Source organism: Cetorhinus maximus, chromosome 2 (assembly GCF_964194155.1).
Source record: "Cetorhinus maximus chromosome 2, sCetMax3.hap1.1, whole genome shotgun sequence".
In the NCBI taxonomy this organism is placed as follows: Eukaryota; Metazoa; Chordata; class Chondrichthyes; order Lamniformes; family Cetorhinidae; genus Cetorhinus; species Cetorhinus maximus.
The window spans coordinates 107,844,940-107,917,028 of NC_135880.1; the positions used below are offsets into that span (position 1 = coordinate 107,844,940).

The 72,089-nt window shown below is 43.1% G+C and overlaps 2 protein-coding genes across 5 annotated transcripts in view; both read right to left on the bottom strand.

The window, feature by feature from the left end:
• Window positions 1–8,794: 8,794 nt before the first annotated feature.
• LOC144696608 (uncharacterized) lies at window positions 8,795–42,939 on the bottom strand. Of its 2 annotated transcripts, XM_078568116.1 has the most exons (4): window positions 42,782–42,937; window positions 37,045–37,119; window positions 19,445–20,006; window positions 8,795–9,067 (listed from the first exon to the last, which is right to left on the bottom strand). In XM_078568116.1, exons 2-4 carry the CDS (start codon window positions 37,108–37,110, stop codon window positions 8,868–8,870), a joined length of 828 nt encoding a protein of 275 aa, XP_078424242.1. In that variant the 5' UTR covers window positions 37,111–37,119; window positions 42,782–42,937; the 3' UTR covers window positions 8,795–8,867. The 2 variants fall into 2 exon arrangements, 1 of the variants encoding a protein (XP_078424242.1); XR_013580210.1 differs by lacking the exon at window positions 37,045–37,119 and having other exon boundaries at window positions 42,782–42,939.
• A 22,030-nt stretch (window positions 42,940–64,969) lies between these two features.
• Window positions 64,970–72,089, bottom strand: part of LOC144696615 (iron-sulfur cluster assembly 1 homolog, mitochondrial-like) — a 25,067-nt gene continuing 17,947 nt past the window's right edge. For 2 of the 3 annotated variants that reach the window (XM_078568152.1, XM_078568133.1), the window contains one exon: window positions 64,970–65,483. In XM_078568152.1, the coding sequence (XP_078424278.1) occupies window positions 65,335–65,483 (149 nt within the window). In that variant the 3' untranslated portion in view covers window positions 64,970–65,334. Of the gene's footprint in view, window positions 65,484–69,341 lie in introns of those variants that run through there. The other variant, XM_078568143.1, reaches the window with a different exon arrangement.

The following is a 72,089-nucleotide window of genomic DNA, read 5'->3' on the forward strand; positions in this document are numbered from 1 at the left end:
TTCTCTCCCCAAGAATCAGGGCTGGGACACTTGTGGTCTGAATGACAATAATAGACAAATGTGGGCACAGGATGATAATAGGTGGATGTGGGGAGTATACCCCAAGGAAAGGAGCGCTACAACCACTTCACCACCTTTCACAACAACAGGACAATCGGTCCCAGCAGATGCATTCAAAACCTCACCAACCACGCCAACTGACACACCATGTCTGACATTAAGCCCAGGACCAGAAAATGGACGTGTGCTGATTAATTATAATAAGATTTTGTATGATAATGTACGCCATGAGCTGGTACCCGTGGTCCTAAACATATCCGGCATAACCCTGCCCCGATGGTGCTCGACTCATACTCAAGCACTGCATACGGCCTTAATGGGTCAGTTAACGATAGAAGCAGCTCAGTTCAATGGTGGAACACGGCCAATGGCCCAGGAGAAGAACAGGCTGAAGTGCAGCCCGGTAAATGATGTCACTACAGTGTTAATACAGGAACCTCAATAGTTAATTCCATCGGCCTCGCTACTGTGGACCAAAAGGTCCAAACCTTAAGTTCGCAGCTTAAGAAAACTTTAGAAAAGGGGCAAGGCTTCCAAGACACTAAACTATGCACAGACCAAGACCTGACATAAATAGTTCAGAACTTGACCACTGTGCTGGAGGGTCATGTGGGCATCATTAACAAATTAATTGGAATGGGTAAGAATATCTCGGATGATGCAAATAGGAACAATGTCTGCAGTACCTGTGGATCATGGGTGCTTGAGCAAACACGGGACAATTTGAGACAAATTCATGAGGGTATGGTCCCTTTACGGGTAACAAATGCACATCTTTTTACCCTTTCATGACACAATCACGATTTGACCGGTTGCCAGTTCAGGGACTTAACGCATGTGTATGGAACTGATGCTAAATGTATAATGGATAATAACATGTTGAACGGCATTGTCTTGTTGATATCTGTTACACCCAAGTCATTATATAGGCATTATATAGGGTAGAGAATATAGGGATAATCAAGGGGCACCATTATTTAAGATACCACTATCGCCATACGCAATAGAGATACAGGGTAATATGGTTAGTACTTCATTAGATTAGATGCAGTACAGAAGCCACCTCAGTAGTATGTGCTCAAGCGGTGTACAAAACAGAAGAAGCAAGGTATGGATTTAATGCTACAGCCAATTGTACAATGGAGACTATATGAGCTGCAAAAGAGCCAACCCACATTGCATACATGGGTAATGGGAGATATTGTATTACCACATGGCAGCAAGAGTTCTGGTATGGGAATAACCGATCATGCCCCATATATAACCATTCAGTGTGCTTACACCCACAGGTGCCAGTAAGAGTGGGGAAGGTAGAACTGGTTGAAATATATAAGAGAGGAACAGTTAATGTTCAAGCTGTGGAAAGTGTAAAAGATAACCTGACACAGTATCTGAGTCAGTTTTCCAATGCTATCCCACTATTGCCTGAACACCTCACCCTAATCTGGGATAAGGCCCAGCGAGGGTATAAGACATATTATACACTCCTGCAACAGACTCAAGCCTTAACTGACAACATTAGACAAATAAACTCTACCACCTGGTGGGAGGAACTGTGGAATTGGGGGTCGAATGTACAGATATACTCATGGATTCGGATTATCTCCCAAGCCCTGGTTATTGTTTATTAATTTTATATTTAACATGCCTGATCTATCACACCAGGGCCTGAATTTTTCAGTTGGCGGGCGGGCTTGGTGGGAGTAGGTGGGGGTGGTCGCGGAGTCGACCACTTCCCGCAATCGGATCCGTGCTGCCATTTTACATGGGTGGGGAAGGAGGGAGAGTTGGGGCCAGCGCTGTTTCGTGCATGCGCGTGAAAGAGCTCTTCAATCTCCCTGAGGCACAGAGTTGCCTCAAGGAGATTAAAGCGCTTTTGAAATAAATAAATAAATGGTTTGAAAACTTAATTAAACATGTCCCTTCATGTGACTGTGTCACATGAGATGGGGCATGTTTTTATATTTCAGAATTTTTTAACATTTCATTCATAAAAGTTTTAGGAAAACTCATCCTGCTCCTAAAAAATGTGAAGGCCGCTTGGCCTTTTTGCCTGCCCACCAAACTTAAGGTTGGATGGGTAACGTCAACAATGACCTTAATTACTTCCTTAATGGCCTTAATAAGCCGTTTAAATATCGGCAGGTGCGCAGCCGACTCTGGTGCGCGCCCGCCGAATGAAACATCACGAGACAGTGTGATGATATCGGGACACACGCCCGATGTCATCGCGCGTCAGGCCGAGGTGATCGCACAGGGAATGGCGATTAAAAGTTGGGGCAACAAAGTGTTAAATCAGGGGCCTAAATTGAAGGGCCGACTAGTACAGAGGGTCTGACACAATTCCTTTACAGCCCTAAGCTGGATACCTGGCCAGTATCGATGGGTTGCGGAGATTAAAGGGAAAGGACAGCATCACTGAATTGGCTAGCTGGGGCTAGGCCAAGGGCCAAAATGGGGGACTGTAAGAGTTAAACAGGCATTTCTATGTTTTTAGTAAAACCAAAGATCAGCAGAATTCTCCAGATGAACCTTGTACACCATAAAGGCCGATATCAGCAGAACTCTCCAGGGAGGCCTTGGGGATCATGGGATTAACTAGTTAGGAGACAGAAGTGGGGATGAGGGTAAACAGATAAGGGTAAAGACAAACAGTATCAGGGATGGAGCCAGGCTAGAGCAAGTTGCTTGGGTGAGTAAAGATGTGTACCTGGGACTGGAGACATCTGCTTATCATGAGATTATATACTGACAAGATTAGAAATTGAATAATTCAATGTGTACGTGGCTAGTTGTGTATAAAAAGGTTTTCCCTGTAATGAGTAGAGTTCTGTTTTAGCCAGTTTAAGGCAGATTCTTCCTGTGTTCGCCTGAATAAATGATCGTTAACCTGTACCTGTATCTGAGTCTACACCCGTCTCAGTGGCCCAAATCAGGCCCTAGGTATTCACGCAAGAGGTTTGATAGCCTGGGTAAGTCCAACCCAAATTTTATTAAAGGTAATAGATGCAAATGTGACAATTGCTCTAAATCTTTTTGCAGGCTTGAGTGAGAGTGCATCACTGCATCAAATATGACAAATAATCTGTTCAGTGGGCTGCATTGTTTCTCATGATCCACAAAGTTTGAGACACAGGTTTCAATTTTTAATCAAGTGGCAAGATTCCCCTGCTATTTGTAACACTGCAATGTTATTTGACTACTTCATGGAATTGCAATTCATTCTGAAGCATGTGGCACCTGCTGTAGACACCCCTCCCCCAACTAAACAATTGAGGTGCTAAGTGCATCCTGTGGTTTTCCCCACGATCAGTATAACGAACGCTGTAGAGACTTTGGGGTTCTGATATTCATGATTTGTTTGGCTTGGACTGAAGCCATATGATGATATAAAATTGATATTCACTTTGATAGAAATGGGTTATTTAAGGGCAGTGATTGTGGATTTGTAAAAGGAAACTTCTGAATGACAACTTCAATATAGTTCTAAAGCCTTTGATAAGGTGCCATATGGGGGATTTGTTGATAAATTTAAAGGGGTACAGTATTAAAGGGAAAGTTGCAGCCTGAATAAGAAGTTGGTTAAACTTGCATTTGTATAGCACCTTTCATGATATTAGGACATCCCAAAGTGTTTCAGAGCCAAAGAATTTTTGAAGTGCAATCCCTGTTGTAATGCAAGCAAACAAGAAAACCAATTTGCATATAGAAACAACAATGAGATAAATGACAAGGTAAAATTCTGAGAGGGCTGGACATACTGGATGCAGGGACGATGTTTTCTCTGGCTGGGAAAGGTCTATAACAAGGGGTTACAGTCTCAGGATACGGGGTAGGTCATTTAGGACTGAGATGAGGAGATACTTCTTCACTCAGAGGGTGGTGAACCTGTGAAATTCTCTGCCACGGGAGGCTTTGGAGACTGAGTCACTGAATATATTTAAGAAGGAAATAAGTATAAGCAATAAACAATAAGCATAGTGAGAGAGGAAGTACTGGAGGGACTGGCGTCCTTGAAGGTGGATAAATCACCAGGGCCAGATGGATTGTATCCCAGGCTGTTGAAGGAAGCTGGGGAGGAAATAATGGATGCTCTGGGGATCATTTTCCAATCTTCACTAGATACAGACGAGGTCCCAGAGGATTGCAGGTCTGCGAACATTGTACCATGATTTAGAAAGGGTGCGAGGGATAGGCCAGAAAATTATAGGCCGGTCAGTCTGACTTTGGTGGGAAAATTATTGGAAACAATTCTGAGACACAGGATAAACTGTCACTTAGAAAGGCACGGATTTATCAGGCACGGATTGATCAGGGAGAGTCAGCATGGTTTTGATAGGGGAAGGTCATGTCTTACTAACAACAGAATTTTTTTGAGGAAGTAACAAGGAGGATTGACGAGGGTAGTACAGTGGATGTTGTCTACATGGATTTCAGTAAGGCCTTTGACAAGGTCTTGCACATCAAACTGGTCAGGAAAGTGAGATCTCGTGGTGTACAGGGGAAGGTGGCAGGTTTGATCAAAAATTCGCTCAGTGATAGGAAAGGGTTGTGGTCAGTGGATGTTTTTGTAAATCGAAGATGGTTTCCAGTGGCGTTCCACAGGGTTCAGTTAGGGCCCTTGCTGTTCTTTGGACATATTAATGATTTAGACTTAAATGAGGGAGGCATGATTGGGAAATTTGCAGATGACACAAAAATTGGCTGTGTAGTTGGTAGTGAAGAGGATAACTGTTGACTCCAGAAAGATATCAATGGTTTGGTTGAGTGGGCGGAGAAGTGGCAAAAGGAATTCAATCTGGAAAAGTGTGAGGTAATGCATTTGGGAAGGGCAAACAAAGCAAGGGAACACTCAATAAATAGGAAGTTATTGTGAGGGGTTGAGGAAGTGAGAGACCTTAGAGTGCATGTCCACAGCTCCTTGAAGGTGGCAGGACAGGTGGACAAGGCGGTCAAGAAAGCATATGGAATGCTTTCCTTTATTGGGCGAGGTATTGAACACAAAAGCAAGATGTAATGATGGAACTGTATAAAACACTGGTTAGGCCACAGCTGTAATTTTGTGTACAGTTCTGGTCACCACATTACAGGAAGGACACAATTGCTCTGGAGGCAGTGCAGAGAAGATTTACAAAAATGTTGCCAGAGCTTGAAAATTGCAGCTATGAAGAGAGATTGGATAGGCTAGGATAAAAACAAAAAACTGCGGATGCTGGAAATCCAAAATAAAAACAGAATTACCTGGAAAAACTCAGCAGGTCTGGCAGCATCGGCAGAGAAGAATAAAGTTGACGTTTCGAGTCCTCATGATTCTTGAAGGGTCATGAGGACTTGAAACGTCAACTTTATTCTTCTCCGCCGATGCTGCCAGACCTGCTGAGTTTTTCCAGGTAATTCTGTTTTGGTTTTGGATAGGCTAGGGTTGTTTTCCTTAGAACAGAAGAGGCTAAGGGATGACCTAATTGAGGTGCACACAATTAAGAGTGGCCTAGATAGGGTAGACAGGAAAGACTCATTTCCCCTAGCTGAGGGGCCAATTACCATGGGGCATAGATTTAAGGTGATTGGTAGAAGGATTAGAGAGGACATGAGGAAAAACTTTTTCACCCAGAGGGTGGTGGGTGTCTGGAATTCACTGCCTAAGTTGATGGTTGAGGCTGAAACTCTCAACTCATTTAAAAGGAACCTGGATCTGCATCTGAACCTGCAAGGCTACGGACCAGGTGCTGGAAAATGGGATTAAAATGGGCTGCTAGTTTCTTTTTTCTCTTTTTGGTCAGGGCAGACACGATGGGCTGAATGGCCTCTTTCTGCACCGTAACCTTTCTATGGCTCTATGGTTCTTAATAGATAGATTTCTAGGCTCTAAAGGCATCAAGGAGTATAGGGAGAGTGCGGGAGCATGGCATTGAGATAGAGGATCAGCCATGATTATATTGAATGGTGGAGCAGGCTACTCCTGCTCCTACTCCTGCTCCTATTTCTATGTTTCTATAATTTTTTTTGGTTGAGGCATAAATATTGCTTGTTACTTTGGAACTCTGCTTGTTGTCTTGGAATAGTGCTGTGGACTGTTTTAAATATTTCTTAGCGAGCAGACAGTGCCTCAGTTTAACATCCCATCTGTAAAATGGCACCTCAGCTCAAATAACTAGATTCTGTGCTCGACTCAGGAGCGAAGCTTGAACCGCACTGACTGAAAGGTAAGAGTTCTACTGACTGAGATAAGGATGCCTTAGGCAGAAAACAGGGAGTAATCATTAAATGATTTATTTTTAGGTTGAAGGAATCTGAACAGTCATTCTCCCCAGGAGTCAATGGGCAGGACTTTGCCGTCGGCAAGCAGGGCGCAGGGCCCACTCGCCGAAGCGTAAAATGACGCAGGAAGACGCCGGGCGGAACCCCCAATCATCCCGGTCCATTTAAATTTTCAGGAACTCAGGGGCGCAGCAAAATCAGCTTGGGCCCGCTGACTTGTCAATGGCCAATTGAGGCCATTGACAGGATCATTTAAACAATTAAAGGACCTGCCCGTCCAACCTTAAGGTTGGCAGGCAGGCCAGGAGCCCCGGTGGCAAATAGAAAAAACATGAAACCTCATCCACCGGCAGGATGAGGTTTCATGCAGGGTTTTAAATATTTTAATAAAGTTATTATGTAAATTATGAACATGTCCCATCTCATGTGACATTGTCACATGGAGGGGACATGTTAGGGAATTTTTTTTTTCTATTTTTAATCTTTCTCAAGGTGTAAGCGATCTCCATGAGGCAGCACTTAGTCTCAAGGAGATGTGCCTCTTTTGTGCGCATGTGTGAAAGAGCGCACTCTCGCTTTTGGGGAATCCCCCCCGCCCGCACAGGAAGCGCATAGCACTTCCCGCTGGACGTCACGCTGGGCAGGCCTTAATTGGCCCACCCACATAAAATGGTGGTGGGTTCCGCTTCTCCGGCGGGGATCGGTTCCCCGCCCGCCGGAGATCGGGTCGGGCTCACCTGCCCGAAAGGCAGAAAATTCTGCCCAATGTTTGTACCACAACTCTTCACAATATAGCAAACTGATCAGGACTTGGGTACAAGGGGTGCACAATATTAAAATTTGCAGATGACATGAAAATAAGGAATGTAGTTAAATGTTAACAGGAGCTGTAAGTAACATCAGGGGACACAGATTGGGTAGATAGATGTTTGATGACATTTAATGCAAAGACAAATAAGATTTGGGAGGAAAAATAAAGAAAGGAAATACAGCCTCAATCATCTATATTGCCAGTGGTTATTGCAGCCAGCCATTTAGACCCATCTATTTGCCATTCCCATAAGTGTCAAATACAAAGTTACCACTAATATCATTTTGGGTAAAATCAGCTATTCAACCTGGCTGATGTGTAATTACTGTGGCAACTTAATCTCATCATTTGCACTGGGTTGTTGTTTGCCCTAACGTATAGACTGTTTTAGCATACTTGGCTGGAATGAGGAAAGGGATGAAGCTCAGAATGAAAATTGACTTCCGAAAGAAGATGGGCATGGTGGAGAAGATGCAAGTTCAGGTTGGATACCCAAATTGCCAAAGACGCCAGCACGAACCGGCTACCTGAAGACAGAGACAGAACAGCTATTCACTGAATGGCAACCCTGACAGAAAAGTGAAGGAGAAACTTCTGCACTGGTTTCAGAATAAACGTGCAAGTGATGCGTTTGTCAGTGGCCCCACTTCAGTTTAAGAAGCCGCAGTTGGCTAAAGCACCTAGTGCAGCACAATTACATGCTCTATAATGAAATGAGTCGTTACTGCTTTTTGATTTTTTTTTAGTATTTGTTGCTCAGTTTCTGAACCTGTAAACAATGCTGGTTTACTTTGTCTACTGATGTTTGAGACAATTTTTATGTTCAATCAATGTTTGAGAAGCGCTACTAGTTTTACCTAGTTCATAGAGGGCAAACCACATTAATCACTAATGTGTGTCAGCTACGCATCTTTTGGTAGCACTCTCACCTCTGAGTCTGAAGGCTGTGGATTCAAGTCCCACTCCAAAATCTAAGCTGACACTCCCATATAGCACCAAAAAAGTGCTGCACTGTAAGAGAGACATCACTAAGGGATCGCTGAACTGTCAGAGATTATTCCACAGCAGACTGTATCACATTCCAGATAAACTGTTGGGTGTGTCATTCAAGAGGACCAATCAGAAATTTGTCCTAATCCAAATTTGCTTCCAAATAAATTAGACTGCAAAACATTAAATGATAAAATTTTAAAGTTCCGATTTTTAACATACTTGATGAGGAAGGGGCAGATTGGGTCTTACGCATGAATTACCTTATTTTACAGCGGGCTAGCTGGGTTTTAAAGTGGTAAAAGAAGCAGAGAGACTTATTTTCATATGCAGGCATTACCACAGAACAAGATCCCATCTTCAACTGATATTCACTTCTACTTTGGATCAGGTGCAGAAGCCAGATCAATTTTCTCTTTCCCAACTGAGGAGATTAAGACTACTTATACTTGATCAGTTAACTCAGCATACACTGGGAATCAAACCTGTGATTTTTTCAGTCTGGATGGCTCAGCTACTCATTGCCTGAACCACCAGTCCTAGAAAAATTAGTATTAACTTTGCAGCCTTGCAATCAGTTTCTCAGTGCATAGAATATGTCACAGATATATTCCAACAGCCTACAGGTGCATGAGATGCTCTTCAGTTTATAATAATCAGGAGCTCAGCAAACAATTCAGAATTTCAAAGAATCATGATTTATTAGCTACTCAAAAAAAGAGCAAGAGATCAGGTCACACTTGTGCTTCTAGAATGCTTCTATGTATTTGTTACCTTTGCAGAACAAAGGAACAGGAAGAGCTCCTTTGTGCTGTCTCCCTGTTAGGATGGGGTGTAATTTACATTTATGTTCATCCATTAACACCTTAGGTTCTCTTCTCACAGCTCCTTTATATAGCTTCCACTGTAGGTCCTCTAAGCCAGTGAAGGGTTCATAATGTATTGTCCCTGAAAGTGAACATAAACACATTAATTGAGAGAACACTGGGAATTTCCTCTGCTGTTCTCCTGATTGGGCACACTAATTTCTGTGTCAGATCAGTGGAAAGCTTACTCAATCTATTCAACCTTCTGCCAATCTTCTGCTGAAGCTGTCACAGCTAATTAGCAGAACCCTCCCCCATGCATGAGGGAATTTCTTTATTAAATAAATATACTGGCCTGGAAGTTCCTGAAAGATTTTGGTGTAACTATAGCTTCAGAAGGAAGTCATGATGTTTTCCTTTCCCCTCCCACCCCATCCTCAAGTAATTTGGCCCATATTGATATACATCAAGTTTATATCAAGATCTCACTATGGCTGAATTTCCTTGATCATTGGGACTGTATTGCTGCTCCTTCACTGTTGCTGGGTCAAAATACTGAAACTCTCTTCCCAACAGCACTGTGGGTATACCAAGAAGGCGGCTCACCAACACCTTTTCAAGGGCAATTAAGGGTGGGCAATAAATGCTGGCCCAGCCAGTGACGCCTACATCCAGTGAACAAATAAAAGAAAATTTGCATCACTTGCATGATATATTCACTGATACCCTCTGCTGCTCATTTATATAATGCGGCCGCCATAAGATTAGCTCACTCGAGTTCCTTGCATTTACGTCAGCATTGCACTGGCATAAATTTACCCCCCCAAAATTTATGTGAAAGACACAATGTCACCTGATATCAGTGTTCATTTCAATTTTAGGTCTGTAACCTTTTTAAAAAAGGAAAAATGCTTTTATAGTAATTATTGATACCTCCTTGATCATAAATAATTTTAAATAAAATAATTAATTGAATAAAAACTGTAGTGCCTGCCCTACAGATTCAAATACTTGATCAAGTTCCTTCCAATGACCCATCAACTTATCTTAGCATTCAAGCTGAATACATAAAATGCAAGATCCATGGCATTCTCCATAGAGCTGTATTAGTGCAAATGTTGTAACTTCTCAAGAGGTGTGCTCATGAAGTTTCTTGAAATTTTCAAGAATTACTGTTCTTACAATCGCTTACTTCTTCACTATCATGAGAACTTCTGAATTACAGATCAATGCATTGGGTGGAAGAGATTTTGAAAATATATTTAATTTAGTAAGTACTGGTCCAGTGCAGCAATAAAATTATAAGGATGGTTGAGTGAAACTTTGTGATCCAGTTATTACTAATCAACTCTGATTTCCATAGGTTCATATTTGGGTTCCAGAATTGGATGCACTTATCGAGCAGCAACATTGATGAAAGCAAAGATTAAATTATTAGCAAGTTTGATTATTTAAATAAATATGCAATAAAGTAAAAATTATAGCAAATTCGTGTATAGTTTTATCTATTTTATTGGAACTAATTAAGCAAAGCCAAGGTTCATCCACTTAGAATATAGAAACTGGAAAGCATCAAATTCACTTATTTTATGATGGTTTTTACCCCAGCATAGACAAATGAACTGTAGGAAATGTGGGTTTAAATTCCTGACAATAAGATCTGTACTATAACAAGCACAGGTTTTGGCTCGAGTGCGATCCAGGAGATTCAGAGCTTTTGTTCTAAGCAAACCTTCCTCCCACTACCCACCACCCCCAATTTTTAAAGAATATACTCATGAATTTTCTATGAAAATTATTGACTTTGAATTATTAATTTGATTTTTATTTTACAATAACCTTTATCTTTCCACTTCTCTTGTTACATCTCCTTGAGACTCAAAACTTAAGCATTCCTAATAGAGCTACTTAAGCAGGCAACAGAATATAACACATCAATCGTGTATATAATAAGAGCATCCAGTTGACCTTGTGGGATGAGGTTTCCATAAACAAATAAAAATAAAGTAAAAACTTTAATATTTCATTAATAACATGTCTCTGCTCATGTGACAAAGAGGGGACATGTTTCATTACATTTTTATTTTTATCATATGTCTTCATCTCCCTGAGGAAGCTCTGTGCCTTAGGGAGATTATGAAGCTTGCACTCGCATGCATGTAACCCCTAACTTACCCGCACAGGCAGTGCTGAGCGCTGCCGCTCAAACTGGCCTGCCAGCATGAAATTGCCTTCTGGTCCCGACCATGGGCAGCGGTCGGCTTCCCAACCGTCCCTGCTGAGCCCGCCCGACATGGGTGAAATTTTGCTCACAGTCTTTGTTTTCCATCCGTTTTCGGTACCACCACAATAGGCGAACTCCAGTTACTGCAACTAGACTCAATGATGACATTTCGAAGAATGAATTCAATTTCTTTCTGTATTGTGATAACTTTGCTGGATTTAATCTATGAGGATGTTGCCTTGTTGAAGATGAAACTTCTACACCCACATTATGTGTAGCTAAATTTGTTCTCCCCAGCCTATTCCCACAAATAGCTTTGTGTGACTGCAATAGCTTCTCCAAGGGCAGAATCTTCTGTTTGGCGAGCAGGGGCAGGGCTCGCTCACCGACGCGTAAAATGATGCAGGGTGACGTCAGGTGTGCGTCCCCCACCAACCTGTCAATGGCCTATTAAGGCCATTAGAAAACTAATTGAAACCATTAATGGACTTGCCCGTCCAACCTTTGGCAGGGAAGAGGACCAAAAGGAGACATTAGTGATGGTAGATAAGGAGAAAGAGGTATGAATGAAGGATTCTGAAACTGATTTTGCTCTAATCAAATTGGATAAAGAGGGTGTGCTTAAAAATTTAAATGTAATATTGAGTTACCTTCCAGACAAGTGTCAAAGTGATTTGGGCCAACATTTTCCCCCCATTGGGGGGGATTTGCGGGTGCGGGCGCAGGCGGGTGGGTTCCTGGTCGGCACCCCTAGTTGGGGGTGTGCTGCCATTTTACTTGGGTGCAGCCAATCACGGGCAGCGATTGGCTCTGCGCCCACCCCTGCCCACTCCCGCCCAGCCCGCCCGCCATAGGAAAAATTCTCCCCATTGTATTTCTTTTGGTATACCATATCTTGTAAAAAAATTCAGTCAACTCTTCCACAATTCTCTTTGTTATAAGGAAACCTTGTAGACATATCTATTATTGTCAGCAAGTACTGATTTCCACTTTTAGTCTTAGGGAGGGGTCCTACACAATCAATTGTGACCCTAGTAAATGGTTCTTCAAATGCTTGAATTAGTAATATAGGTGCCGGCTTAATCACTGCTTAGTTTCCCTATCACCTGACATGTGTGACATGTTCTACAGAATTTGACTACATCTCCATGCAATCCAGGCCAATAAAAAAGCTTTTGTATTTTTGCCTGTGTCTTTCTAATTCCATTGGTATTTCATGAGCTATTCTCAGTATCTCATTTCTATATCCAAATGGTATGACAATCTGATGCACTTCCATCCATCTTTCATCTGCTGAAACCTGATGTGGTCACCACTTTCTCATTTACACATTACCCTTAACATTCTGGAAATCACTCTGCCTTTATTTCTGAGTAAGCTGCCTGATATGACTGTTTTATTCATGGATCCTTTTGCTGTAACTCTAGCAACTGCTTTGAGCTAAACACTTCAGCCACATTCTCTCCCATTCTTTCTTCCTGAACAATCTTATCAAAAAAAGCAACAGCTAATTGAACTTCAACAACTTTTCCCTCCCTTGTAACTTGCTCTTCTTCCTGTTTCAACCTGTGAGCTTGTGATCTTGTTATCACACAATCTGGAAACAATCCCAAGTTCTTTCTGCAACACTTTTGTGAAAACAGCTCTACAGGCTGCTCAACTACCATAGACATCATCCACATCTGTGACCCAGCTATATCATTGCCTAAAATAAATTGAACTCCTGCAATGGGCAATTTTTCCACCACTCCAACAGTTCCTTTGCCTGTTTTCCACTCACTCTTTAAATTTACCTTCCATAAGGGAATAGGTTTAGCACCTCCATGAACCCCACTTATAATCACCCGTTCCTGCAATACTCCCTCTGAACAACAAATATCACTATCCCACAACATTAAGGATTGACTAGCCCCTGGGTCTCTTAAAATTTTAACATCTTTACCTACTCCACCCTGTACACATGGAAAGACTTTCCCTTCACACACAAAATCTTCAAACATTTCTGCAGCCTGCTTCTCAGAACTCTTTTGGGTAATTTGTGAACACATTCCTACTTCTTTACTTATCACTGATTCTTCCTGCTTTACCAGTACTCAAACCATTGGTTTTTCCTGTGCCTGAATCTCAGAACCCACAGTACTTTTACTTCCAGAACTTCTCTGCAGTACAATAATTGCAGCAGATTTTTCCTGTAATTTCCAACACATTGACTGCATGTGCCCCACTTTATTACATTGTCACTTCTACCCTCAGCACCTTCCTTTTTAGTCTGAGAAAAAACTTCCAGGGAATTTCCACCTGCTCCTTCACTTTCTTGATGACCTACCTTCTTTTCACCTTTCCACTTTCTATCCTTCCCTAATTTAAAAGGGTGATGGAAAAAAATGTTTAAATCTATGAACTAACTCATAATCATCAGCTATATCTGCTGCTTCCCTTACCATTTTAACTCTCTGTTCCTCCACATGAGTTGAATAGAATCTTTAAATTCTTCCAAAAGAATTACTTCTCTAAGAGCTGCATATATTGCCTCTACCTTGAATGTCCATATCCATCGGTCAAAACTACTTTGCTTTACTCTCTCAAACTCAAAAAAGTTTGATCTAGCTGTTTCCTTACATTCCTAAATTTCTGTCTGTATGCCTCAGGAATCAATTCATATGCATTCAAAATAGCCTTTTTTTCCAGCATTATAATTCACCGACACTTCTGACAGTGAAGCATAGAAACATAGAAAATAGGAGCAGGAGTAGGCCATTTTGCCCTTTGAGCCTGCTCTGCCATTCATTGTGATCATGGCTGATCATCTAACTCAATAGCCTGCTCCCGCTTTCTCCCCATATCCTTTGATCCCTTTCGCCCCAAGAGCTATATCTAACTTCTTCTTGAAAACATACAATGTTTTGGCCTCAACTACTTTCTGTGGTAGCGAATTCCACAGGATCACCGCTCTCTGGGTGAAGAAATTTCTCCTCATCTCAGTCCTAAATGGTCTACCCCATAACCTCAGACTGTGACCCCTGGTTCTGGACTCCCCCACAATCAGGAACATCCTTCCTGCATCTACCCTGTCTAGTCCTGTTAGAATTTTATAGGTTTCTACGAGATACCCCCTCATTCTTCTGAACTTCAGCGAATATAATCCTAACCAACTCAATCTCTCCTCAAATGTCAGTCCTGCCATCCCAGGAATCAGTTGGGTAAACCTTTGCTGCACTCCCTCTATAGCAAGAACATCCTTCAGATAAGGTGACCAAAACTGCACACAATATTCCAGGTGTGGTCTCACCAAGGGCCTGTATAATTGCAACAAGACATCCCTGCTCCTGTACTTGAATCCTCTCGTCATGAAGGCCAACAAACTGTTTGCCTTCTTTACCGCCTGCTGCACCTGCATGCTTACCTTCAGCGACTGGTGTACGAGGACGTCCAGGTCTTGTTGCACATTCCCCTCTCTCAATTTATAGCCATTTAGATAATAACCTGCCTTCCTGTTTTTGCTATCAAAGTGGATAACCACATTTATCCACATTCTACTGCATCTGCTATGCATTTGCGCACTCACTCAGCTTGTGCAAATCACACTGAAGTATCTCTCCATCCTCCTCACAGCTCACCCTCCCACCCAGCTTTGTGTCATCTGCAAATTTGGAGATATTACATTTAGTTCCCTCATCTAAATCATTAATATATATTGTGAATAGCTGGGGTCCCAGCATAAATCTCATGAGCTCTACCCACTAACCTAGGCTGCAAAAATAATGTCCAATTTTCCTGTGGCCATTTCATCCATTTAACTACCTTCTCAAAAGAAATAAAAAGTGCCTCTACATCTCCTTCTTCAAATTTCAGATGGGCTTGCACAAATTTAAACATTTCCCCATTGGGTTTTAGGTTGAAAGTTTTTTCATCATCACAACCTCCCTCAGCATCTGAGCTCTCTTTTTTAAGTCCAGTTTTTTAAGTTGGTACTATCTGGGGAGAATATACCCCCCATCGGGGGGGTTGTGCAGGGGTGGGTGTGGACCCGATCGGCGCCCCCGATTGGGTCCGCACTGCCGTTATGCCAATTAAGGCCCGCCCAGCGTGACGTGAGCCCGGAAGCACTGAGCGCTCCTGTGCGGGCTGGGTGGGGGTTCCCTGAGTTGAGGCCTGCATGCATGCGAAAGAGCGCAGAAATCTCCCTGAGGCACAGAGGTGCCTCAGGGAGATTAGTTTAAGTTTTAAAAATCTAAATAAAGAAAAGAAAAATTTTAAGACATGTCCCCTCATGTGACAGTGTCACATGAGCTGGGACATGTCAATGAATTTTTATAAAAATTTTATTCAATTTTTAAACCCTTCATGAAACCTCATCCCACCCGTGGATGAGGTTCCATGAAAAATGCGAAGGCCGCCTGGGCTCTTCGCCTGCCCGTCAACCTTAAGGTTGGACGGGCAGTTCAGTTTATTAGTCTAATTAGTTTTTAAATGGCCTTAATAGACCTTTGACAGTTCGGTGGACACACAGCCAACTCGGCTGTGTGCCTGCCAAACTGAAAATCTAAATGATGCGTGGTGACGTCGGGATGCACGCCCAACGTCATTGTGCATCGTTTTACGCCCCACCTCCACTCGCCGAGTAGAAAATTCTGGCCTCTGTTTCTTTCCTTCACCTTCTCCTCCATTGCTAACTTTTCCCTCTGGAGATCAAGTTTTCACTTTTCATTTCTCTTTGAAATACTCTTTTTTGCCCCTTTCTTTCCCCATTTCTTTCTCTGCCCTTTCTTTTTCTGCTACCTTTAGTTCAAGTTTTTTCATTTCCATTGCCTGTTCAAATTCAAGCTTCTTCATTTGTAACTGAAGACTCACTACCTCCAGCTGTGACTGATTTGTGTCAGGTATCATTTTCAACTTCAAGTGCAGTGCTATCACTTCAACTATGTCTGCTTTCTTCACCCCTACAGGTAACCTCAACTGCAACTTATCCACCAACTCTGTTAACATACCCTTAGAGACTTTTTGTGACTCAAATAGAGTTATATCTTCTACTTCCAAAAAAGTTTTAGCTACGGATACAATACAGCCGTTTTTGCAGTCTCACCACTTTAAAAATCCCTCACACCAACGCCTGAATTCAAAGTGCTTCTTGTACTCATAACCTTAAGATTCACCAAGTCCAAATCAATCAAGGAATTTCAAATACCCCAGACGAGCTCCAAATTTGTTATGACATGGCAGATAATGTGTGCCAGGCAGATCAAATCCACGAGGGAAACTTGATTGCACTATCACAACAGTTTCGCAATTTGTATTTATTTTGAGATGCGTGCCCTGAATTCAGAAATAATAAGTCCACCAAGACTTTAGATATTTTTTAAAAAACTAAATTAAAATATTTATTGACAAAGAGAAGATTTCAAGCACATACACAGGACTACAAGTTACTATTATAAGAACTCCTAAAATTCCAGTTACACCCCCTTTAAGGCAACGGTCCAAAAATAGATTATAGATTATAAACAGATCCAGAAAATTAACACAATACCCTGGACAGTGGAATTCAAAATGGCTCTCTCCAGCTTCGGTTTCTGTAGACAGCAGGCTTGTGCACAAATATTGGAGGCTTCACACACTTCTGCTAGATCTTACAATGCCTTCCCACAACACATAGCTTCATTCTCCTTTATATATGTTTTTCTCCTTTTTGATATGTGGATTCCATTGTTTCCATATGTCTTTGGAATTTTACCTTATAATATAAAGCTTTCATGTTGTCACTATATATTGTCAGCAACCCTCAAGAAAAATAAATACATTCCGTAGCTTGCTTGTCTGGCTATTTGTAAACAACCTAAAATCTCTTTGAAATACAAATCCCCCTTCGTCTATCTAAAAATGCAAATTCCTGTCACGCCTTACGTGCTAAGACCCCAACCATGTTTGCCTACTTAGCATTTCAAAGACACTTTTACACCTTACTCCTTTTGATAACTTCAACTTGCAGTCTGCTTGCTACAAAATGTAATTAAGCCATACACACACACACAGACAGAAAAACAGAACCCTCCCCCAATAAACCTACTTTACAATAAACCAGAAAAATATTATGAAAATTATTACATTTTTGTAACATAATGCAAGTTTTATTGAAGGACTTTTCTGCTCCTTGAGAATCTATTCTGATAGTGATGAAGATTTACAGATTTTGTTAACGCTGTATATATCAGCATTTAAAAAAAAATTAACTTACATTTGACTGTTTACTCTAAATATTTTTCAACATTTACATGCTTATCTCTGCAAAGACCCAAAATAATGATCACAATTGCTGCACTAAACTGTATTGCAAAGTAGAGCACATATCCTCAATTGTAATAGTACATGATGCAAAAAAAAACCTTCCTCACTCTTTTCTGCTCCCCTCATTCTTCCATTATTTATGTCTTTCCTTTCCTCTATTTCATCTATTTATCACACTTTCCCTTTAATTTTTCTCTTTCTAGAATTATTTTTCGATTTTATGTTACAATCTCAGTTTTCCTGTTTCTCAGTTGGATATGTCAGCGTCAATAAGAGTTTCAATAAAGGGTATAAGTAGTACAACAATTGATGTGAAACTTAGTAGTGAAATTAACATAAAATAAAAAGTTAGAAATGAATGGTCAGGGCACTAGCACGGTCAAAATAAAACTGCTTTGAATCTGCATCAGATGTTCCTATAATTAGAGTAGAAGCAAGAGCAGCATCTATGATTGTCAATTAGATTTGTATGTCAGGGCAGAAGCTGGAGGCTGAGGACAGACCTGGACAATCGTGAGGATATGGCAAGGAGATGTAGAAGAGCCAAGCTGGGAGCTTACAGGAGCAAATTAAAAATACAAAACAGAAAGAATATGTTGACAAGGTAAGATGAAGTAGGCTGGAAAAAGGCTCATGTAGAGCATAAACACTGACATAGGCCAGTAGAAAAGGACAAAGGTCTGGAGCAGGCAGAAGTGCCACAAGAAATTCCCCTTGAGCTCCAAGGACACAAGGGACAAAAGTCATCTGGGAGAATGTTCTAGTACTTCAGGTTTCCACTACACTACATTGCCTTGGAATTTCTGTGGATTCCCAAAATGGGTAGTACTATTATGCTTCTACAATAAGTGCAGACCTAGCATTGGCATGCTAATAAGGTGAGATGAGGACTTAGGCAATCCTCCAACTTTACTTTTCCCTTCATGCTCTTGGATTGTGCTGAAAGAGATGGTGATGTGGTTTGTACCAGTTTCTAGGCTTCATTAATAGGGGCATAGAGTACAAAAGCAGGGAGGTTATGATGAATTTATATAGTCACTGGTTAGACCTCAGCTGGAGTATTGTGTACAGTTCTGGGCGCCATCCTATAGGAAGGATGTGAACGCATTGGAGACAGTACAGAAGAGGTTTACAAGAATAGTTCCAGGGATGAGAGACTTGAGTTATGAGCAAAGATTGGAGAAGTTGGGACTGTTTTCCTTGGAGAGGAGAAGGCTAAGAGGAGACTTGAAAGAAGTTTTCAAAATCATGAGGGGTCTGGACAGAGTAGATGCTCGTAAATGGATCGAGAACCAGAGGGCATAATTTTAAGGTATTTTGCACAAGAAGTAAATGCGAGGTGAGAAAAAGCTTTTTCACACAGCGAGTAGTTAGGGTTTGGGATGCACTGCCTGGAAGTGTGGTGGAGGCAGGTTCAATTGAGGCATTCAAGAGGGCATTGGATGATTATTTAAATAGAAACAATGTGCAGGGTTACGGGGAAAAGGCAGGAGATTGGCACTAAGTTAAAATACTGAGAGAGCCGGTACAGACACGATGGGCCAAATAGCCTCCTTCTATACCATAACAATTCTGTGATTCTGAGAGTTACATGTGTGGACTGGAAACAGGTGCTACTGAGGCACTCTCAAGAAGGAGGCTTGCTAAAGATAAGTTATTTCCTTTGTTTGTAACTTCGTTTTTGGGCTGAAGATGTTTCTGCAGTGGCCTGAAGACTCTAATGTTCATGTTCAGAAGCCCAGGAGACCTGTTAAATTTGCTGGTGTACCCATCTATTTGCTCTCAAGAAGTGGACCTCTGCTAGCACTCAGGCTGTGCAAATGATCAGTGCCAGGACATCTTCACCCACTCCTTCCTCAGCAGGCACAGGGCACCTCTACTACAACGTATTTGTCTGATGCTTGATTATGGGGAGGGAGGGACCAAGACAGAGGAAACAGAGGAAAGACAGGAGACAGAGGAAAGACAGGAGACAGAGGAAAATCAGTCCTATGTTTAATAGCTATAGCTTACCTGCTAATACTGACTGTTGAAATCGGCGATGAATTAGAAATGATTTAATGTTTGGACATGGGCTTCTGACTTGACCTGTCTTTTCAGCACCTGGTCTTTGCTTTCTAGTTTTTTCTGGTCGAAATGGTATTAAGTGAGATTGGTGAAAGTATGCTCCATCAAGTATATTCAAACATTTCTTCTGTGGTGAAATAATGCCTCGGTCAAACAGATGATCTAATTTAGGTTTTTGGGGCCAATTACATACAAGCTTTGGTTTTTTATGAACTTGCAGTTTTGTGTCTATGTTCCAATTTAGAGGTTTTGCATCCAGATTGCATTCAAAAATGCTTTGTTGAGGCCATTTTGCAAATGTAAATCTTTTGGATGAGCCAGGTCTAATATTGCTATGTTCTGGCGATTTTGCAGTTTTTATATGCTGATTCTCATTGGTAGCTGACAGCTCCAAATTGGGTAATTGGAGCCTGTGTGCTTCTGTTATTTTCTTCACATGCTTCTGTTCATTGTAAGGCTTCATCCATTCCTTGCTTAAGCTTTCAATGGCAAGTAACAATTCTGATACCTAAAGAAAAAAAATACAGCAGGATTGCCATTAACTAAAATCTTGATAGTTATGTAATTTTCTTTTTGAGATTGCAAATCTCTCATACTAGCTGTGGAATTCTGCCATCTTGTTAGGTCACCTGGCAACAAGCCCATGTACAACGTATAAGAAATTTCATTCTAATGCCTAGCCATCTGGGAGACATGCACTTGGGTGGGATAATCTTCATAGGGCAAAATTTTTACCTTGGCAGGTGCGCGCGCACCCAACCCGCTTGATCGTAAAATACCGTGCATTGACGTCGGGCAAGTGTCTCGACGCCAACACGCAGTCGGGCGATATTTCAGTTGGCGGGCGTGCTGCCAACTCTAGCGCGTGCCCGCCAACAATTAAAAGGCCTATTAAGGCCATTAAAGTGGCAATTAAAATAAATTTTTCACTGTCCATCCAACCTTACAGTTGATAGGTGGGCGAAAAGGCCAAGCGGCTTTTGCACTTTTTAGGAAACCTCATGCATGGGTCGGATGAGATTTCCTAGAGCAAATAAAAATAAAATTTAAATTTAATTAATAACATGTCCCCGCTCATGTGACAGGGTCACTCAAGGCGACGTATTTTATAGCATTTTTTATTTCTTTAATTTAAAAAAAAACTCATCTCCCTGAGGCAGCTCTGTGCCTCAGGGAGATTCTCAAGCGCGCACTCGCACACATGCGCAAAGTTTACGCTTGCCCCACTCGCCCTCCTCCCCCACCACCACACAGGCCATGCTGACCACTGCCACTTGTGTTTCACACTGGTTGGGCCTCGATCGCAGGCGGCGGTCAGCTTCCTGACCACCCCCACCCATCCCCACCAAGCCCGCCTGACAAGGACAAAATTCTGTCCATAGAAACACAGAAACTCATAGCATTGAAGGAGGCCATTCAGTCCATCATGCCTGCACTGGCTATTTGAAAGAGTGCTTGCATAATCCCACATTCCCACTTTTTGTCCAAAACCCTGTAAATTCCAATTCCTCAAGTGCCTATAGAATCATGGATTGGTTACAGCACAGGAGGAGTCTATTTGGCCTGTTGTGTATCTGCTGGCCCTCTGAAGGAGCAATTCATCTAGAGCCACTCTCCTGCCTTTTCCCCATATGCCTGCAAATTTTCTGTTTCAGATAATGATTCAATTCCCTTTTGAAAGCCTCAGTTGACTCTGACTGCACCACACTCTGAGGCAGTGCATTCCAGGTCCTAACCACTTGCTGAATGAAAAAGTTTGTCCTCATGTCGGCATTGCTTCTTTTGCCAATTACCTTAAATCTGTGACCTCTGGCTCTCAATCTTTCCATCAACAGGAACAGTTTTTTCCTATCTACTCTGTCCGGGCCTTTCATGATTTTGAATACCTCTATCAAATCTCCTCTCAACTGTCTCTTCAAGGAGAATAGCCCCAGTTTTTCCAATTTTTCTACATAACTGAAGTCCCTAAACCCTGGAATCATTTTCACGAATCTTTTCTGCACCTTCTCTAATGCTTTCACATCCTTCCCAAAAAGTGCGGTGCTCAGAACTGGACGCAATACTCCAGTTGATGCCAAACCTATGTTTTATACAGGTTTAACATAACTTCCATGCTTTTGTATTCTTTGCCTGTAATGACAAAGCCAAGAATGTTGTTTGCTTTATTAACCGCTCTCTCAACCTGTCCTGCCACCTTCAATGATTTATGCACCCCCAGGTTCCTTTGCTTCTGCACCTCCTTTAGAATTGTACCCTTTATTTTATATTGTCTCTCTGCATTCTTCCTACCAAAATTAATTACTTCACACTTCTCTGCATTAAATTTTGTCTGTCACTTGTTTGCCCATTCCACCAACCTGTCGATGTCCTTTTGAAGTTCTACATTGTCCTCCTTATGGTTCACTACACTTCCAAGTTTCATATCATCCATAAATTTTGAAATTTTGCTCTATACACAGAGATCTGGGTCATTAATATATGTCAGGAAGAGCAAAGGTTCAAACACCGATCCCTGGAAAAATCTGCTATAAACCTTCCTCCAGTTCAAAAAACCATTGTTCACCACTACTCTGTTTCCTGTCACTCAGCCAATTTTGTATCCACGTTGCTACTGCCTCTTTTATTCCATGGTTCTAACTTTGCTCACAAGTCTGCTGTGTGACATGTTATGAAAGTCAAACTTACCTTAACGTTGAGATCGAAGGTCAGGAACTTCAACTCCCAATAGGCCTTGGAGCTGTTGCACATGCACAGACTGGGAATAGGCTGCGCATGTGCAAATTGACATTATTACATTCTTTGGGCCAAGTGCTCCTGTGCCAGAAGAAAAAAGACACGAAAACCCAGACTGGGAGCAGAGCACTGTAGAGGAGTAGTGTCTCAGGCACAGGACAGGGAGAGGAGACAGGGAGAGATCCCAAAAGAAGAGACCCAGAGAGGGGGCAGGGACAAGAAAAGGTCACAGTTCAGTTAAAAAAAGGAGCAGAGAAGCAGGTTCCAAACAGGAAAAGGGATGCGTGGAGCAGAAGAAGCCCCTAAGATCCAAGAAGGCAGCCAAAGTTTGGTAACTCTATGCTGCGAGTCACTGGAACAAAGGTACCTCTTTGGAGCAGTAGTGTTTTGCTTGGTGCAGCCAAAGATCTGAAGTTAAGCTTGTGAGTAGGTGCTTGAGTGTATACTTGGGAATCCAGGGAAACGGAATCGCAGGAGATGAGATTGAAACCCTGTCAGGTGGACCATTGTTGATGACAGCCGAGTTGGAGTGACTTTTAAAGAGAATTCCAAGGTTAGATCTTCGAAGGTGAATACTGGAATCCCTTGTGAGAGAGACAGAGTTTCAGTGAGATTGGTTGACTCACAGTGTTACTGACATCTGGGTGTTGAGAAATCCATGGACTGTTTTGGTTGCATCTGTTATTTATTCTGTAGTGTGGTGTGTTCGACTACAGTTGGCCTGTTAATTCACATGTACCTCATACTTACGCTGAATGTTAAGATAGATATTGTAAATTGCTTGATCCTTTTGACCTTGTATTGTAAAGTTTATTTTTGTTTGTTCAAAACCTGTGGAATCTTGTGGTTTTATTCATTGAGCAAGTGTCTTAAATCTCAAGCTTTGTTTACTTTAAATAAAATGTTATTGGTCCCTAACCAGATATTAACAACAACTTGGGGGTCTGACCATAACAGGCATCTTACCAAATGCCTTTTGGAAGTCCATGTAACTGCATTAACAGCATTACTTAGGAACACAAGAGCAGGCGTAGGCCATTTGGCCTCTCAAGCTGCTCTGCTATTTAACTAGAGCATTGCTGATCTTCTTCCTCAACGTCATCTTCCTGCAAGCATTACTCTCATGCATCCTCTCTGTTACCTAATCAAAAGACTCAAGGGGTTGAATTTTCCACAGGGGCAGGCAGGAGCGACTGCGAACCCAATTGGTGCCCCCCAATCAGGTCCACGCCGCCATTTTACGTGGGTGGGCCAATTAAGGCTCACCCAGCGTGACACTCGTCCGGAAGTGCTTATTTCCCAGGGGGGGAGTTCCCTGAGTCCAGGCCTGTGCTCTTTCAGAGGTGCCTCAGGGAGATGAGTTTGATATTTGAAAATTTAAATAAAGAAAAAAAAACTTTTAAAACATGTCCCCTCATGTGACAGTGGCACATGACTGGGACATGTCAATGAATTTTTAAAATAATTTTTATTGAATTTTAAAACACTTCATGAAACCTCATCCTGCTCGTGGTTGCGGTTTCATGAAAAATGTGAAGGCTGCCTGGGCTCTTTGCCTGCCTGCCAACCTTAAGGTTGGACGGGCAGCTCATTTAACTGTTGAAATTAGTTTTTAACAGGGCTTAATAGGCCTTTGACAATTCAGCGGGCGCGCAGCTGACTTGGCTGTGCGCCTACCAAACTGAAAAGCTAAATGACGCACAGTGACATTGGGATGCCTGCCTGACATCACCGTGCGTCATTTTACATGTCGGTGAGCGGGCTCCGCCCCCACTCGCCAAAAATTCTTCCCAAGAAAATTAGTTCAATACAACTTGCCCACAACAAATCCATGCTGGCTTTCCTTAATTAACCTGCATTTGTCCAAGTGACTATTAATTTTGTCCCAAGTTATCGTTTTAATAACTTCTTCACCGCCCCAGTTAAATTGACTGGCCTATGGTTACTGGGCTTATTTTTGCACCCTTTTTTGAAAGAAAGTGTAACATTTGTACTTCTCCAGTTCTCTGATACCATCCTTGAATCTAAGAAATATTGGAAAATTATAGCCAGCACCTCCACAATTTCCACTCTTACTTCCCTCAGTATCCTTGGATGTATCTCATCTTGTCCTGGTCCCTTATCAACTTTAAGCACAGTCAGCCTATCCAATACCTCCTCCTTATCAATTTTAAACCCTTCAAGTGTCTGAACTACCTCCTCTTTCACCGTTACCTGGGTAGCATGCAAACTATTCATTTGGTGCCTCAGTCATGTTCCCTGTCTCTATGCATAAATTCCCATTTTGGGTCCTAATTGCCTCCACACCTCCAATTACCACCCTTCTACTATTTAAATCCCTATAAGTGATTTTTGGATTCACTTTTATGTTAACTACCAGTCTTTTCTCAAAATCTCTCTTTGCTTATCATTCTTGCTTTTCGAATTCCCCTCTGAGCCTTCTATATTCAGCCTGGTTCTCAATCCTACTATCCACCTGACTTCTGTCATAAGCACACATTTTCTGCTTCCATCTTTATCTCTATATCTTTTGTCATCCAGGGAACACTGGATTGGTCTGCCTTACATCTTCCCTTCATGGGAATATACCTTAACTGTACCTGAACTTTCTCTTCTTTGTTCAGTTACAGTTTTGTCTGCTACTCTTTGATTCCAATTTATCGAGGCCAGATGCATCCTTACGTCATTGAAGTTGGCTTTTCCCCAGTTCATTATTCTTATTCTGGATTGCACCCTTTCCTTTTCCATAGGCAACCTAAATCTTATGGTATAATGATCGCTGTCCCCTAAATGTTCTCCTACTGACACTTGATCCACTTGGCCCACATCATTCCCAAGAACCAGGTCCAGCAATGCCTCCCTTCTCATTGGGCTGGATTTCTGTATATGGATACCAAGGTATCATCTACACCTCATCTGCTCATCTACATCTTCAAAGTTGTGCCCTTTATGGTATACTGTCTTTCCATTATGGTCCTCACATTGAAATCCATCTGTCATGCTTCTGCTCATTTCATCACCCTGTCTAAGTCATCCTGAAGTCTACAACCATCCTCATCACGATCCACATTGCCAAATTTTATGTCATCTACAAACTTTATAATGTTGTTCTCTACATCCAAGCCTCGGTTGTTTATAAAAACTGCAAAGAGTAATGGATCCAATTAAGGGTTATTATCCTACTTAGCCATCTAGGCTTTAGCTCTGGAATTCACACCTTAAACCTCTGAGCCTTTACCTCTTCCTCTAATGTTTCCTTTGGTTCTATGTCTATTTTTGCCCAATTACTCTCCTGTAAATTGTCTTGGGTACAACTGGTCAATTTAAAGTTCTTCTGTTATGAGTACATGTGTAAATACAGTGCAACACAACAAGATTTTATCTGAAACAAAAACAGAAAATGCTGGAAAAACTCAAAACGTCTGACAGCATCTGTGGAGAGAAACACAGAGTTAACGTTTCGAGTCTGTATGACTTCTTCAGAACTAAAGAGAAGTAAAAATGTGATGAAATTTATACTGCCAAGACCCAAACCTCCCTGTCGCTTGCCATTTTAACACTCCACCCTGTTCTCTTGCCCACATGTCTGTCCTTGGCTTGCTGCATTGTTCCAGTGAAGCCCAACGCAAACTGGAGGAACAGCACCTCATCTTCCGACTAGGCACTTTACAGCCTTCTGGGCTGAATATTGAATTCAACAACTTTAGATCTTAAACCCCCCTCCCCCCATCCCCACCCCGTTTCTTTTCCCCCCCCACCCGCCTTTTTTTTCAATAATTTATATAGATTCTTCTTTCCCCACCTATTTCCATTATTTTTAAATCTAAAACTAAAACCTTTAGTCTTTCCACCCCACCCCCACTAGAGCTGTACTTTGAATATCCTGTCTTGCATTCTTAATTAGCACTTTTCTCAGACAAAGACCACCACCTTCAACACCTCTTTGACCCTTTTGTCTCTGACATCTTTTGATTATCTGCTCACACCACACCCTCAATGTGTCTCTTCCCCCCCACCCACCTTAAACCAATTTATATTTCTCCCTTGTTGAAACTATGCTTCAGTTCTGCTGAAGGGCCATGAGGGCTCGAAACGTTGACTGATTTCTTCTCCGCCGATGCTGCCAGACTTGCTGAGTTTTTCCAGGTAATTCTGTTTTTATTTTGTTATGAAATTTATACTGTTTGATGGGGTTGGAGCAGATGAAGCTGGATCTGCTCTATTCTGTTAGGTAGAATATTTGTTTAATTGATGAGCTTAGTCTATTTTCCTTAAATGCCATGTTATTCTTTACAGTAGGACTGCCTCCTTTTCCCCCTCAATTGGACTTTTCTATGTCATGCAACATCAACAACTGAGACGTAAATCAGAGGGTGTCATCAATACCTTTCTTTGTGACCTCTGCAGATGTATGGGTATTGATATTTCTTAACTTGTGTAGCCTTGGAACATATTGTGCACTCAACTTTGATGACAAATGCCCTTAATATTGCCTTAAATGGTTCCTTAAAATAGTCATACTGAGGCTTACAGGCTTGGAGATGGCCTGTTCAGGGGACATAAAGGTGTTGGCCTGAATTTTGCAGTCAGCAGCAAAACGAGGGTGCTCATCTTTCTCTTGAGGTCAAAGAACTCGTGATCTCTGTGGCAGATCACTATGTTCCCTTTCCCCAATGCAGTTTAAATCTAGTACCATATCTAGGGGATGTATTGGTGTGTAGCAGCAGTGCAGTCAGCAAGAGGTGGGTAACCAATCAAATTGAAGTACTCACATACAGCAAACCAAGAAGTTAAAATCTTTCAATTTAAATTTTCAGATAGTAAAATAAGTGTATGACTGTATTAAGATAGAAGCTAAAATAAAGATAAACAGAGTTTTTAAAGAAGAATTTTGTGTTTTTAAAGCTATGTGAAATTCATCACTGTAGAGAAACTTGACATTCCGCAAATATAAAATTAAGTTTGCAGGGCCAATAAGGGTGCTTAGCAGTAATTTTGAAGTTAGTACATTGTTAAAAACCTAGTTACACCTCATTCAACAAGGTGTAACTTTTTCAGTTTTTTTTACAGAGGTTAACAGTGTTTGAGTGGAATTTCTCATCAATTTATGATTGTAAGAGAGATAGCAGTCTGTGGGAACCTTTATGGTGCATCATACGGAGGAGTGTTGACTCACTGACAGCAACCTCTGCATTTACGCATTATTTTGCACATGCCCAAGCTCCCGTAGTTGCTGTCAGTTTCAGCAGAGTAATGACAGTGAGCGCTGACGTTTCCGCCGTCATTAGCCCAGGCAAATCAGAACCCTTGGTGCAGAATTTCAATTGAGCATGTGAAAACAAGCAGCGTGGGGTGCCTGCTAGTCACGTGGTCAACGAACACATGACATTGGTGCTGGAACCTCATTATGTGGTGTTTATATCTGTGTCCCATTTTCACAGCAGCACTATCATTTGAATTGAACTAGCAATGCTGCAACATCAGGAATAGCTTTCAGTAAGTTAAGTACATAAACAACAGAAAAAAATTTCCATTCTGTTAGGTCTCAAGTCAGACTCTAGGAATTGTAGAGGTGAATTACATCTTACATTGATGGAAGTTTGGCAGAAACACTGTTTACACAAGCTTTTACAGAAGTTTGGGCAGAAGAAGCTAGGAGGAAATTCACCACTGACATCTTCTGTGGTTTGCCAAAACATTCACTTCAACAACTGAATTGTACTGCTGTATATTGGACTAGCCCTTTAAAAGGGTTTTCCAGTTTGATAAATTAAATTTTTAATTTACTTCTATTTTATTTTTCACTATTCCCCTCCTGACCTAAAGTTGCTGACGACTTATTGAGGAATAGTGCCAGTGCTGCCAGTCACCCTTTGGTACTGCTTATGTGGCTGCTCATTACCTGTGAGTTTTGACAAAAAGTGTTGGTAGCTGCAGACATTTTGGTGTCCTCAAGCAGTTCACTGGAGGAAAGGCTTTGAAGTTTTGGATGCTGTATCATCAAGTAATTTATTGAAGGTGCCGTGACAGGAAGACAACCGGAGGGTGGTTAGTGGTGGCTGGGATTGGGGAGGGCCAGTAGCAGTAGAGGAGGGTAACATGGTCGGCAGCAGCCCATATGTTTTACCTATGGAGCTGGAAGGAGGCTCCACATTAAGATAAATATAATTTAAAGACAGGCTGTTGGCTGTGACCAGCAGCAGTCCCTTTAAATTAGAACATAAGAAACAGGAGTAGGAGTAGGACATACAACCCCTTGGCCTGGTCCATCAATGTGATTATGACTAATTTGATCTTGGCCTCATCTACACTGTCCTGCCTGTTCCCCAGAACTTGTGACTCCCCTATATTGCAAAAATTTGTCTATCTTAGCCTTTAATATATTCAATGACTCAAGCAGCTTCCATAGCTCCCTGCAGCAGAGAATTCCAAATATTTATGACCCATTGAGAGAAGAATTCCTTCTTCTCCTTCTTCTTAAATGGGCCACCCCTTATTCTGAAATTATTAGGCCGAACATGGACCTGGTTTGTATTCAGGGCAATCCAATATTGCACAGGGGGCCTGAAGCAGTCAGCGGGTCTCTTATTTGAATATGTAAATAGACAAACAGCTCTTTCATGCATGGACCCAGGATGCCTATGTTTTGACTACAGCAATAAAATGGGCAGCATTCTAAGTTGTAATGAACATGTGCTTCCTGCCTGAAATATTAGAGACTTAGGCATTTCTTTAGTGCATGGAAATGAGGCGCGGGACCAAATTTCATGACCACAGTTCCTCACCCAAGTCGATGGGCTCTGGGCTCCACCCATTTGTTATCCAACAAGAAGGTATGTAGTGCAATGGTGGTTGGCTTGCCATCTGAATGTAGCATTTACTTACATTTACTGCCATCGTGATGCTCATTTAGAAAGTTGTCCGAAGACCCATCTCCTCGGGTAATATTGACTCTTTACTTTACAACACTACAACTGAAGCAGGGCTGCTGTTAGGAGGGTTGCTGTAAGATAATGGTGACATGAGTGTATCAGTGTACTGTGTCACATGTTTTTCAGTACATTGGGTATAGTAACTCTCTTGCTGAATAGCAGGGGGTCAACGTGATGTTCTTGGAGGGTCTGACCAATGAGCCCAAAGCGCAAGTAATTGGGGGCAGGGCTTCCTGATGACGTTCCTGATCGAGCATGTAGCACCTGAAAAGTTCTCTGTAATAAAATTTGTGTTTCTTGTTGAAACCTGTCCGGTCCATCAGATCATTACATTTTGCGATGAGGGTAAAACAGCTCTGACGCTGCAAAAAAGAAAAGGCTACTTGCCAGTCATGCCGCTCTTCAGCAGAATCGATCCTTAGGAAAGGACTATGGAAGACTGAAGCCAGTATACAGAGCGCCTTGGTTTTTATTTTGTAGCGAATGAAATTACAAGAGAGGAAAAGCAGAAAGCCATTCTTTTGAATGTATTTGGTAGCAGACATACAATCTCATCCACAGTCTGAAGGGCCTGAACATGCCCAATTCTAAGTCCTTTAATGAATTAATGGACCTCATGAAAACACTTTTCTAGCTGAAGCCATCCATAATAGTGCATTGGTTTAAGTTTAATTCCAGAGTTAGGGCCCTGGAAGAGTCCATTGCAACCTATGTAGCAAAGTTGAAGTAGTTGACAGATCACTGTGACTTCGGGGATACACTCAATGATATGCTTTGGGATTAGTTTGTGGAGTTCACAACACCGCCATTCAGTGCCGTTTACTCACAGAGGTCGACATCAATTTGAAGCGCGTCCTGGGAACATCCCTCACCATGGAAAGTGCTGGGAGAGATTCGCAGGCTTTGCAACACATACAACATGATGCTATTCTTCATGTGGGGCAGGAACCTACCGCTGGGAATGGTGTGAAAACCAGAGACACTGCATCGAATAAGAGGCAATGTCCACTGTTAGAAACACAAAAAGGTCGAATAGAAATGCTTCAGCAGCAACTCCGAGGTTAATTTGCTATAGATGTGGGGATGACCATAGAACAGACACCTGCAGATTCAAGGACGCAGAACTAGTAAGTGGGGGGGAGGGTTCAATTGAAGGGAAGTTTAAAAAATCAAAAGGAAATGAGCGAGCAGAGGTGCAGGGTAGTGAAGAGGCAAATGTTAATCAAAGTGTGACAGGAAAGGGAAGAAAATAAAAGCAGAAGAGTGCAGCAGAAATTAGAACCAGAATGAGCAATAATGGTAAAAAGCTTAAGGCTCTTTACCTGAACGCACCCAGCATTTGTAACAAGATAGATGAGTTGATGGCACAAATAGAAATAAATGAATATGACTTAATAGCTATTACAGAGATCTGGTTGCAGGGTGACCAAGGTTGGGAACTCAATATTCGAGGTATTCGATGTTCTGGAAAAATAGGCAAAAAGGAAAAAGAGGTGGGGTAGCTTTGTTAATAAAGGAAGGTATCAGTGTGGTGGTGAGTAGTGATATAAGTGCAATAGATCATGATGTGGAATCAGTTTGGGTGGAAATAAGGAAAAGCAAGTCACAGGTGGGAGTCGTCTTTAGGTCCGGAAGAGTTGCCTCACTGTAGGACAAAGTATAAATCAGGAAATAATGGAGCTGTGTAAGAAGGGCACTACAATTGTCATGGGTGATTTGACTGGACAAGTAAGATTGGCAGGGGTAACATGGAAGCCGAATTTGTAGAGTGCATCAGGGATTGTTTCTTAGAGCAAAATGTTGCAGAACCTACCTGGGAACAAGTTATTTTAGATCTAGTAATGTGTAACGAGGTGGGATTACTAAAATATATCATAGTTAAGGATCCTCTAGAGGGTAGCAATCACAACATGGTAGAATTTCAAATTCAGTTTGAGGGCGAGCAACTCAGTCTCAAACCAGTGTCCTCAACTTAAATAAGGGCAATTACAGAGGTAATTGAGGTAGATGAAGAAAGGGTTGTCTAAAGTGGGCTGGGAAAATAGACTAAGGGGAAGGTCAATGGATGAGCAGTGGCAGACATTTAAGCAGATATCTCATTATGCTCAGCAAAAATTTATCCCGGTCAAAAAGAAGGACTCAATGAGAAGGATGAACCACCTGTGGTTATCAAAGATGGTCAAGGAGAGTATCCAGTCAAAAACTAAGGCATACAAAGTGGCGAAAACTAGTGGTAGGCCAGCGGATTGGGAATTTTTTTAGGAGCTAGCAGCAGATGACTAAAAAGCTAATAAAGAGGGAGAAAATTGATTATGAAAGTAAATTGGCAAAAAATATAAAAACAAACAGCAAGAGCTTCAACGAGTATACAAAAAGAAAGAGAATGGCTAAAGTGAGCATGGGACCCTTAGAGGATGCAGCTGGAGAATTGATAACGAGGAACAGGGAAACGGCAGATAATTTAAACAAATATTTTGCATCGGTCTTCATGGTGGAGGACACAATACACATCCCCAAGATATCAGATAAGCAAGGAGCTAATGGGAGGAAAGATCTTGTAACAGTCTCTACCACGAGGGACAAAGTATTTGACAAACTAATGGTACTAAAGGCAGACAAGTTGCCAGGACCTGATGGCCTGCATCCAAGGGTTTTAAAGGAAATGGCTGCAGAGATAATGGAGGCATTGTCGAAATATTCCAGAACTCACTGGATTCCGGGAGAGTCCCAGCGGATTGGAAAACCGTTAATGTGACGCCCCTGTTCAAGAAGGGAGGGAGACAAAAAGCAGGAAACTATGGGCCAGTCAGCCTAACATCTGTGGTTGGGAAAATGCTAGAGTCCATTATTAAGGAAGAAATAGCAGGACATTTCGAAAAACTTAATGCAATCAAACAGAGTCAGCATAGTTTTGTGAAAGGGAAATCATTTTTGACAAATTTGCTAGAGTTCTTTGAGGATATAACAAGCTGCTTTGATAAAGGGGAATTGGTAGATGTAATGTATTTGGATTTCCAGAAGGCATTTAATAAGGTGCCATATAAAAGATTACTGCACAAGATAGAAGCTCACGGTATTGGGGGTAATGTGTTAGCATGGATTGAGGATTGGTTAACACACAGAAGACTGAGAGTCAGGATTAATGGGTCTTTTTCAGGTTGGAAAGACGTAACTAGTAGAGTGCCACAAGGATCAGTCCTAGGGCCTCAGTTATTTACTATCTATATTAATGGCTGGTGGAGCAGGCTCAAAGGGCTGAATGGCCTACTCCTGCTACTAGTTTTGATGACTTGGAGGAGGGGGCAGAGTGTAAGATATCCAAATTTGCTGATGATACAGAATAGGTGGGAGGGCGTGTTCTGATGAGGACATAAGGAGGATATGGATAGATTGAGTGAGTGGGCAAAAAACTTGACAGATGGGGTTTAATGTAGGAAAGTGTGAGGTCATGCACTTTTGTAGGAAGAATCAAAAGGCAGACTATTATTTAAATGGAGAGAGACTCCAAAAAAGTGCAGCACAGGGGGATCTGGGTGTTCTTGTGCATGAAACACAAAAAGTTAGTTTGCAGGTACAGCAAGTAATTAAGAAGGCAAATGGAATTTTGGCTTGTATTGCTAGGGAGGTTGGAGTTTAAAAATAGGGAAGTCTTGTTACAACTGTACAGGACATAGGTGAGGCCGCACCTGGAGTACTGTGTACAGTTTTGGTTCCTGTATTTAAGAAAGGATATACTGGCATTGGAAGCAGTTCAAAAGAGATTCACTAGGCTGATTCCTGGGATGAAGGGGTTGACTTATCAAGAACGGCTAAACAGGTTAGGCCTTTATTCATTAGAATTTAGAAGAATGAGGGGTGATCTTATTGAAACGTACAAGATTCTGAGTGGGCTTGACAGGGTAGATGTTGAGAAGGTGTTTCCAATAGTGGGGGAATCTCGAACTAGGGGACATAGTTATGGAATAAGGGGACATTCATTTAAAACTGAGATGCGAAGGAATTTCTTCACTCAGAGGGTAGTGAATGTCTGGAATTCTCTACCCCAGAGCGTTGTGGAGGCTAGATCACTGAAAGTATTTAAAGAGGAGGTAAATAGATTTTTGAAATATCGGGGGAGTTGAGGGCTATGAGGAACTGGCACAAAAGAGGAGTTGAGGCCTGGGACAGAGCAGCCATGATCTTATTGAATGGTGGGGCAGGTTTATGGGGCCAAATGGCCTACTCCTGCTCCTATTTCTTGTGAATGCCATTACTGCCATAAGTAAGGTCACGTAGTAAGGTAATGCAGGGTGAAGTTGAAACAGCTCGTGAAGCAGCAAATCAACATGATTGAATTGAACAATACAGCAGAATCTGAAGCTGCCGATACTGACATCTATTCCCTGTATAATGTCACCGTCATAAAAACTAAACCTATCACTATCACAATCCAAGTTAATGGGAAGTCACTAATAATGGAAGGAGATACAGGAGCTTCAACCACAGTGATGGGAGAGCATATATTTAAATGCCTAAATGAAGGTGCCCAGCCACTGAACCTGGAGAGGACAACTGCTAACTTGAAGACATACACTGGAGAATCTACAGGTAAAGGGCATCGCCACATACCAGTGTCTTTTGGCAATGGACAGCTCAGCTTTCAGTGATAATAGTGACAGGAGAAGGACCTAGTCTTCTGGGCCGGGACTGGCTACAGAAAATCAAGCTTGACTGGCCAGAAATATTTCACCTGAAAACAGGTGGAGTTCCTGAACTGCTAAGGAAATATGACATAAATCGGGATGAATTAGAGAAGTTACAAGGCTTGCAAGCAAAAATATACGAGAATCCTCAGGTGACACCACATTTCTTTAAGGCCAGGCCTGTGCCTTATGCATTGAAGGAGAAGGTAGATGCAGATCTGTGCCGATTAGAAATGGTGGGCGTCATCCAACCCATCCAATTCTCAGAATGGACAGCACACATAGTTCCAGTGGTTAAGCCTGACCAAACCATATGCATCTGTGAGGACTATAAATTGACTGTAAACAAGGCAGCCAAACTAGATAAGTACCCCATTCCAAGGATAGATGACTTATATGCAAAGCTAGCTGGAGACAAATCCTATACAAAACTGGATATGAGCCATGCTTAACAACAATTGGAGCTGGACAGCCCGTCTAGAGGATACATGACTATCAACGCACACAAGGGTCTTTATCAGTATACTCGCCTAATCTTTGGAGTATCATCTTCATGTGCAATCTTCCAAAGGACAATGGAGAGTCTTTTGCAAGGATTTCACCGACTGGTAGTTTACCTAGATGATGTTCTGATCACAGGGTCAACTGAGACTGAACACTTGGCCAACCTGGAGGAGGTGCTAAGAAGGTTCATGGAAGCCGGCGTATGATTAAAGAACGGAAAAATGCACATTTCAAGTGCCAGAAGTTACTCACCTGGGTCACAGGGTGGGCGCCATGGGTTTGCATCTAGTAGAAGAGAAAGTTAGGGCAATAAAAGATGCGCCCTCACCGTCCAACGTAACCGAACTTAAGTCTTTCCTGGGTATGGTCAACTACTATAGCCACCTCTTGCCAAACTTATCAACTGTGTGAATACCATTGCACTTGTTGTTAAAAAAGAATCACAACAGAAGGAAGCCTTTGTGGAATAAAGAAACTGTTGCATTCCTTGTGTTTATTGGTATACTCTGACCCATCGAAAGAATTGGTATTAACTTGTGATGCTTCTCTTTAAGGTTTAGGAGCTGTGTTATCACATAGAATGGAAGATGGATCAGAAAGGCCAATTGGCTATGTCTCCAGAACCCTCTTCACAGCCGAGAAGGGTTATTCCCAGTTAAAAAGGGAAGGTTTATCGGTGGTATTCGGAGTGAAGATATTCCACCAGTATTTGAATGGACGACATTTCACCATTGTGTCGGACCATAAACCATTAATGGGTTTATTCAGTGAGGATAAGGCCATTCTGCCAATAGCATCAGCAAGATTACAACATCAGACTTTGATATTATCTGCGTATGAGTATACCTTAATGTACATCCTGGCTTACATATTGCAAATGTAGACACACTCAATCGTCTCCCGTTACCAGATAGCATTGTACATGCTCCAGTGCCACAAGAAGTTGTGCGAGTACTGAATTTCTTGGATTCTTCACCAGTGTGTGTGAAGCAAATTAGAAACTGGACGAACAGAGATCCAATTTTTTTGAGCCTCGGAGACCTTATTTTGCAAGGGTGGTCAAATTCACCTGTACCTGAAGAGATGAGACCATTCCATGCCCGAAAAACAGAGTTAAGTCGTCAAAGATGGAATTTTGTTGTGGGGATCAAGAGTTGTCATCCCTTCCCAAGGAAGAGAACCACTCGTGACAGCTTCACAGTGCACATCCAGGTATATCAAAGATGAAAATGCTCTCGAAGCTATATCTGGTGGCCAGACATTGATAGTGACATTGAAAGCATGGTCAAGCACTGTCTCCATTGTTAGCTACAACAGAAGTTGCCTGTTTCAGTTCCACTGCATCCGTGGGGGTGGCCTGGTCGACCCTGGGTTAGGCTACATTTTGATTATGTAGGACCATGGTACCATATTAGGTACCATGTTTTTGTTGATCACAGATGCACATTCTAAATGGATGGGTATGTAAGAAGTCAGGTCACCAACATCGAGCACAACTATTGAAAAGCTGCGTCATTGTTTTAGCATACATGGTCTCCAGAAATCATTGTTTCTGATAACGTTGCAGTCCTTACCAGTGCAGAGTTTCAGAGATTCATGAATTTAAATGGAATCAGACATATTAAAACAGCCTATACCATCCTTCATCAAAGCTGAGAGAGCTGTGCAAACTTTCAAATCTGGAATGAACAGGTTATCAAGGCACTCTAGAAACTCAACTTTCCCACTTTCTTCCCAGTTATCGTACAACGGCACATTTGAATATGGGTTCAACATCGTCTGAATTATTGATGAAACGCTGCCTACATACAAGATTAAGTCTGGTGTTTCCAAACTTAGAGGGGAAGGTAGAGAAGAATCAGAGTAATCAAAAATTGAATCACGATATTCATAGCAAAGCTTGCACATTCACTGTAGGAGACACAGTATTCGTGCAGAATTTTGGAACTGGTCCTTTTTGGGTTCCTGGAACCATTGTCTCAGAGACTGGCCCCTTATCCTTCCAGGTGGAAGTGGAAGACCGAATCATTCAAAAACACGTGGACCATCTTCGTGACAGAGAGAGACACTTCAACCACCAACAATTCTGCCCGTGTTTAACATCGAACCATCAACCCCTGAGGTGACAGATCGACCTAGAATAGACATACCCATTGTCCCTGTGGAGTTGCATAACGCTGAACTGCCACTTTCTAATGATGTACCTGATGCTGCAGTTCCTGATCATATCGGTCCTGTGGGGTAACCCCAAGTGGTAGAGCTACACTGCTCTAACCGAATAAGGAGAGCATCTCAGAGTCTTAATCTTTAATCATCTTAAGTTGTATTTACGTTTATGTTGCTGGATATTCAAATGTTCTCTGTAAATAGAAACTGTAAAAAACTAAAGAGGGAGGAAATGTAATAACTGGAGGTATAGTCTCTCCTGCTATCTCTCAGGGGTCACGTGATGTTCTTGGAGGCTCCAACCAATGAGCCCTAAGCGTGGGTAATCAAGTGGGCGGGGCTTCTGGACAAGGGTCCTGTCGAACATGGAGCATCTGAAGAATTCTCTGTAATAAAGTTTATCTGTTTCTTGTTGAAACCTGTCCGGTCTGTCAAGTCATTACACTAGGCAATTGCAATTAATAGTAGAGTCAGGAAATACATTAGCGCATGTCAATTTGCTACTTATACTTTCCCATTAGATTCTTACCCTAAAGGAGGAACTTTCAATTAGACTGCTCTTTTCATCACTCCATTCCTCTTCATTTCCTTTCATCTTATAATTCTGCAGCTATTAAACACGATGTAGAAATTCAACGGCTCCTCTTTTTTTTAAGCAGGCAGCTGATATAAAGACAGAGTAACAGAAATAAGTTTGCTGTCCTGTTCATATTCTATACTACTTTTAATAATGAATTATGAAATTTTAATACACTAAATAACTTGCTACATACCTAATTCTTTTATGAATAACACAATTGAGATGCAGACAGTGTTTAACTTTAGGCTTTTATTCATTTTATTTTAAAAGTAAATTAGCTGATGTTTGTTGATTCTGACTGCCGGCAGTGGCCAAGAAGCTAATACAAAAGCAAAATACAACTTCAATGTCCATCACTAAGAGTGGCTTGGTAGCACCACGGCTGACTGAGCTGGCCGAGTATAGCTGCTAGATTGAGTTTATGGCAGGTGGTGAGGAAACCAACAAGAGAGAAAAACATACTTCACCTGGTTCTCACGAATCTACCTGTCACAGATGCAGTTGTCCATGACAGTATTGGTAGGAGTGACCACCACACAATCCTTCTGGAGGCAAAGTCCCGTCTTCACATTGAGGAGACCCTCCATAGTGTTGTGTGGCACTACGACTGTGCTAAATGGGGATAGATTTCAAACAGATCTAGCAACTCAAAACTGGGCATCCATGAGGCGCTGTGGGCCATCAGCAGTAGCAGATTTATATTAAACCACAATCTGTAAACTCACAGCCCGGTATATCTCCCACTCCACCATTACCACCAAGCCAGGGATCAACCCTGGTTCAATGAAGAGTGCAAGGGGCATGCCAGGAGCAGCACCAGGTGTCAGCCTGGTGAAGTTACAACACAGGGCTACTTACATGCCAAATGGTGGAGGCAGCATGCGATAGACAGAGCTAAGTGATCCCACAACCAATGGATCAGATCTAAGCTCTGCAGTCTTGCCATATACAGGCATGAATGGTGGTGAACAATTAAACAACTAACTGGAGGAGGTGGCGCTACAAATATCCCCATCCTCAATGATGGGGAAGCCCAGCACAACAGTGCAAAAGGCAAGGCTGATGCATTTGCAGCCACCTTCAACCAGGAGTGCAGAGCGGATGATCCATCTCGGCCTCCTCTAGAGTTCCCCAGCATCACCATAAGACCATAAGACATAGGAGCAGAAATTAGGCCATTCGGCCCATCGAGTCTGCTCTGCCATTCAATCGTGGCTGATAAGTTTCTCAACCCCATTCTACCGCCTTCTCCCCGTAACCTTTGATCCCCTTACCAATCAAGAACCTATCTATCTCGGTCTTAAATATACTCAATGACCTGGCCACCACAGCCTTTTGTGGCAATGAATTCCATAGATTCACCACTCTCTGGCTAAAGAAGTTTCTCCTCATCTCTGTTCTAAAAGGTCTTCCCTTTACTCTGAGGCTGTGCCCTCGGGTCCTAGTCTCTCCTACTAATGGAAACATCTTTCCCACGTCCACTCTATCCAGACCTTTCAGTATTCTGTAAGTTTCAATCAGATCCCCGCTCATCCTTCTAAACTCCATCGAGTATAGACCCAGAGTCCTCAAACGTTCCTCGTATGTTAAGCCTTTCATTCCTGGGATCATTCTCGTGAACCTCCTCTGGACCCTTTCCAGGGCCAGAACATCCTTCCTGAGATATGCGGCCCAAAATTGCTCACAATATTCTAAATGTGGTCTGACCAGAGCCTCAGCAGCACATCCCTGCTTTTATATTCTAGTCCTCTCGAAATAAATGCCAACATTGCATTTGCCTTCCTAACTACTGACTCAACCTGTAAGTTAACCTTAAGAGAATCATGGACTAGGACTCCCAAGTCCCTTTGCACTCCAGGTTTCTGAATTCTCTCCCCATTTAGAAAATAGTCTATGCCTCTATTCTTCCTACCAAAATACATGACCTCACACTTCCCCACGTTGTATTCCATCTGCCACTTCTTTGCCCATTCTCCTAACCTGTCCAAATCCTTCTGCAGCCTCCCCGCCTCCTCAATGCTACCTGTCCCTCCACCTATCTTTGTATCATCTGCAAACTTAGCCAGAATGCCCTCAGTTCCTTCATCTAGATCATTAATGTATAAAGTGAAAAGTTGTGGTCCCAACACTGACCCCTGCGGAACTCCACTAGTAACCGGCCGCCATCCTGAGAAGGACCCCCTTAACCCCCTCTCTGCCTGCTGCCAGACAGCCAATCTTCGATCCATGCTAATACCTTGCCTCTAACACCATGGGCTCTTATCTTACTGAGCAGCCTCCTGCGTGGCACCTTGTCAAAGGCCTTCTGGAAGTCTAAGTAGATAACATCCATTGGTTCTCCTTTGTCTAACCTGCTCGTTACCTCCTCAAAGAATTCTAACAGATTTGTCAGGCATGACCTCCCCTTGATGAAACCATGCTGACTTTGCCCGATTTTACCATGCACTTCCAAGTATTCTGAAATCTCATCCTTAATAATGGACTCTAAAATCTTACCAACGACCGAGGTCAGACTAATCGGCCTGTAATTTCCCGTCTTTTGTCTCACTCCCTTCTTAAACAGGGAGGTTACATTAGCGATTTTCCAGTCCTCTGGGACCCTTCCTGACTCCAGTGATTCCTGAAAGATCACCACTAATGCCTCCACTATCTCTTCAGCTATCTCCTTCAGAACTCTGGGGTGTAATCCATCTGGTCCAGGTGATTTATCCACCTTCAGACCTTTCAGTTTTCCTAGCACCTTCTCCTTGATAATGGCCACCATACTCACCTCTGCCCCCAACTCTCTTGAACTTTGGGGATATTACTTGTGTCTTTCACTGTGAAGCCTGACGCAAAGTACCTATTCAGTTCCTCCGCCATTTCTTTGTTTCCCACTACTACTTCTCCAGCGTCATTTTCCAGCGGCCCAATGTCCACTTTTGCCTCTCTCTTACTCTTTATATATCTAAAAAAATTCTTGCAATCTTCTTTTATATTACTGGCTAGTTTACCCTCATATTTAATCTTCTCCCTCCTTATTTCTTCTTTAGTTGTCCTCTGTTGGTCTTTGTAGGCTTCCCAATCCTCTGGTTTCCCACAGCTCTTCGCCGCATTGTATGCTTTCTCTTTAGCTTTTATGCTGTCTCTGACTTCCCTTGTCAGCCATGGTTGCCTTGTCCTCCCTTTAGAATGCTTCTTCTTCCTAGGGATGAATTTTTGCTGTGTCTCCCAAATTACTCCCAGAAACTCCTGCCATTGCTGTTCCACTGTCTTTCCTGCTAGGCTCATCTCCCTGTCAATTCTAGCCAGCTCCTCCCTCATACCTCTGTAGTTGCCTTTATTCAACTGTAATACCGTTACATATGATTCCAGCTTTTTCCTCTCAAATTGCAGGGCAAATTCTATCATATTATGGTCACTTCCTCCTAAGGGTTCCTTCACCTTAAGCTCCCTTATCAAATCTGCCTCATTACACATACACTAAATCTAGAATTGCCTGTTCCTTAGTGGGCTCCACCACAAGCTGCTCCAAAAAGCCATCTCGTAGACATTCCACAAATTCCTTTTCTTGGGATCCACTACCAACCTGATTTTCCCAGTCTATCTGCATATTGAAATCCCCCATGATCACTGTAACCTTGCCTTTTTTACACGCCTTTTCTATCTCCTGGTGTATCTTGTGCCCCACATCCTGACTACTGTTCGGAGGCCTGTACATAACTCCCATTATGGTTTTTTAAACTTTTGCGGTTCCTCAACTCTACCCACACAGATTCTACATCATCTGACCCTACATCATTTCTTGCTATTGATTTAATTTCATTTCTTACTAACAAAGCAACCCCACCCCCTCTGCCATCCTGCCTATCTTTTCATTAGGATATATATCCTTGGATATTTAGCTCCCAGTCCTGATCCCCTCGCAGACATGTCTCTGTGATGCCCACCACATCATACCTGCCAATTTCAATCTACGCCATGAGCTCATTTACCTTATTTCGTATACTGCGTGCATTCAGGTACCACACCTTCAGTCCTGTATTTCCCATCCCCCTTCTCATTGTCGTCCCTTTATCTGATGTGCTTGAAGTTAGATTCCTAGCCCTTTCCAAACACTCTGTCCTATTTTGTGTTCTGGAGACTTTAATAGCCTCTCCTGGGCTCTCCCTTCTTTTCAATTTTTTCATAATTTTCATTGAAGTTGAATCCACCCCCCCACATGCTAACCTGCTGCTTTGTTTCCCATTAGTCATACTTCTTGGCATTTTACCCTTCCCTTCCCCCTACTTTCTAGTTTAAAGTCCTGTTGACCACCCTATTTACCCTTTTCACTAGAACATTGGTCCCAGATCGGTTCAGATGGAGACCGTCCCAACGGTACAGATCCCTCCTGTTCCAATACTGATGCCAGTGCCCCACGAAATGGAACCCCTCTTACCCACACCACTCCTTTAGCCACGTGTTTACTTCCCTTATTCTCGTGTCCCTAAGCCAATTTGCACATGGCTCGGGTAGTAATCCGGAGATTATAACCCTTGAGGACCTGTTCTTTAAATTAGTTCCTAGTTCCTGATAATCCCCAAACAGGTCCTCTTTCCTAGTCTTACCTATGTTATTTGTCCCGACGTGGACCATAACAACTGGATCCTCCCCCTCCCTCTCCAATACCCTTTCAAGCCAGTCAGAGATGTCCCTCACCCTGGCACTGGGCAGGCAACATACCACGCGGGACTCTCGATCCTGCTTACAAAGGATGCTATCAATTTCCCTAATTATAGAATCCCCTACAACTACCACGTCTTTTTGCTCCCCCCTCTTGAATGGCCTCCTGTGCCACGGTCCTGTGGTCAGCTGGCTCATCCTCCCTACAGCCCTGTTCCTCATCCACACAGGGAGCAAGTACCTCGTACCTGTTGCACAAGGTCAAGAGCTGAGGCTCCTCTGTTCCTGAACACAGGATCCCTCTACCTGCCTCACTTGTAATCACACCCTGCTGACCCTGACCACTGACCGAATTTGAGGTACTTAATCTACCGGGTGTGACTGCCTCCTGAAACAAAGCGTCCAGGAAACTTTCCTCCTCCCAGATGTGCTGCAGTGTCCAGAGCTCGGACTCCAGCTCATCGATTCTGAGCCGGAGTTCTTCCAGCATCCAACACTTGCTGCAGATGTGGTCACTGCGGCTCGCAATGGGATCTGCCAGCTCCCACATCATAGAGCTACAGCACATCACCTGCCCAGCCATCTCTACTTAGTTAATTAATTTATTAATTAGCTTTGCAGTGTTTTTTTTTTCAAATTTGGTGCAGATTTCCTACCAACCAATCAGGTCACAGCTTTCCTGTGATGTCACTTTTTCAGTTTTGGCTTCAGTTACTCTGTGCCCCGAGGTCACCACTCCCTCCGAGTCTGCTCCTTGGAGACAAGGCCGCGAATCCCCGAGGTAAGCTAGATTTATACTCACCGCTCCGGTGCTCCTCCCTCCGAGTCTGCTCCCTGGAGACAAGGCCGCGATTCACCAAGGTAGGCTTGATTTATACTCACCGCTCCGGTGCTCCTCCCTCCGAGTCTGCTCCCTGGAGACAAGGCCGCGAATCACTGAGGTAAGCTAGATTTATACTCACCGCTCCGGTGCTCCTTCCTCCGAGTCTGCTCCCTTGAGATAAGGCTGCTAATCACCGAGGTAAGCTAGATTTATACTCACCGCTCCGGTGCTCCTCCCTCCGAGTCTGCTCCCTGGAGACAAGGCCCCAGATGCCAGTCTTCAATCAATTCAATTCACTCCATGTGATATCAAGAAACAGCTGAAGGCACTAGACACTGCAAAGACAACATCCTGGCAATAGTATTGAAGACTTGTGCACCAGAACTAGCTGCGTCCCTAGCCAAGCTATTCCAGTACAGCTACAACACTGGCATCTACCCAGATATGTGGAAAATTGCCCAGTTATGTCCTGTCCACAAAAGACAGGACAAGCCCTACCTGGTTAATTACCGCCCCATCTGTCTACTCTAGATTCTCAGCAAAGTGCTGGAAAATGATGTCGACAGTGTTATCAAGTGGCACCTACTCAGAAAAAATTTGCTCACTGACGCTCAGTTTGGGTTCAACCAGGGCCACTCTGCTCCTGAATACAATACAGCGTTAGTCCAAACCTGGACAAAAGAGCTGAACTCCAGAGGTGAGATGAGAGTTACTGTGCTGCACATCAAGGCAGCATTTGACTGAGTGTGGCATCAAGGAGCCCTACAAAACTGGAGTCAATGGGAATCAGGGGAAAAACTCTCCACTTGTTGGAGACAAACCAACACAAAGGAAGATGGTTGTGTTTGTTGGAGGTCAATCATATCAGTCCCAGGACATCGCTGCAGGAGTTCCTCAGGGTAGTGTCCTAAGCCCAACCATCTTCAGCTGCTTCATCAATGACCCTCCCTCCATCATAAGGTCAGAAGTAGGGATGTTCGTGGATGATTACACAATATTCAGTACTGTTCATGACTCTTCAGATACTGGAGCAGTCAGTGTCCATATGCAGCAAGACTTGGACAATATCCAGGCTTGGGCTGATAAGTGGCAAGTAATATTTGAGCCACGCAAGTTCCAGGCAATGAGCGTCCCCAACAGGAGAGAATCAAAACATCTTCTCTTGACATTCAATAGCATTACCATCACTGAATCCCCCACTATCACTATACTGGGGGTTACAATTGACCAGAAACTGAACTGGACCAGCCATAGTAATACTGTGGCTAACAAGAGCACGTCAGAGGCTGGGAATCCTGTGAAGAGTAATTCACCTCCTGACTCACCAAAGCCTGTCCACAATCCACAAAGTACAAGTCAGGATGTGATGGAATACTCTCTACTTGCCTGGATGAGTGAAGGACCAACAACACTGAAGAAGCTCAACACAATTCAGGACAAAGCAGCCCACTGGATTGGTACCTCATCCACCACCTTCAACATTCACTCCCTCCACCACCGATGCACAGTAGCAGCAGTGTGTACCATCTACAAGATGCACTGCAGGAATTCACCAAGGCTCTTTAGACAGCACCTTCCAAACCCACGACCACTACCACCTAGAAGGACAAGGACAGCGGACAGATGGGAACACCACCACCTGGAAGTTTCCCTCCAAGCCACGTATCAACCTGACCTGAAAATATATCACCATTCCTTCACTGTCGCTGGGTCAAAATCCTGGAACTCCCTTCCTAACAGCATTCTGGGTGTTCCTACAACACATGGACTGCAGTGATTCAAGACAGCAGCTCACCACCACTTCTCAAGGGCAATTAGGGGTGGGCAATAAATGCTGGCCTAGCCAATGACACCTACATCCTATGAATGAACAAAACAAAAAGCCTCACACCTGCATCTCACAGCTTGCATTCACTGTCAGTTATTCAACCAAGGCAGCCACATTACCCAAACAAATTGCACCATGTTCTCTGACACACTTCCCTCTCTCTTGCAGGAGAATAACCAGAGGCAGAAGGGCCTAACTGGCACAAGTGTATGTCCTTACCTTCATGGAGGAGACAGTATTTTCCATCTTTCAAGCGACCGTGACTGAAACCCATTGCCTGTAGTGGGGCTGAAAGCATAAAAGATGATGGTATCCTCATAGCCAATCCTGTTACTCACCCCTCATCCAACAATCTCTTTTGATTTACATGTTGCAATTATGTAAACATACACCATTTACCTCCTCCCCCCACCACTGCCTCCTTTACTACAATCCTACATTTATGCATTTTTCCTTTCAGATACACAAGAGGCACCTTGCCAGACAGTGGTGGAAGAAGATCAGGTAGAAGAGCAACAAGACAGTGATAATGAAGAAACATCATCACTCAATCGCAGTCGGAGCCACTAGCTCAGATACTGACACTGCGCGTAATTTGGAGGATAGCTTAGCAGCAGGGTCTCCATGTGATAAGACAATGAGCACAAGTGGCGTACAGCCAAAGCAGTGCAAGGGTGCTGCAGCTGCCAGCTTCTCAGAGGGCAAGGTCACATTCGGGTTCTCCTGCAGAGAACTTCAATGGGGCAGGCTACAGAAAGAGGTTGACAGGTATGTACAATATAATGCTTGATGCATTGGGAGAAAGCCTGCGTGCAATGTCAAGGAATATGAAGCAACAATAACTTTGCACAAGGTTCTATGCAGAGCTTGGGGTCTATTCTTTCCAGCATGGAATTAGTGGTCAATTCCATTAGCATACTTGTGCCCATACGTACATAGGTGTTGCCCAGGGCACAGTGAATAGCCCTTTTTGCCCAGTATTTTGCTGTGGTGGCTCAAATGCACTGCATGCAGCTGACTGCCACAGAATGAAGACATTATGAGCGCTGCCACAATACCAGGCGCTGACCTGCATGATTCTCTGCATATGCTCACACACCAGATGAATGTTGAAGGAATGGAATCACTTTCTGTTGCGGTATATATCAGAGATGACATCCGGCATTGTAAAGTGATGTGTGTGCAGTCATTGGCACCCTGCACCATGGGAAGCCAGAAATCCTTGCTAAGCTGCATGGTCAATCTGCCTGCTGCTCTCAAACAAAAAAGAATGATATGTAGGCAACTCTCTTTAAAGAGACAATCTCAGTGACTGACTTTATAGAATGGTAGATAACAAACTGTGAGATGTTGCAAATATCTGCAGCTCCAACCTGGAAGGAGCTTGTTGCCACAGTTATTGGGTCCTTGCCTCGCTCTGCGGTTGCAGGTTTGGCTGCAGCAGGTGGTACATTTCAGTGGGAACATTCTTAGTGAAACACAGATGTGAAACACACTATTCCCCACTGAGGTTCAGTTAGGGGAATTGCCCTAAACACACTTAGTGGAGATCCTGAGATCCCTTCTCCCCCTCCTCCTCCCTCTTCTTGCAGTTTGCCCTGCTCTGCATGACCTCTGCTCACTCTCCCAGTGAAGCGGCATGCTAAGGGGAATGCCATATCTGCAAGCAAGTAATCTGTGGAGTATCTTTGAAATCAGGATAAAATCTTTCAGCACATGCCCACAACTTTTAAGAACTCTAGAAAGAACCCTCACAATCATAGCAACAAGAAATAATGAATCAACAACTAATCTGAAAGTAGTTGATGATTTTTTAAATAGTGCTGGTAGGGCCTGGGTTGGCAGGGGGGAGGGGGGGGGAGGATGGGGTGGTGTCCTTCCTGTTGCTCAATGTGTATTTAGCCATGTGTGATTAAGAAAGGATATTAACTGGACCACTAAGCTTCAAAATGGCAGTGCTGATGTGACCTGCCTACTCTGCATACCTCTGGCAAATTCTCACTGTGTGTGCACGTGGTATACAGACAACACCTGAAGTGCGTGCACATGCTGCAGTTGTCACTTTGAACCTCTTAACGTCACTTGTACTGCCAAAGAAATGTGTACTATTTGTTTCAGTGCTAACAATTCTTTAAGCTCAATATCATTCCCTAGCTTATTTATTCAATTTTTTAATGTTTTTTTCTTTCATGGGATGTGGATGTCACTGCCAAGGCCAGCATTTGCTGCCTGTCCCTAACTGCCCTTGAGAGCAGTTAAGAATTAACTACATTACTGTTGGTCTGGGGTCACATGTAGGTCAGACCAGGTAAGGACAGCAGATTTCCTTCCATAATGGACATTAGTGAACCAGTTGGATTTTTACAACAATCAATGGTAGTTTTACCGTCACTATTACTGAGACTAGCTTTCAACTCTGGTGTGTTTTTAAAAAAAAATTAATTGCATTTAAATGCCACCAGCTGTTATGGAATCAGCCTGGACCTCTGGATACCAGTCCAGTAACATTATGACTGCACCACCATCTCCCCTGAATTACATGTATGTGCCCATCTTTACAGTGCAATGACCTTGATCCTGAAATTCATCCTTCAACATTAGCAGCATCACACAGGAAAAGACAGGCTTTGTGAGAATTAAGTTTGTCTACATTACCATTGGTGCTTTTGTTCTATATTAAAATAATGTAAAAATATATCTATACTCTTACATACACTAACATAATTGAAATAATGTATTGAATTGTCTTTTGTTTCTTTTAATGTTTCATTGACCTTTTTTTACTTGAAGGCCTTTTCCTCTTCCAAAAGCCTAAGTTTGGACTTGACGTTCATACCCAGAGCTTGTGGGCAGCTTTCTTCAAGGTCAATGGCGAAGGCTGTTCCTTTGTCGCTGACCGCAAAATCCAGGTCATTACACGTTTGTAAGCAGAGAGGCAGTCTGAGATCGATGTGAAACGGTGCACACTGCCTTTTGTGGCTTTTGAGTTTATAACATTTAAAAAGCACATAAGCCAATGTCTCCATCGCCCCAATGTTATTAGTGTGATTTTTTTTAAAAACAGCTTGAATTTAGAAGCACAGCAAAACTTCTCTCATTTGTGTTTTGCTGGTTCGGAAAATGCAAACATTCTAATTACTTAAACTTGAGATAGAGAGACAGAGAGGAGAGGCAGATAGAAAAGCAAAATCAAAGAGTCTTTCCTCGGCCAGCAGAAAGATACAGAAGTAGAAGACGGGGACAAAGCGAGAGAAGCAGCAACGCATCACAGAAACAGGTAAAAGAAAAACCATATTGTCTGATGCAATGTACACAGTATTATCACAGACAAATTTATTATAAATACCACTGTTGAAATTTTCCTCCTCTGCTCTGTCTCTCCCTGACAATATTCATTAGTTAATAGTTTCCGCTATACCGTCTCTATAGCAACATCCATACAAGGCTTTGGCAAGTTTGTGTTCAGAAGCGCTGAGAGCTGTTCAAATTTAACTCGGGGACTCCACTTGCCATTGCTGAATTTACCGCCAAATACGCGTGCATGCTTCTACCGACTCCCATCCAAATCCACGACACAATCAAGTCAGGATATCGTCACAATCCAATCGTTCTCGCCCCCTGGAATTCTCTCAACAGTTCAGGCGTAACCCAGCTGTAGAGTGAGTTATTGTTAGATACCAGTTCGGGGGTGCTGTCTGTGATTGATGTTTGCTTTAGTGGTTGCTGTAATCTAACGAGAAAGTGAAGGTTTTTGCAACGAAATATAATGCCTCTATACACAATCGCTGTTCACGGATTAATTTAATTGAAATTATAGGGAAAGGTGAAGTTTTCAACCTTCCACGAAAATCTGGACACCCTGGATTGACTAAGGACAGGTCAAGGAAGATGTGGCCACTTGTTCCATAAGTGGAACATCATGAACAGCTCAAATTGTGACTGTGGCCTTTCAAGTTCGACTATCACCTACGTTTTGAACATTTGCCCTGAGAGACTCATTCTTGGTGGCATCACAACCATGCACACTGCGTCAGCTGAAGCCGCTGAATGGATTGTTAACCTAGACATCAGCCAATAACTGTTTTCCCAGCTATACAAAGAAGAAAGGAAAGGAATGGCAAGATTTTTCATCTTCTTTAAAAAGCGTTCAGACGTTTGGCCACGAATCTTTTGTTGCTCACTTCATGGGCGACTTCTGCATTGGAACTTTTTGACTTTTCAACGTTTAAGAAAATATACGTTGAATTCCAAGAGGGATTTAAAATCAGTCAGATTTGGGATATAGGTAATACATTAAACAGGACAACCAGGGTTTGTTTAAAATGCAAGATTTGCTTTACCATTTGAAAGCAAGTTATTTTTGCTCAGTAAATGTTTAGCAGTTCAAACTGACAAGTAAAATGTGTTAATGGTACTTACATCCTTGGCTCAAAACCTTATCGCAACGTTATGTAATTTTGTTCAGTAACTGAACCCATACATGATTTGGTTTAATAAACTGCATATGGAGAAATTTAGCAAAAGCAAAGCGTTGAGATATTAGGGAGTACTTGAGCAGCATTCTGAAATGGTCAGGAACTTTTCAATAACCTTGCTCCATGTCCATTACAAAGAGACTAAGTAGATCATTAAATGAAGAGAATTATCCATTGTTGCCCATGAAAAGGTTGAGTTTTTTTTCAAAACCAAGCAATTGGCAATACAAGAGATTTTTTTTCCTGCACTGTTAAACATTTAATTGTTATAGATAATAGGTTCAAAAGCCAATAGTCATTAACATCAGTCATTAAGACGAAGACTCAAATTTTCTTGGGTTTTTGAGATTAGTGGGGTGTAATAGCAGCTGGCTATTTGTTATCACCACTCAAATTGGTCAAAATGTATTGTCCATGATGTAATTCCCACTTTGTGTGAGAGCTGAATCCTCCACCCATCTCTTAGGCTTTACATGTGTGCAGAAGTGATGGGATGATGTCAGAGATAAATTTTTGTAATTTTCAGGGCTATGATACGTGCTGGCTGATATGTATACTGCTTGATGGGGAAAAAGACCTTGCATTTATCTAGTACTTTTCACAATCTCAGAACATCCCAAAGTGCTTCAATGCCAAGGAAGTGCCTTTGAAGTGTAGTTGCAATCAGAGAACATTGCAGCACAGAAGGCTCAACCCATCTTGCCTCTGCAGCTGTTTGGAAGAACTATCCAATTGTGCACAGTAAGACCCCACAAATAGCAATGACATAATGAGTAGGTAAATGGCCTAAAAATTTGATTATGCACAAAAACAGATGCATGGAGGAAGCAATGTGTGCTCAGTGCAACTGTTCATATGGGTGTAGAGGCCACATGAAACTCATGCTGGCACCTCAATATCATATTCAGCGTGCAGCCAGTGCTACCCATGCTGCTTATTAATGAAGCATCTGTTTGGAATGGAATGGGATGTGGGGGAAGGGGAATAAGGGGAAAGGAAATATCAGTAGAGAGGTACATTCTGGCTACAGGAAAGGTTCCAAAAGGTGAAAAAGGCTGAAAGAGGTCCAGAAAAGGCATCCAGTCTCCAATGCAGAGTTTAAAGTTCTGGTCATGGTAGCAGGCAGAAGAACAATCTTTCTTCCCAGTCGTCAGGCACCAGCTCCACCACCAGTGGGAAGAAGTCACTGAGGAGGTTAATTCAAGAGATTTAGCTCTCTTAACTTTCCTACAATCACTACACCACAATTCATTGCACATCCTTCCCCTACTACAAACTCTACATCTCCTACTCTCACTGCTACTGGAACCTTCACTTCCCCCAACACACATATTACACAATGCGAACCAACTATTCCGCCACAACTGATGCATTTCCAAAACACCTCACTAGTATCACTAAGACATTCCCTTTTTTTGTTGCAGAAGGTTTGCAGGTGGCCACCACAGTAGCCACAGGCCGTTTACACACACTCTTCCAATTTAAAAAGACTGTGATACAGATCATGAGCTGGTGGCTGGGCCATGGCTGTGGCAACATTGGACATGAGTTTGTGCAGTGTTTCTTCACACTGTATCCTCTTTTTTTCCTACTCGCTTCTTTCTCACTCTTGTTGCACTGTGTGACAAGCCACAACTGCTTCAGCAATCACTCATCTCTCTTTGCTCTCCCTTCATACCATCCCTTTTTCATTTCAGGAGCTGAAAATGTTGAGGCTCTTGTGCCAATGCAGGAAGAGGAAGGAACCCTACCTGAAGATACATTGCTCAATCTAATCATAACAAGCACCAACTCACAGACTGGCACAACTGTACTTTAGAAGCTAGGCTAGAGGTAGGCTCTTCATGTGATTTACCATGCACAAAAAAAAGGTAGGAGATAGGGTGGGGAGGTTGGACACCACATGTGTGACCTTGTCAAAAGGTGCATTCTGCTGTCGATGATTCAGATCATGATTTTGAGGATCCAGGCTAACAAGGAAAGCTGACTGCCAGACACCGAGAAATTCTAGGTGCACTGGGCAGTTTTTCAGTGCACATGAGTGTTTCTTAATTCAGGATAGTTGTTGGGTAGTACAGAACTTGAGAATTGCTGAAAAAAGAGATATGTCAAAGCTTTATGTCTCGCACTCATCAGGACACCACAAAAATATCAAAATAAGGGGAAAACAACAATTTCTACTGTATAAGAATGCTGATTAGTTGGCAAGTGGACTCTGATTGGTAGAGGTGTTGCCATGGAGAATGCACCAGTGATAGTGACTGACAGTTAACTGCTAAGCATTGTTTGAAATTTAAACCAGGTAGCTTGACACTGATTGGCAAGGCATTGCCCTGAGTAATGAGTCAGTGAATCACTGTCACTTATTTTGTTTCGCTGAAACAGGTGCAATGTGTGTACATGTTCTTTCTGTCTGCAAAGAACAGGGTCCTGTCTATTAATATATGTAGAGTCCAGTTTATTCAAATGCTTCACACTGTGAGCCTGACTGACAATCTGAAATTGGTTGTCAGCATAATTCTTAGCACACTGAGGATTATTTAGCAAATGTTGTGATTCTGAGATTGGGACATCAAATGTTGGACACTATGCTTTGAGTTTTGCAAGCATGGGCTGGTTGGGTACATGCCCATGGTAAAGAGCAGCTGGGACATGCTGTTTGATAAGATCCGCCAGTCTTTGGGAGGTATGGCCTACATACCTAGTATCACAGTGGCACTGAAATTCACATATCACATTACTCATTTATGTGATAGGCAGTATGTTAATTTACAAAAGTATTAAGAGTTGTTAAAGTAAAAATTTTTATTCAGGATTTTGTATTTGTGTTAATGTCAATATTTGTAGTCAGGTGAAGGCAAGGCCAATAAGGGTGGATTGCAGGAAAGCAATCAGATAATGGTTATGAGGGTCTTTGGGAGCAATCATGATTAACTTATCCTGTGCCTGTCCTCTTTGCTGCTTTTATTCCAACTCTTCACAGGCTGACTGTTGGATGGCAAGGGTGTCCCCTTTAGACTAGGCTTCAAGATTCTTCTCAGAAACTCTGGCACTGCTGCAGAGCTATTGTACAAAGAAAGCCACGGCTGCCATCAGAAATATCATCGAGCGGACTATTGGCATGAAAAATAATGCCTCTGCTACCTGGTCTCTTTGGAAGGAGTTTCGTAGTATGTGTATCCATATTTGTGGTCATGTGCTGCATGCTGTATCATTTTATGACAATAGGCAGAAGTCATGACTCATTCATCATAAACCAGTTCAAATTATCTCTGAACAGCTGCAGATTAATTCTGAGTTACATGATATCTATCCCTGTTAAAAGTATGAAAATAGAGCACTGACATTTGCAGTCAAAAATATAAGACCAAAATTACAATCCAGATGCTTGCCTTCAGTGTAATTTTATACAATATGGGGAATTCACTTGAACCAATTCATCTATTCTTCTGAAACATTAGGTAATTGTACCCAGGAACTGACTTCCTACTCAAAGTATTAGAAGTACTGTTGAATATCGAATGTCAAATTGACAATGTGAAAATATTTAGCCATACTAATTTGCGTAGTTGTAGTATTTACAATTTGAACCGGATGAAGCCAGCCATTTTGCGCTACTGTGCAGTAGCAATATGAGTGGTACTCTCTACTAAGAGGATGCTACCGCCAAGCCAAAAAGACATTCTGCCTACCACACAAATGAGTAACATGGTGTATGAGTTTCAGTGCCAGTGTGATGCCAGGTATGTAGGCTAAGCGTCCTAACGACTGGTGGATTGTATCAAGCAGCATATCCATTCGGGTGTTCACAGCAGGTACAATACTGACTGTACTCAACCTTCTCAAGGGCAATTATAGGTAGGCAACAAATGCTGGCCTAGCCAGCAATGCCCACATCCTGGGAAAGAATAAGAAAACAAATAGTGTTAGCATAGCTCCATTAAGTAGGGGGAGAATTTTCTCCCCATTGGGCAGGCTGGGTGGGAGTAGGCGCAGGCAGGCGCACAGCCAATCGCTGTCTGTGATTGGCTGCGTGTCGCCATTTTATGTGGGCGGGCCAATTAAGGCCCGCCTAGCGTGACGTGCACCCGGAAGCGCTCAGCGCTACCTGTGCGGGCCGGGGGAGGAGGGAGAGTCGGGGCATGCACGCGAAAGAGCACAGAAATCTCCCTGAGGCATGGAGCTGCCTCAGGGAGATTAATTTAAGAATAAAGCTTTGCGAAAAAGAAAAAAAAAGTTACTCAGACATGTCCCCTCATCTGCCAGTGTCACATGAGCAGGGACATGTTTATGTATTTCAATAAAAAATGTTATTTAATTTATAAAGCCTTCGTGTAACCTCATCCTGCCGGTGAAGGGGGTTTCATGAGAAATGCAAAGTCCGCCTTGGCTCTTCGCCTGCCCGCCAACCTTAAGGTTGGATAGGCAGCCCAGACAAGTATCTCAATTAGTTGATTAATGGCCTTGTTAGGCCTCTGACAGTTTGGCAGGCGCACAGCAGAGTCGGCTGCGTGCCCGCCGAACTGAAGATCTGAATGACTCATGGTGACGTCGGGACGCACACCCGAATGGAAGATTCAGGCCTAGATGAACACTAGAAATGACAAATAGCAGCTTGTATTGAATGTAAATACCACTTAGATAAGCTTCATGAAGAGCATAAATTTCAATGTGCGCTAAAATGAGGGCCATTCAACCCACTTAAACTTGCCCTCTCTTATAAATGGTTCCACTACCACAACATTTAATGGCTTCAAATCAGGGCTTAGATAACACACAAGGGGCGTATAACAAAGACTGAGGCACAAAGGAAATAGTTGCATTTGTAGAGGCATGGCAGGGAGACAAAATGAAGAGTAATATCAAATGTATTTTCTGGGTTTGCAGGATATGGTTCGTGGTGTGTCCAGGGATCTATGCAGGGTCCTATTTTGTTTTTCATTTATACAAATGATTTTGACACAGACAACAGAAATTGTTTCAAAATTTGCTGTTATCACCAAATTAACCCGATACGCCAAACATTTAGGAATCAGTAAAAGCAAAACACTGGATGCTGGAGGTTTGAAATAAAAACTCAGCAGGTCTGGCAGCATCTGTGAAGAGAGAAACAGAGGCTGGGATTTTCCGGCCCGGCATGGCGGGCCATTCAAACGTCCAGCCACTTCAACGGGACTGGAAGATCATGGGAGAGGCCGGAAAATCCTGGTCAGAGTTAATGGGCGGAATCTTCTCTCCCTGCCATCAGCAGGATTTGTGGCGGGTAGGGGCGGAAGATATGGTGAAAAATCGGTTTCCCGAAGCTGGCAAACAAGGTCGGGATCATCCCCTCCTGACATTCATGGCGGGTCAGGCCTCCCACTGAAGCTTGGCGGAAACCCACTTTGCATCTCATGCACGCTCATTAAAACCCAACAGACTGGAATCGTGCACCCCTGTAAAATCTTCTGCCCTGTCAGCGGAATTCACAATGTTCTGTAAACGGACCGGACGTTTGTAGTGTGCACCAGGCGAGGGAGAATTTTAGAGCACTCACTTGGAGTCGAAGCTGGAGCTGGCCGCAGGAATGGTGAGTGCAGAAGACACGAAGGTCCCGGGGGGTTGGTGGATGCAAGACACGAAGGCGGGGGTCTAGAGGAGAAGAAGGGGTGACGGAGAAGTGGGTGGTCTGTATGGAGTGAAGGGGAAGGAAGACGTGAAGGGGAAGGGGGAGGGAGGAGAGTTGGAGTCGGTCCTGACTGCTTCACAGGGAGGGGCTAGTCGAGCTGACGTTGGAATCCTGGGGGGAGAAGTGGGGTTGCTGGTGATATGAGGAGATGGTGACTGTGAGGGGGAGAAGTGGGACGCGGTAGGGTGGGAGGATCAGGGTCTGGGTGTGGCGGGTATAGTTCTCATCCAGGGGGGTCATTGAGGAGGACCAGGATGGTGACATGGATCATGGGAGTGGAGGATCAGGATGGGCAGAGGAATGGTGACTGGGGTGGACTCAGCAGGGAGGTAATGCATGTGCAGATTAACAGTGATGCATGGGTGACGGGGGGAGGCTCAAGGTTAACCGAGGGGTGTGAAGGTGACATCAGTGGAGGGGGATGTTGTTGGGTGACGGTGGGGGGCGGGGAGGGTGGGTAAAAGGTCATGGAGCCAGTTTGAAATGAAACATGCACCATTCTGAGACAGAGCCAGCTCCGGACCAAGGCAATGCCCTCGTTATCCAAGTGCAAAACATTGCTAGGGGAGGGTCTGCTCAGGTGGGTGGGGTTCGTGGCCAGCGCAACTGGACAACTAAAGGGAAATCCTAATAAACATGTGGAGAAAGTATGACAGCTTTCTCTTTGCTATTCCTGACTATTTTGGTGAAGGTCACATGGCTGCAGGTCTGGCCAAGGGCGTTCTCACGACAATGAGATCTCAGCAAGGTTTAGAGCTGCCGTTCACTCTGAGCCATTGGCCATTCGCTCCAGGCAGAGTTAAGGAAGAAGTGGGGAAGGGAGGGAGGCAGGGTGCCTACAAGGGGCATGTAGGTGAATGGCAGCCAAGTCATGACTGCAAACCTCCATCCTCCTGGGGGAATGGTCCTGCCTGATAAGGGCTCATGTGGTTAGTCTTTCCATGGTGAAGAGGTCTATCCATAGAGCCTCGAGAGCAGTGGACAAAAGCGGAATAGTGTGAGTGAGAGGCTTCTTGCACATGGCAGTCATCACCCTTGTCAAAGAGCAATGTCTCCATGTGCAGCCATGTATCAAAGGGAGGAAGACCCATCCTTGGTCCACCCTTGGTCCTGCTGTGGACACATGTCTGTGCATGTGTGCACCCAAGCCTAAACCAGAGATATGAACCACTGAGGTGTTGGTCTCTGGGCTGGAGGAGGGTGCAGGTGAATGCTGTGATGGCTGTACAGGTGAGAATTCATCCTCATCCTTTTCAGAGGTCTCTTGCAGGCTGGGGCTGACTTCAGGTGCGGGGACTGGCCTCACCCACTTCCTGCTGGCACCTAGAATGGAGAAAGTAGGAAATGAGTGACTGCCTAGGCTGACTCAAACTTGGTATTTATCAATCACCTTGATTTTCTGAGGTTGTCAGGATTATGCATGCTTCTCAGTAGGTGGCTGGGGAAGCCGACCTTGCCATCACAGTCCCTCCCTGCCAGCTTGGCAAGCTGCTGTTCAAATTGTGAGGGGTTGGAGCTCAGGCATCCCCTCTCCTGTTTTCTCACTCTCCTTCCTGTTGTGTTCTCCTGCATTAAAACAAATAGATTGATTGTGAGCACTTCTGATGCAGGAGTAGATTGCAGGCTGCAAATTTGTTAGCTGCTAATTGACCTTGTGACTCCCAAAAACCCGACCACTACATCAGCGAACACGCAGACAGACTCCTCTGCCTCACATGTCACTCTGTTGAGGGCCGCTAACATGTCTGCCTGATGTTCCCCTGCGTCTCGCTGATACTCCAGCATCCTCTCCATAATCACTTCCAGAGGCTCGCCATCGTCATCAATGCATGGTACAAGTGAGGAGTGAGATGGAATAGTCTCCGGTTGCCTGGATGAATGCAGCTCCCAGAACACTCAGGAAACTGGACATCATCCAGGGCAAAGCAGGCCACTTGATTGACACCCCATCCAGCATCCTCAACATTCATTCCCTCCATCACCTGTGCACAGTGGCAGCAGTGTTTACCATGTACAAAGTATACTGTAGTAAGCTACTAACACTCCCTGCAACAGCATCCTCCAACTCCACGAGCTCTACCAGCTAGAAGGACAAGGGCAGCATGCACATGGGAGCAGCAGCACCTGCAGTTGCCTACTGTGCCTTCACTGTGGCTGGGTGAAAACCCTGCATTTCCCTCGCAAATAGCACAGCAAGAGGACTGCAGGGGTTCAATCAGGCAGCAGCCCACCACATTGTCAAGGCCATTTAGGGATGGGCAAGAGAAATGCTGGCCTTGCCTGTGACACCCAGGTCCCATGTGACAAACACAAGTATGATTACATGGGTAGGAAGGGGAGAAGGCTCACTTACTCTAGTGGTGTGGATTAAATCTTTAATCCCTTTCCTACATTGCAGGGCAGTCCTCCTCTGCATCCTATGGGTGCTGACCACCCTGGCCAGCTCTTCCCAAGCCACAGCGGTCAGCTGGGATGACCTCCTGCGGCCATCCCTGGGAAGAAGATATGCTGCCTTTCCTGAACGTCCAGAAGACGCTTAAGGGATGTGTCGCTGAAGTGTTTGCTGCCTTCTCCCATTCATCCTTTCCTTCTTCCTTCATTAGTAAAGAGCTGTTCAGGTGCTTTTAAATACGGCACCCGACTTCCTGTCCAACCCGCCACAAGACTCAAAGCGGAATGCGTGAATGCATAACTAATGAGGTGGGGAGTGCACGATTGCACGCAAAAGCCCACCTCACTCTGCGGCAGGAATTACTCCCACTTTCTCATCCCGCCACAGAACCTATGTTAGAAGGAGGAGATTTCACCTAACATTTCCAGTCCAAAATGACTCTGAGGTCCAAAGAAGAGTCATATTGGATTTGAAATGTTCACTCTGTTTCTCTCTCCACAGATGCTGTCAGACCTGCTGAGTTTTTCCAGCACTTTGTTTTTATTTAGGAATCAGTATCGGTTAACGGAATGGGCAGATAACATCAGATGCAATTCAATGCTGAAAAATATGCAGTACATTTTAGGAAAAATAACAGTGAAAGGAAGCATAGCTTAACACATCAAGATTATCAGTACGATAACCTTGCACAAGATATAGATTAGGTGACAGTTGCAGTGTATTGCCACCTTGTTGCTGGGCATGTTTGACCTGGGAGAAGATGCTGCTGTTATCTGTCTTTCTTGCCATTGAATTTGGAAGATCTTGCAAACCACCACTGGTGGTACTTCTTTAGTGTGTTAAGCCTCCTGCTGTAGGTTGTCCAAGTTTCTGAAACACGTAGGAGCGCAGGGATCACTGTTGCCCAGTAAACCATGACGTTAGTCTCAGTTTGAGATCCTGATCCTCAAATACTCTTCTTCAGTCGGTCGAAGGCTGAGCTGGCACATTGGATGCAACAATAAACTTTGTCAATTATGTCTGCCTTCATCGAGAGGAGCCTTCCAAAATATGAAAATAGGTCTGCTAATCATTTAAATGCAGCTCTGCTGGGCAGGATATGTCATTTGTACACTTGACACCAGACTCCTGAAGCAACTGTTCTACTAGGAACTCAGTCATGGTAGGACACTTCCAGGAAGACAATGGAAACACTTTAGGAATGTCCTACAAGCAACATCCCTACCTTGTGACTCAGCAAAATCGGGAATGTTCATTCAGGAATGTACTGAACGCACAAAGATGTTGGAGGGAGCACACAAACCTCTCAACAGCTCATCTACCTGACCATCCAAGCATACCTGCCCCACATGTAGCAGAGTCTGCAGATCACACATTGGACTTATCTGTCATCTCAGAACCCATCAAACCCGAGTGGAAGCAAGTCACCCTTGATCCCAAGGGACTGCCAAGAAAAAGTAGTAATAGTAGTATTGCCTGCGGTCCTGGGCACCCCATTATAGGAAAGATATCAGAGCTGTGGAAACATGTTAGGAGCTTCTATATAGTACAGCAAAGATTCACTGGAATTATACTAAGAACAGGATTTTATGAAACAAGACATAAGCAAGGGTTTTTCCCCCATTGCAATACAAAATACTGAAGGGGAAAGTCTAACACAGATGTTCAAAATTATAAGATTTTGAGAAGATAAATAGTGAAAGATTGCTTGCACTGATTAGAAAATTGATTACAAGACTATTACTAGGACAATGAAGAGGGAAGTTGAATTTTTTAAAAAACAAACGGTTACTGGAACACATTACCACAAATAGCTATCGGTTAGAATATATCATTTACATGGATTTAGCTAAGTTTATAAAGGGAAACAAGGAAAGGGCATGAGAATGGGATTTGAGTAGGTAGCTCTGGTTGAAGAGCTATTGGCACAAGTATGATGTGCTGAATGGTTTCTTGTGCAGTAATTTTATGACATTGGAGCTTTTCCTTCCCCTACCCTATGCAAGTATATGAAGGACTGCTTTCCTAATATCAGTCCTAAATTTGACTTTTACAAATTCATGCGGTTTCAAAATAGTGTTTGGGATCAATCTTTTATACCAGTATCTTATACTCAACGTCACTATATAACATGATTAACTTGTGCTTCGTCCCAGATTTCTGGGCTAATCATTATCTCACTGAAAATATCAAAATAATCCATTTTGAGTGGATTCTTTGCCATAAAGTTTTTGTATAACTCAGCATTTTCTGAATGACTTTTTATTAAACCAAACACAAGTCACTATAGCAACAAAAACAAAAATAGCTGGAAAAACTCAGCAGGTATGACAGCATCTGCGGAGAGGAATACAGTTAATGTTTTGAGTCCGTATGACTCTTTATCAGAACTAAGAAATATAGAAATGAGGTGGAATATAAGCTGGTTGAGGGGGGTGGGACAGGTAGAGCTGGATAGAGGGACAATGATAGGTGGAGACAAAGAAGAGATTGCCAAAGATGTCATAGACAAAAGGACAAAGGGGTGTTGACGGTGGTGATATTAGCTGAGGAATGTGCTAATGATGACATTAAGGGTAGAAAGCAGGACAAGCAAGTGACAGATAGCCCTAGTGGGGGTGGGGTGGGGGGAAGGGATTGAAATAGGCTAAAAGGTAGAGATAAAACAATGGATGGAAATACATTTAAAAATAATGGAAATAGGTGGGAAAAGAAATATATTAAAAAAATATTAAAAATTATAAATTATTGGAAAAGTGGGGATTGAAAAGGGGGTGGGGATGGAGGAGAAAGTTCATGATCTGAAGTTGTTGAACTCAATATTAAGTCTGGAAGGCTGTAAAGTGCCTAGTCAGAAGATGAGGTGCTGTTCCCCCAGTTTGCGTTGAGTTTCACTGGAACATTGCAGCAGGCCAGGGATAGACATGTGGGCATGAGAGCAGGGTGGTGTGTTGAAATGGCAAGCGACAGGGAGGTCTGGGTCATGCTTGTGGACAGACCGAAGGTGTTCCACAAAGCGGTCACCCAGTCTGCGTTTGGTCTCTCCAATGTAGAGGAGACTGCATTGGGAGCAGCGAATGCAGTAGGCTAAATTGAGGGAAGTGCAAGTGAAATGCTGCTTCACTTGAAAGGAGTGTTTGGGCCCTTGGACAGTGAGGAGGGGGGGAAGTAAAGGGGCAGGTGTTGCACCTTCTGCGGTTGCATGGGAAGGTGCCGTTGGGGGGTGGGGGTGGTTGAGGTGTAGGGGGTGATGGAGGAGTGGACCAGGGTGTCCCGGAGGGAACGATCCCTGCGGAATGCCGCCAGGGGGGTGAAGGGAAGATGTGTTTGGTGGTGGCGGCATCATGCTGGAGTTGGCGGAAATGGCGGAGGATGATCCTTTGAATGCGGAGGCTGGTGGGGTGTTAAGTGAGGACAAGAGGGACCCTATCATGGTTCTGGGAGGGAGAGAAAAGTGTGAGGGCGGATGCGTGGGAGATGGGCCGGACACGGTTGAGGGCCCTGTCAATCACTGTGAGTGGAAAACCTCAGTTAAGGAAAAAGGAAGACATGTCAGAGGAACTGTTTTTGAAAGTGGCATCATCAGAACAGATGCGACGGAGGCAAAGGAACTGAGAGAATAGGATGGAGTCCTTACAGGAAGCGGGGTGTGAGGAGCTGTAGTCGAGGTAGCTGTGGGAGTCGGTAGGCTTGTAATGAATTTGGTGGACAGTCTATCACCAGAAATTGAGACAGAGAGGTCAAGGAAGGGAAGTGTCAGTGATGGATCATGTGAAAATGATGGAGGGGTGGAAATTGGAAGCAAATTTAATAAATTTTTCCAGGTCCAGATGAGAGCATGAAGCAGCACTGAAGCAGTCATCGATGGACCGGAAAAAGAGTTGTGGGAGGGGGCCGGAGTAGGACTGGAACAAGGAATGTTCCACATACCCCATAAAGAGACAGGCATAACTGGGGCCCATGCAGGTACCCATAGCCACACCTTTTACTTGGAGGAAGTAAGACAAATTTAAGGAGAAATTGTTCAGTGAGAGAACAAGTTCAGCCAGACGGAGGAGAGTAGTGGTGGATGGGGTTGTTCGGGCCTCTGTTCGAGGAAGAAGCGGAGAGCCATCAGACCATCCCGTGGGGGATGGAGGTGTAGAGGGATTGGACATCCATGGTGAAGAGGAGGTGGTTGGGGCCAGGAAACTGGAAATTGTTTATATGATGTAGGATGTCAGAGGAACCGCGGATGTAGGCGGGAAGAGACTGGACAAGGGGAGAGAGAATGGAGTCAAGGTAGCAAGTAGTGAGTTCTGTGGGGCAGGAACAGGCTGACATGATTGGTCTGCCGGGACAGTCCTGTTTGTGGACTTTGGGTAGGAGGTAGAAGCGGGCCGTCCGAGGTTGGGAGACTATGAGGTTGGAAGCTGTGGAGGGAAGATCTCCAGAGGAAATGAGGTCAGTGACAGTCCTGGAAACAATGGCTTGATGTTCAGTGGTAGGGTCATGGTCCAGAGGGAGGTAGAAGGAAGTGTCTGCGAGTGTCAGCCTCTGCGAGGTAGAGGTCAGTGCGCCAGACAACGGCACCACCCTTGTCAGCAGGTTTGATGACAAAGTCAGGGTTGGACCTGAGAGAATGGAGTGCGGCAGGTTCAGAAAGAGACAGGTTAGAGTGGGTGAGAGGAGCAGAGAAATTGAGACGACTGATGTCACGCCGACAGTTCTCAATGAAAAGATCAAGAGCAGGTAAGAATCCAGAGGGAGGGGTCCAGGTGGAGGGAGAATATTGGAGGCGGGTAAAAGGATCCGCTGAACGGGGAGAGGACTCCTGCCCAAAGAATTGAGCACGGAGACAAAGGCGGCGGAAGAAGAGTTCAGCATCGTGCCGAGCCCAAAATTCATTGAGGTGAGGGTGTAAAGGTATGAAACTGAGTCCTTTGCTGACCACTGAACTTTCAGCATCAGAGAGGGGAAGGTCAGTGGGTATGGTGAATACACGGCCGGGGCTGGGATTGGAAGACGGGCTGGGGACAGAGGGACGGGCAGGGGTGGAGGGTCCTGGATGGGTGTTGGTGTCGATGAGTTGTTGGAGCTTGCATTCCTTTGCACCTGAAAGAAAGAGACAAAGTTTCTTGTTGAGGCATTGGATGAGACGAAGAATAAAATGAAATTGGGGGCAAGGACAGCTTAGAGATAGGGTGAGTCAGTGCTGCTGGAGGGACAGGTTGAGTGCGTTCATATGGCGGCGCATGGCACTGAGTGTGGATCTCAGGATGCGACGAGAACAGCAGTCCGAGCAGTCACAAGTCACTAGTCCTGAGAAGCACAAACTTTCACTTCCTATTTTGGAATCTCTATCTCAGCATCACTCCTACGCTGGTCTGGTTGCATTATATCTTCTAACCATTTTTCGGGGTTCTCCAATTCTGCATTTATCTTATGGTGCTGTTCACACAGCAGTGCTACCTTCTGCAGCTAAGGTGAATCAGGCAACAGGGACACACGTGTCACTTGTGCATGTACTGCAGCATTAATGACCACCATCAGGAAAGGTTCAGAAGCCAGAAATAAAATCACATGCACATCTTTCAAGCAACTGCATGCGAAAAACCTGGTTTATGTTTCACCGAATGTTATGGAATCTGCAATGTAAATAGGGCAGATTGCACAGCACCAGCGATCAAGATAACTGTCAAATATGAATTGGCCAGGTGTTAGTAGAATCTTAATGCTAAACATTGATGAATTCCATGATGCGGGCTCACACCTATCAAGTTGAATCTAATTTTTAAAAAATTCATTTATGGGATGTGGGTGTCACTGGCAAGGCCAGCCTTTATTGCCCATCCCTAGTTGCCATTGAGAAGGTGGTGGCGAGCTGCCTTCTTGAACCGCTGCAGTTCATGTGGTGTAGGTACTCCCGTGGTACTTTTAGGAAGGGAATTCCAGGATTTTGACCCAGCAACAGTGAAGGAACAGCAATATATTTCTAAGTTAGGATAGTGAGTAACTTGGAGGGGAACTTGCAGGTGGTGGTGTTCCCATCTATCTGCTGCCCTTGTCCTTCTAGATGGTAGTGGTGGTGGGTTTGGAAGGTACTGTCTAAGGAGCCTTGGTGAATTCCTGCAGTGCATCTTGTAGATGGTACACACTGCTGCTACTGTGCGTCAGTGGTGGAGGGAGTGAATGCTTGTGGAAGGGATGTCAATCAAACGGGCTGCTTTGAATGTTGTGAGAGCTTCTTGAATGTTGTGAGAGCTGCATTCATCTAGGCGAGTGGAGAGTATTCTATCACACTCCTGACTTGTGCCTTGCAGATGGTGGACAGGCTTTGGGGAGTCAGGAGGTGAGTTAGTTGTCGCAGGATTATTAGCCTCTGACTTGCTCTTGTAGCCACAGTATTTATATGGCTAGTCCAGTTCAGTTCCTGGTCAATAGTAACCCCCAAGATGTTGATAGTGGGGGATTCAGTGATGGTAATGCCATTGAAAGTCAAGGGGCGGTCATTTGATCCTCTCTTGTTGGAGATGGTCATTGCCTGACACTTGTGTGGTGCGAATGTTACTTGCCACTTGTCAGCCCATGCCTGGATATTGTCCAGGTCTTGCTGCATTTGGACATGGACTGCTTCAGTATCTGACGAGTCGTGAATGGTGCCAAAACATTGTGCAATCATCAGCGAACATCCCCACTTCTGATCTTATGATGGAAGGAAGGTCTTTGATGAAGCAGCTGAAGATGGTTGGGCTGAGACACTACCCTGAGGAACTCTTGCAGTGATGTCCTGGAGGGGAGATGACTGACCTCTTAACAACCACAATCATCAGCAAATAACCCCACTGCTGGCAGATTTGTTTTGGTGTAGCAAGTTGACAATTTCTACTTCCTCTTAAGCCACTCAGATTGCCACTGAACTTGTGAGATGCTACTTACACAGCACGTCTAATATTAGACTTTAATTAAAAAATATAGATAAATACAACCTTTTTTTTTAAAAAACCTAAGAAAATGGAAACCGATGTCAGCACAATCAATAGATTACAAAATCTTATTTGAACTGAAATTCCCTAATTACTATGTGACAAAGTTACAAAATGATTAAAACTGTGACCATTTAAAATACACTTTATACATTTAATTTCTATTAAATTTTATATTTAATGTAGATGAAAAAAAATCAAGAATTACTGGAACTATCTCCAAATGTTCAAATTAGCTCACAATAGTTAATACAGTCATCCTATAGCTGCACCGGAACCAAACAAATAAAACTGTGTACCATCAAGAATTTAATAACGATGCTAATTCTTGATATATGGTAAACAGGTTACATTTCAAAGCCCCACAGATTTACGTCTCTCTAATGGGACAGAGCATAACACATGAATTTCTGGCTCGTGAAGTATCAAGATCTGCCCAATCATGCAACATAAATCACTAAACAGCAACAATCTTACCGAATCATTCGTAACGCTTGGGTGCATTTTTACTAGATCAAAAAACCTGAAAGGGGTTTGGCTCCAGATAACAATGATATTTTCTAGTTTCATTAATCTGAAAACAATTATGTATCTGATTTTCTTGGTCAAACAGCAGATTGGACTGTATGAGTGACATATAATATTGTAGAATGTAGATACTGTTCTCCAATTCTTTGGGCTTCCATTACCATCCTTACTTTCATTTTGCACCCTTAGCAGTTGGCAGTGGATAAGGAGATTATCTGTTGGCCCCTAACATGATAGTCTCTTTTGAAAGCTTTGCTACAAAAACCCAGAAACAGATTTTTGACTCAAGTAAAGCTGTTGTGAACAGATTTTATGAAGAGTGAAAAGCAAACAGCAAAAAGATGCTACTTACAACCTATTAATAGCTTTGTACTTGACATTGATAAAATGGAATAATAAAAAAGGCCAGAACAAGCCTTTTAATTGTTTTCAAAATTTGTTTTTGGCACAGTTTGTATTAGCCATAAATATATTATATATATATATATATTATAATATATATATTATATAATAATATATATATTATATATTATATTATATGCAAGAGTACAGAAGGTTTGAGGATGCCAAATCCAAGAACTTCTTTCTCCCAGCTGAGAAAGGGATGTTGTATTTATCTGAATCAGGCACAAATTTATTCATCTTACCAGCTAATGCTTCAGTTACACAAACTTGACATTATCCATTATATCATGATTGAACAGAAAAAAGTATCTGGTCTTCACCATAACCTCTTGTGCAAAATTCCCCATCCGGAAAAAAATCTATTAGTGTCAGAACACCAAAGATGCATATCACTTTCTTCTCCCTTCAAAATTCATTAAAACAAAGGTTCAGCTACACTCAATAGTCTAAAAGATCAGTACCTCAACACACAACGCCCACATTAGTGTTCATTTTACATTGTTGGTTTCAGTCAAACGTGAAAACTTTCTCCACAGCCACAGGTTCCTTTGATGTTAGGATTGTGGAATACAAATTCACTAGCGAGTTTATTTTCAGTATAGTCCATTTCTGTTCCTAAAAGTGTCAACTGTGCCTTCTTTTCAATGAATATTCGAACACCTGTAAGAGAAAATGAAAAGCTAATATATACTTATTACCATGGGAAAAATAGCACATAGGCCTCCTCTTTATACAATACATCTCACCGTTACCTCTGGAATCTCCCAAGGATCTATCCTTTACCCCTTTTTCTCATCTGCATGATGCCCCTTGACATCATCCAAAAATCCAATGTCAGGCTGCACACGTATGCCAATAACACCTAACTCAGGGGTGGGAGAACTACAGCTTGTAGAAGCTTTTCATCCAACCCTAGAACTGCAATAAGCTGGAAAACTTTGCCAGGTCATCCAGGGGTCCAGGAAATATTCTCAGGAACACGAATCAGACTTTGAAGAGGAAGGTACTCAGATTACCTGTTTTTACCTGTATAGAGTGACCTTTGATGAATGACAACCTGAAGTGATCCAAGGTAAGCCAAGAGCGGTGGCAGGAGGAAGGTGTTTCGTGAGATGGAGTGCAGCTGCCATGTGAGGAGGAGAACATGGAGGAGCATTACAAGCAACATAATGATTTACAATGTAACTAGCCCCTTGTCTCCTGATTGCTGTTGACTTAGAGTTAAGTACTGGAACAGATTTAACTGAAGTGGTTTAAATTGTCAGCGGGCACAAGTATAAGTACGTTATAAAATTTACCAGCAACTACCTATCAAATATTTAAATTGATCTGGCAAACATTGATACTCTTTCGAGTTATCAACAGTCACAGATTGCAACTCTTTTGAGTACAATCACAGTTCTTGGTTTCCGGGAGTGGGACATGAACCCACAACCCTCTGATTCAAAGGCGAGGGTGCTATGAACTGAGCCACAGCTGACACCTCCGCAAACATTGATGTTGTACTGATTTCAATATGTACTTAAAAAAAGGCAGTCTATATCCTAGTTCAGATGGTTCTTGCTTCCCATTAACTAGCGGCTACAGACAGCTCGTGAACTCTTTTACTCTCTTCTCACCCTACGTCTTCTTGAAATCCGTGCAGTGAGCTTCACCAAGTTCATTCTTTTTATTTCCTGCAGCCAGGCACTCTCCCTGTGCTGTCATGTATCTGTCAATGCTTACGTTAACTTACATTACACGAATCGTGGTCACAACTCTTAGTCATGACCCAAACAGCATATCCTTAACACATCAACAATACATCCATACATGTGGTTCTAGTAAATTCAAGCCATGCAGGCACACTTCCTTACACATCTAAAAATTAACTCTTCAACTACCATGAACTCATACAAAATACACAAATAGGAATTCATAACAAAGTATAAAAGTTAAAAAAAGTATTAAAGAAGTTCACATTTCTTACAATACACTCTTATCAATGACTTCCCCTCAATCATAAGGTCAGCTGAAGACTGTCATTACTGCTGCTAGGGAGGGAGTTCCAGGATTTTGATCTGGTGACAGTGAAGGAACGCAATATATTCCTAAGTCAGGGTAATGCATGACTTGGAGGAAAATTGCAGGTGATGGTGTATCCATGTACCTGCTGCCCTTGTTCTTTCTTCTAGGTGGTAGCGGTCATGGGTCTGGAAGGTGCTGCCACAAGTTGTTGTAGCACATCATGTGAACGATATACAGTGCTGCCATGGTATGCTGGTGTAGGAAGGAGTGAGTGTTTAAGGCAGTACATGTGGTGCCAATCAAATGGATTGCTTTCTCCTGGAAGGTGTTGAACTCCTTGATTGTTGTTGGAGCTGCACTCATCCAGCCCAATGGGGGATATTCTATCACACTCCTGACTTGTCCCTTGTAGATGCTGGACAGTCTTTGGGGAGTCAGGAGGTGAACTACTTGCTGCAGAAGTCCCAGCCTCTGACCTGATCTTGTAGCCACAGTATTTATGTAGCTGGTCCAGTTAAATTTCTGCTCAATGGTAACTTCCAGGATGTCGATGGCATGGGATTCAATGATAGTAATGCCATTGAATGTTGAGGGAATGACTCTCTTATTGGAGACAGTCATTACCGGGAACTTGTGTATCATGTGTGTTACTGGCCACTTATCAGCCGAAGACTGAAAGTTGCCCAGGTCTTGGCACGTGAAGGCAGAGATTGCTTCAGTATCTGAGGAGTCACACACGGTACTGAACATTGCTGATTGCACAAACATTTCACACACTGACCTTATGATTGAGGGGAAGTCATTGATAAGCAGCTGAAGATGGCTGAGCCTAGGAAACTCCCCAGAGGAACTCCTGCTGCGATGTCCTGGGGCTGAGATGACTGACCTCCAACAACCAAAACCATCTTTCTTTGTGCTAGGTATGACTCCAGCCCGTGGAAAGCTTTCCCCCCCACCAATTCCCATTGATTTCCATTTTACTTGGGCTCCTTGATGCCTACACTGCCAAATCCTGCCTTGATGTCAAGGGCAGTCACTCTTACCTTACCTTAGGAAGTAAGCCCCTTTGTCCATGTTTGCACTATGGTTCTAATGAGGTCTGGAGCCATGTGGTCCTGGCAGAATCCAAACTGAGCATTGGGGAACAGGCTATTTGAGTAAATGCTGCTCGATAGCACTGTTGACAACACTTTCCATCATTTTGCTGAAGATCGAGAGTAGATGGAACGGTAATTGGCCAGATTGTCTAGTTATGTCCTGCCCACAAAAAACAATTTTCCATATTATCTGGTAGATGTCCACATTGTATCTGTACAGGAAAGCTTTGGATAGGCATGCTAGTTCTGGAAGAAATGTCTTCAGCGCCACAACCAGAGTATTGTTGGGACCCATAGCCTTTGCTGTATTCAGTGTGTTCAGACGTTTCTTGATATCATGCTGTGCAAATTGAATTAGCTGAAGACTGTCATTTGTGATGCTGGGGACCTCAGATGGATTATCCACTTGGTACTTCTGACTGAAGATGGTTGAAAACGCTTTAGCCTGTCTTTTGCAGAGATATGCTAAGCTCCACCACCAATGAGGCTGGGGAAAATGTGTGGAGCCTCCTCCTCCTGTTAAATGTTTACCACCATTCACACCTGGGCGTGGCAAGATTGCAGAGCTTTGATCCATTGGTTATGAGATCACTTAGCTGTGTATAGCATGCTGCTTCTGCCATTTAGCTTGTATGCAGTCTTGTGTTGTAACTTCACGAGTTTGGCACCGCCACCTTCTCAAGAGCAATGAGGGATGGGCAACAAATGCTGGCCTTGCCAGAGATGCTCACATTCCATGAAAGAATAAAAAAAATTACAATGCTTGGTGGTGTTCTCCCAAAACCAAGACTGCTACTTCCAAATCCATATCTTCACCCCTATCTGCCCCTGCTTCATCTTATCTGCTTCTGAATTCCTCATCTATGCTCCAATTACATCTGGGCTCAACTATTCCAATGCTTTGCTGCCTATATCCAACTTGCACCAAGTTCCATTCACCTGTCACCTGGTGTTGGCTGACCTTCATTGTTTCCCAATATAGCAATGCCTTGCTTTTAACATTATCCTTATTTTCAAATATCTCCATGGCCTCAGCGCTCCTTCAACCCCACAACCATCCAACATTTTTCATTTCTCCAATTCTGGCCTCTTGCACATCCTTGATTTTAAGGGCTTCATCAATAATCACTCTGCCTTCAGCTGCTTGGGCCCTTAGATCTAGAGTTAGTTCTATTAACCTCTCCACCACCTTTATAGTACCCCTTAAAACCTATCCTTTTGGTCACCTGTCCTAACTTCCCAAGTGACTTTGTGTCAAATCTTTTTGAAAGCACTCCTCTGAAGTGATTTGGAATATTTTACTATGTTATAGGTACCATATAAATGCAAATTGTTGTAGATTTATATAATCCCTAGTTACAAATATTACATTTAACCATGACATGCCCAATCAATGCACTTGTCCTTTGCTATCATGCTGGTGTTTGCTAATTTTGAATTGCTGAAAACCTCATTATTTAGGCCAAAACTGAAATACTGCCTGGTATTTTTTTTTAAAACTATTCATTCGTGGGTTGTGGGCTTCAGGCTAGCGTTTAATGCCCATCCCTAATTGCTCTTCAGAAGGTGGTGGTGTGCTGCCTTCTTGAACCACTGCAGTCCAGGTGCTGTAGGAACACCCACAGAACTGTTAGGAAGGGAGTTCCAGTATTTTGACCCAGCGACAATGAAGGAACTGCAATGTAGTTCCAAGTCAGGATGGTGTGTGACTTGGGAGGTGGTGGTGTTCCCATGCATCTGTTGCCCTCGTCCTTCTAAGTGGTAGAGGTTGTGGGTTTGGAAGGTGCTGTCGTAGGAGCCTTGGTGAGTACTGGTATGGTACTTCCATGATTCCCAGGAATTAATGTGATGGTTATGAAAAAAAAGAATAATTCTTTTAGAATTGCAACAGAGGAAGTCAAGGGCAGGCAGAAACTCAAGTAAAGGTTTTCAAAATAGAGAAAGATTTGAGAGAGTAAATTGTTTCGTTGGTTGTAGAAAAAGTAATAAAGAGGCATAAGCTTAGGATCATCACTCAAAGGGCTTGGACAGGGGGGTGGGAGGTGTCAGAGTTTCCAAGTAGCATTATTGGAATCTGGAAGACATTACCACAAGAAGCTACTGAGGCTATATATTTAACATGTTGAACTAAATCAGAGGAATATAAAAGGAACACAGGGAAAGAACAGTGAAACAGAATTATGGTCAATTGAAAAGTTAGCACAATGCAGGTGTAAAATCTGCATGGGCTTCCTGTGTGCTATAACTCTACAGTGCAAAAATAACAAAGACAATCTGTAAAAATCTGACAATACTATGCTTAAGTTATAGCAACATCAGTGTAATATTTGTATGAAACAATTGAGGGGTAAGGATTTACATTACAAGTTGAGTTAAATCAAAACTGATTTTTATTTGGACTCAAATGATATGAAAGGTTCACCTGTCTCAACGTTTTTCTGTTGTAGTATATATAGACATGTCAGGGATGCAAAGTAACTTTGTATAACGTGAGGTTTAAGCACATGGATTGCAGATTTAAAAAAAAAGGTTCCTTTATTCGACCAACATCAAAACTGTATAAACTGTCAAGGGAAAGCGCAACTCCAAGAAACAACTATTTACAGAGTATTCAGTGCTGATCCTCTAGATCTCTGTCTAGTTGGGGCCATGGCTCCTCAGTACAGCAGTCACCAGGCTTGCCCTGTTCCCCTCTTCTCCCCACGAGGCTTCTCAGACTCAGGAGTGCTGCCAGTCAGTCTGACTAGGTCCCAATTCCCCTCCTGTCTCTTCAGCCACCTTCAGGAGTTTCAAGCTGCCTGAGGTCCCTGCCACACTGTCACTCAAGTGCTAGTTTTGTCCTGGATGCTTTCTCCTTTCCCTCACGGCCTTTTGCTCCATCCCTCAGCTTGTCAAAGGCACTGCTCCCTATAGGGAGTGCGTCACATGAGCCGACCAGTACCCCTGCCTGGTGTTCTCCCCCATCATCGCCACCTGCTGCCAGAAGCCCTCCCTCATTTGTGCTTTTGATCAAGTGTAAAAACCTTTTGCATTTGCAAAACTTTGATATTTAATTAAATCAATTTTCTTAAAGTCCCAAATTTCACAAATTAAACCTGGAACACTATTTTCAACAGTTTGGTTCCGGACTAGGTAGGTGAGTCTTACACTTAGCTGCATTAATCCCTCCGGGGCCTCACACCTCCACACCTCTGTAATCTCCTCCAGTCCCACAACCTTCCGAGATATCTGTGCTCCTCTAATTCTGGACTCGAGCATCTTCAGTTTTAATTGCTCCACCATTGGTGACAGTGTCTTCAGCTGCCTAGGCCTTAAGCTCTGGAATTCCCTTCCTACAGTTCTCCATCTCTCTACCTCACTTTCTTCCTTTAAGACACTCCTTAAATCCAGCTTTTTGACCAAGCTTTTTGTCATCTGACCCAATACCTCATGTGACTTGGTGCCATACTTTGTTTTGTAATGCTCCTGTGAAGTGCCTTGGGACGTTTTATTATGTCTATATAAATAAGTTGCCGTTATTCAGACTCTGCTTGATTAGCAGAAACAACTGAATTGATAAAGTATAGAACCTTTACACATAAAGCCTCAAACCACACTATGACAGAAATTTATGGAACTTTCTATGCAAAGATTTAACTACAAAATCAACCATAAGTCTGAAAGGTCACAGACCCCGAAGCCTTAACCCTTTCTATCTCCACAGATGCTGCTAAACTTGAGTATTTCCAGCACTGTTTTTATTACATAAATCTGCACTTAAAGCACAAGCTAAATATTCCCATACACTTGTTCAAACACATACATTTTTTTGATGGAAGGGGATTACAATGAAGTACTATGTGACAAAAAGTAACAAGCATTTTTGTAGCTGTTATTGATATGACAAAAAAGGTGATTTTCCAGAAAATATTAAAGCCTCACAAACTTTTCATTGAAGCGTGCACTAATTTCAATAAATAGCAATCAAACCTATGTACTAATCTCATTCCTCCCCCAAATAAATCAATGGTTATAAGGGTTATATTCAGCATAGACTTTCAGTAATAGGAGCCTTTTTTAAAAGTGGTTATTTATTAGTGATCGTGCCAAATTTGCACGCTCTACTTCAGTAGCTACCTTGATTAGTGTGGGGTTACAAGTATGATTGTCAGTTTCTTCATAT

Bases quoted from the DNA above. Each gene is read 5' to 3' on its own strand.
- LOC144696608 (XM_078568116.1), bottom strand. From the start codon at position 37,110: ATGAAAGGAAATGAAGAGGAATGGAGTGATGAAAAGAGCAGTCTAATT. The intron at 20,007-37,044 runs GTAAGAATCTAA...TTTTTTCTTTAG, and splicing joins TTGAAAGTTCCTCCTTTAGG to GTATCAGAATTGTTACTTGC. The intron at 9,068-19,444 runs GTAAGCTATAGC...GTTCACTTTCAG, and splicing joins TCAACAGTCAGTATTAGCAG to GGACAATACATTATGAACCC.